At 41.1% G+C, this 72,089-nt stretch overlaps 3 protein-coding genes across 5 annotated transcripts; 1 reads left to right on the top strand and 2 right to left on the bottom strand.

Annotated features, from left to right (window-relative positions):
- Positions 1 to 25,428: 25,428 nt before the first annotated feature.
- LOC134225117 (ferritin light chain-like) lies at positions 25,429 to 26,732 on the bottom strand. Of its 2 annotated transcripts, none has more exons than XM_062704925.1 (4): positions 26,560 to 26,732; positions 26,412 to 26,516; positions 25,983 to 26,252; positions 25,429 to 25,915 (listed from the first exon to the last, which is right to left on the bottom strand). In XM_062704925.1, exons 2-4 carry the CDS (start codon positions 26,479 to 26,481, stop codon positions 25,584 to 25,586), a joined length of 672 nt encoding a protein of 223 aa, XP_062560909.1. In that variant the 5' UTR covers positions 26,482 to 26,516; positions 26,560 to 26,732; the 3' UTR covers positions 25,429 to 25,583. The 2 variants fall into 2 exon arrangements, with proteins under 2 accessions (XP_062560909.1, XP_062560899.1); XM_062704915.1 differs by having other exon boundaries at positions 26,412 to 26,493; positions 26,560 to 26,731.
- A 420-nt stretch (positions 26,733 to 27,152) lies between these two features.
- Positions 27,153 to 37,529, top strand: LOC134225130 (ferritin heavy chain-like). Of its 2 annotated transcripts, none has more exons than XM_062704937.1 (5): positions 27,153 to 27,314; positions 27,391 to 27,510; positions 36,436 to 36,701; positions 36,773 to 36,901; positions 36,967 to 37,529. In XM_062704937.1, the coding sequence occupies exons 2-5, from the start codon at positions 27,420 to 27,422 to the stop codon at positions 37,108 to 37,110; spliced, it is 630 nt and encodes a 209-aa protein (XP_062560921.1). In that variant the 5' UTR covers positions 27,153 to 27,314; positions 27,391 to 27,419; the 3' UTR covers positions 37,111 to 37,529. The 2 variants fall into 2 exon arrangements, with proteins under 2 accessions (XP_062560921.1, XP_062560931.1); XM_062704947.1 differs by having other exon boundaries at positions 27,176 to 27,194.
- A 15,211-nt stretch (positions 37,530 to 52,740) lies between these two features.
- Positions 52,741 to 55,717, bottom strand: LOC134208342 (two pore potassium channel protein sup-9). The gene is made up of 3 exons (XM_062684339.1): positions 55,159 to 55,717; positions 53,362 to 53,980; positions 52,741 to 53,297 (listed from the first exon to the last, which is right to left on the bottom strand). Exons 1-3 carry the CDS (start codon positions 55,283 to 55,285, stop codon positions 53,024 to 53,026), a joined length of 1,020 nt encoding a protein of 339 aa, XP_062540323.1. The 5' UTR covers positions 55,286 to 55,717; the 3' UTR covers positions 52,741 to 53,023.
- Between the last annotated feature and the right edge of the window lie 16,372 nt (positions 55,718 to 72,089).

Below are 72,089 nucleotides of genomic sequence, written 5' to 3'. Positions count from 1 at the left end.
CAGCTCCTATCAAAGCGAGTATTCAGTCAACAGTTTCCTATCTATTCCTTAATTGACCTGCATTCGGACACGGCCGGCGCTGGTATTGCTTATTTTTGGGTCACCAGTTTTTTCACATTGAAGATGATGTTAGTCTTATACTTCACACGCAAATAAAAGCGTTCCCGAATTCGTGAACCAGCAAAAATACACCGTGATTAATTTCATGGATTTGGGAACACCAGTCACGTTTTCCAGAACGTTCCAGAAAACGTGACTGTATTCCCGAATCCGTGGCTGTTGTTCACGAAAAAATACACCGTGAACTTGTTAGTTTACGAATTCATGAACGCTTTTTTTGCGTGCATCTGTTGGTTCTCTGTGTAATTACAGCTGACCTGGCAATAACGAAGCAGCAACCGTTGGCGGTCAATCATGCTCATGCTCATGCTCATTGCTCAGTGTTAATATTTTAATCGAAAACCATTTTCTCTCGATCCTTGAAATGCTGAACATTTCATCGATTCTAAACATTACAAGCTGATGATATTGACGCACATACGACTTTATCCGTGAACATACTTTCGAAAAATTACTAAAAGGAATGCTTTCTGTTTCTCCAGCGTATGGTTTTGCTTCATCATTTTGCGAAGCGTGCTCCTAGTACCACTGCCTTTAAATCTAAACACGGGACGCAACTCGTTTCGGAAACTAGTGCGATCATGATCTACCCTTTGTATATAATACGATAGTAAGCTACAGCCGCGATTTCTTGAGCGCTGACATCTTTGAAGACGTGTACCTCCAGAGGTTTGTAGCTGTTTCTAAAATAACCTGCGAAATAGCAGCATGGAATGCATACGCCATCCATCTTCTGAAGAATCGTAAGCCATTTAACCCAATGCTCCGCAATTTCTTTTCGCATTTTGTCATCCTTATTTATATACTTTCTAAATGAGATTCTTTCCGGAAAATACGAAGGAGGTCATTACAACAAGAAGATCATATACATATGTTGTTCATGATAACCCATAGCATATGTCAATGCGAAGGCATCATCCACCTACTATCACGCCAGCCGTAGCACGTACCTAAACCCCATCCCTAGTAGTTTAATTTTTGATGCATGTTGACTAGGCTTTTCTAGTTCCGAAACACATTTAAGTCACTAGACATCCAATTTCAAATGTGGAATCCTTCTCGCTTATGTACTTAGATTACCTTCTTCGTTACTTCAATCGCTTTTGCCACTGCTCAATACTTTACGATTAGCTACGATCACAGCTATCAAGCTGTGCTTGTAGACACAAATCAGCATCTGCTGAAATATCTTTTCGATTTCTGTAGCTACTGCATCCCCTCATTTCCCGTAGGGAAACATAATGGATAAGAGCGGTGGTAAAACATCCGCATCCTGACTAGATCCATGTACGCATTGGTCGGATTCAGCGTCGGGAGGAGAGACTCGGACGGTGATTCAACACACACCTACTAGAAGATCCAGCTGTGAAAAGATCGTTAGTTGATTAACTTAGAACTTAGACAGCGTAGTAGAGTAGTGAACGGCCACCAAGAATGCCTTTAACCTGGGACGGGACTTGCAAAGAGGAAAAAATGTAACTTCATCTGCAACCAGCAAGCGCTGTCACGAATTGTCAGATGCTGAGACGAGACCTGCAAAGACGGCTTCTTTTTCCTTGTTTTGACACTTGTTCTTCTTTTCATCACAGTTGATCATCGATTCTCAACTGTTTCCTTGAGTGTTTCACCTAAATCCCGGGTAGAATCTTCTGAGCACAATAAAAGTGTTTGTGATTTACGGATTTGCAAACTTATTTTTATAAAGATTTACCAATCGGAAATAAAACACGTATTTATAACAGTTCAATATTAAGCTGTCCGGCTTTTCTAGAATACTTTTCAAAGTGAAAAAGTACTCGTAAAACAAAATCATTCGGAATACTTTTTAAGGGATACCAATACTTTTACACAAAAAGGTGCTGGTTGCATCTGACAATTCGTGACAGCGCTTGCTGGTTGCAGATGAAGTTACATTTTTTCCTCTTTGCGAGTCTCGTCCCAGCCTTTAACTATACAAGCGAGAGCAGCCTGGGTTCAGGAGATCGTAGAAGGCAGCAGCATCGGACGGTTTGGATTTTGCGCTGCGCTGACATTCTAAAAATAATTGAACTGTTACATATTAATTCCATACAAGAAGTGAGGAGCCGTTTGAAAAATATGAGCGAATTTGAAGATCTAAGGATTTTCCCAAACACACTTCGTTGTCGCCCTTCGCATGCAGAATGGCAATAGACGATCAATACTGGATAGCTGGACTAAGAGTCGTGCAAACCAAGTTTTCGGGAGAGAAAGGAGTGTGCACCGGTGCTTCAGTTTATGGTTCCATCAATCAAACATGTATCAATAACGAGCCCGTTGGATGATATAGGCCAAGAGTATATCGCAGAGGACGCGTTCGAGCAATTACGTACGACTTTTAGTTTGTTTCGGCATATCGGTAAGGATACTCTACACGTGTTGGTTAGTAAGTCTACTCCTATTAGGCTTACGGCATATCCAGCAAGGTAGGTGGATTGATTTCATGTAAATCCATGAAATCCCAAACGTAATTGGAGCAGAGTCTCTTAATTCTCGTGTATACATGGATGAGACAGTGTGCCATGAGCTACAAAAGCTCACGTAGCACCGATTCAGTGCGACGAGAGAAGCTAGCGCGCGCATAAAATAACTAAGTGAGCGTGTCTCAATGTACGTCTCATGAGACTCATCTCATGCGCTAGGAATGCATAGCTGGCGTTACTTAGGCGACGATATTATTGAATGAAAATTTCCCGCCCAAGCTGTTTTACGCATCTCCGCTGTTGTTTGCAAAGGTTTGCCATGGCAAACAGCGCATGAGCTGATCGCATTGAGATGTCTCAATGCGACTCACCAATGTTAATGTGAGGTACACAAGCTTCGTGAGACTCGCGCGCGTTAAATTTTTTGTGCGCGTAGCAGTCGTTGCTCAATCTCATCCTTTTCTGTACGCGTGCATGATGTCTGAATTGGAGGACGGATTTACGCAACGCGACACGTAAATCCGTCCACTAATTACTTATGGGATTTCATGGATTTCATTCTCCCCATAGTTAAAATAAAATCTATACAATTCGTTTTTTTTTCTGTTGGTTTGGAGCGCAAAAAAGCCAGACTTCCCTCTATTGCCATATGCCCTATTTTGACAAATATATTTTTAATGCACGCGTTACGTGGTAAAGCAGTATACGAGCAAAATAATGCCTGTTTGATCTTCCGTAATTTTGTAATGAAACCATAAATTCTGTGACAAAAATGTGTGTTAAAAGTAAATTTTGTTACGACGATGATTATCGAGACAATGATTCCAGGCACGAAACATATGTTGTAAGTAAAAGTTTTATATTTTCAACGTCTTAGGGTCTGTTCACAAATTACGTAACGCAAAAATCCGAGTTTTTGACCCCCTCCCTCCCCCTCGTAACAAAAAGTAACATTTTTGGCACCCCCTCCCTCCGCCATGTAACGCGTAACTGTAAAAATGTTGAAGGCTGATTTTTTTTCCTTCTCTGAAGCATTTGGGTTTTGGTATTTTTTGAACACTGTTTAGAATAGGGACGGCACATGATCAAAAATCAAGGATATCAAGAATACAGCTAGTAGAAACGAAAATAGAATTTGCGATCATAACCATTTACATAGTTTTGCGGAACTGTGGTGTCGAGAAATACAACATTCGCTTAGCATTTTTTACGCATATCAGTCCTGCTATGTCAGCATGCTTGATTTCGATAATGACTAATATACGATAACGATAAACAGCAATTACTTCAATCAGTGATTAAAAAAAAGACATTAAAATAAATTTTTATTCGCGTTATGCATAACATTTCGTAGTACCCACCCCCTCCCCCACCTTTTAGTGTAGCAAAGTATAACGCAAGTTGGACCTCCCCCCTCCCCCCAGAAGCGTTACGTAAATTGTGAACAGACCCTTATGGATTTTAGATCGTTTTTATCGCTTTTGTTTCTATTCTTTCTCGTTCCAGATGGCGAGTAATGGCGCTTGAACCTAGGCTGATATGTACACTGATGGACATATAAGCCTTGTCATGTTTTCATAGTAATCTGTATGAATTCATACGAATACTTGTGCCCATCAGTATATAAGCCAGGGCACTAGACTAAAAACTGTGTCCCATCCCAAGACGTCGAGGACCCATGGAGTGTACATTAATCTTCTTAGCAAGTCACTCCCAACGATTCGTCAATCATATTTCCCCCTGAATGTGAAACGGTTGGTACGGCTGTCCCCGTTTCTTCCTTTCGTAGATTCGAAACTCTTCGTTGATCATGTTATTTATTACTAAATAATCTGATTGCCGAGGAGTTATGGATTATCTCCCAAATTCAAGCCTGCACGGTGGGCCTGGCCGTTTTAATACTTGTGTCATATTTATGATATGCTGCAAATATTAATGCAGACAAGAAAATGCTCGGGAATACAACCGACATTTCCAGGATGCTTTTCAATACTGGCTGTGCATGTGCTAAGACAAGACAAGACAAGACAAGCGAGAGCAGCCTGGGTTCACCACGCACTCAGCAGTGTTGCTGGTGGCGTGGACCATTGATCCCAGAGATTGTATTATTGTACAAGGCCTGTTAGACGGGCTCACCAGGTGAGTCCCTGTCCGTCAAATATACTTTCTCTGGAAGGTGCTTCCTTGGTTATTTTTTCACAGCTCTTTGCTAATCTCGTGAATTCCGTTCGGTGCAAGCAAGATGTCGACGTCGAAGAAACTCAAGAGACAGAGACAGCGTTCTCGAGTTCATGGACCGGATTGAACAGTACCTGAAAACCACCAAGCAGTTCGATGAGCAGTCGGTCAACAAACCGTCGTTTGGGTCGTTGGTCGATATTCTCAAAAAACAAACTCGGCTATTAGATGCAGTCTCGGTCGATCAGCGTATGTTTTCAACGGCAACATCCACTAGCGTTAGCAAATTCCGTCCCACGAAAGTTTCAGTCAACTCGGCGACTGAAACGAAGTCACCTAACTGCTTCGCATGTAAAGAAAATCACTAATTTAGGAGGAGAACAAACGGCTGCAGCTCACCAACTCCAAACGGCTCTGCAGTAATTGTCTTGATAGGAATCACTTGGCACGGGACTGTCCATAAAAATATCGTTGCAGAACGTGCTCGAAGAAACATCATACGTTGTTGCAACCTGGATTTCCTGGTTCTGGTTGTATGGTTCTGGCAACGAATGAAAACGGAAATCGTTCTACATCATCATCAAATATCGGTGCTTCGAACTCTGGTGAATCTGTTAGATGGCACTAATTTCATCCAATTCGGCGATAGGGCAGTCAAAATCGCATATATTTTTGCTCACAGTATTGCTAAATGTGAAGGACGTTTGGGGAAGGATACATCAGGCAAGGATAACTGGTATTGGTCGAACACGAAATTGAACGGCTTGTGAAGTCTCCACTACAATTTCTTCTCGGACGGAGAATTTCTCAACTTCAATGGAATTTCTGGTGTTGGAGCAGTTCACTGAAAATTAGCCATCATACTTGATTCCAATGCGAGATTGGCAACCTCCGGCTGATATGGTTTTGGCTGATCCTGGTTTCAACGTTTCTGCTCCGATCGATTTGGTCTTAGGTACCCAGTACTTTTACGAATTTCACATAAGCGATGGTGGCCGGTTGCTAGCTCGTAAATTCGACAATACGCTCCCAGTATTTGTCAATACGGTATTCGGATGGGTAGCAGCTGGCAAGGTTACATGCATGGAAGGGCAGTCGCGGGTTAGTTGCCATATTGCGAGGGTGGAATCTCACACTGCAAGGTATATTGTGATCACACTGCAAGGTATATTGTGCGGTATCCTAAGCACACGAATTTCAACAGTATGATTGGAGAATCGAAACAGATTGCTCTCCGAAGATTTCATCACATTGAAAGGCGATTGAAACTGGACTGTGATCTGCGATCACAGTATAGTGATTTCATGATGGAGTACATTGAGCTGGGTAATATGAAGTACATTGGATTGGCGGATGACTTAAGATTGGAAGAAGGCAAAACTGTGTGCTATCTTCCACACGACGAAGATACGTGTAGTCTTCGATGGAGTAGCGAAATCTTCCACGAACTATTTGCTCAACGAAACTCTACTTACGGGGCCAACTATTCAAGACGAACTACTTGAACTAACGATTCGGTTCCGGAAACATGCCATTGCCCTGGCGGCGGACGTTGCAAAAATGTAGCCTCAAATTCGGATCCATGATGATGATAAACCGCTCCAACAAATTCTTTGGCGACTCGATCCTTTGCAACCAATAGCGGTTTACGAGCTGCAAACTATCACTTACGGTTTTTCCCCGTCGTCGTTTCTCGCTACTCGGGTGCTGAAACAATTGCCGTTGGATTACTAGCATGCTGCCAGCTCCGTGGAAGAAGATTTTTATATGGATGACTTCCTGTCGGGTGCACCCACGGTGGAAAAGGCAATACTACTGCAAAAAGAAGTGCAAGATTTGTTGAAAGAAGGAGGCCTAGAGCTACGGAAATGGTCTTCGAATAATCCGGATGGCTTGAAAAATACAATTTGGAGAAGATCAGAGAATAAAAACGCTTGGTATTGGATGGGAAACAAAACCAGACTACCTGTGCATCGAGGTTCAGCCATCGTCAGAAGAATGTATTTGGACAAAACGCAAGATATTTTTTACGATTGCCAAGCTGTACGATTGGTTTCGCCAGTCATCGCATGGGCAAAAATCCGAAATCCTTCCTGCCAGATTCTATCTCTATACAGTTCCATGTATTCACATCAAATTGGGTACGGGGCCTGCATCTATGCACGCTCCATCGACAAGGCGAATCAAATCAAAATAGAGCTCATAGCAGCCAAATCACGGGTAAAACCACTCAAGTGCGTTAGCCTACCGCGGCTTGAGCTCTGTGCTGCACTCCTGGGAGCAAAGCTGTACGCTAAAGTATCAGCAGCACTCAGGATGGAAGGAATCTCTTGGTGGTTCTGGTCAGATTCGATGGTCACACTTCATTGGATTCAGGCACCACCCAACACTTTCGTCGGGAATCGGGCAGCAGAGATTCAACAATTAACCCACGGGCATAGCTGGAATCACGTGAAAGAAACTGAGAACCCGGCTGACTACATTTCACGTGGAATGCTTCCTCAAGATTTTTCCGTCGCCAATGTGTGGCGCTGCGGTCCGTCATGGCTCTCGAACGAGGAGGAATATTGGCCTAAACACCCAACTAGTACACCACCGGAGGATCTACTGGAGCGTCGAAAAACAGTACTCGTGATTCAACAAACACCAGAGCATAACTTTTTGTTTCACCGCTATTCAACCTTTTGGCGTTAACTTCGGATTACTGCCTTGGTTCTTCGTTTTATGAATCGATGTCGTCGCAAACATAGTTGCCACCCGAACCTATTCGCTTCAGTAGGAGAGCTAGAGCAAGCTAAAGAAACATTATCGAAGTTGGCACAACAGGAAATATTTGCAAATGAACGTAAACAACTGGAAAAAAAAACTCGAACCGTCTCCAAATATCGCCTACAGAAGGTCAAATTCACTCAAATCTAGATCATATATTAAAATGAATTTAATTTATTCTCACAATTTTATTATATTAAAGGTAAACTCGTCTTCAGATTCTCCTTGCTGTCTCAGCAAATTGAGTTACAATCCAGATCAGCACTAATTCGGCTTATAAGCGGATGACAGCATTCCACTGAACAAAATGCTGGAGAATTGAAGATTACTGTATTTGGTCCCTGAAAGTCGATGAATCGCTTGTACCTTCCAAGAATGCTCAGATAGTTTTCGGCTTGTAATTCGAAAGCCTGACCTAGTTGTATCCATCCCATTTGGAGCCGTTTTTTTCTATGGCATATGAAAACACAGACTAAACACATCTTGGGAAGCATTTTGGCTGCCCGGCTTTTTCTGTACGTCTTTGGGAGGGTTTCCAAATCATCTTCCCCTCTGGTAAAGTTATTTACATAAGCACCGCTATGCGACTGAATGTCCAAGCAGAAAAGAATAACAAATTTATATCATGCTGTATTACTGAGTTCAACATTTTTCCTTACATAGGCTGTTATTAACTTGGATCAGGATGTTATTAATATTACTAAATTTTGAGCTTGAGCTTGATTGACCGCCCGTAGTTGCTACTCCGTTATGACCAGATCAACTGTACTTGCACAAATAACCAATAGATGCTTACTTGAAACTAGCAGTCATATTCAATGTACAAGTTCTGGTGATTCTATTATGTTAGATTACACTGGCGCCTGGCGCGTCATAATGCAAATCAACGAAGGGAAGGGGTATCAAATGATAATGCAATCACTGCAACCCGAATATACATCTACACTTGCCACGAGTTCATGTAGAACTTATTGGGTGTTTTTGGTTAGAGGAACGGAGGTTCATCTTGCTTAACAAGTTTGCCAATGTTGTAGGAAACTAAGCGATATATTTTTTTTCTAATTAGGTGTAGAAATAAAGCTTTTTTGTTTACTTCTAATTCCAAAAGTTACTACTACACCCAAAACAATTCCGTGTGACATTCTTTGTATTAAGCATTTTGTATCAAATCTCGCATTCAAGTCGATCAGAGAATGTCATACTTGTTAATACAGCTCATTGCACTAAGTCGGTTTATTTGGTTTCGATCAATACATCCAAACGAATCTCGTTGGCTCCTCCTAGAACAAGTATATGAATCGTGTACAGCAATATGACTTTAACCCACACAGTCTTCCTGATTGCATTCAGCTTGATAACGGAAAAGGACACAAATATGCATGATGCTTATTCCACTCGTATCATTCATTGCTATCCCTGTTACCCTTCCACTTGTCATATCCGCATAGCATGAAACGTGGATTATGATTGCCTTTGGGCACATCGTTCTTCATCTGGTAAATAGTCCAGATGGTTAGCGCGTCAGTCAAGATGTGCTAAGGGTGGAGGGTCCGGGTTCGATTCACGTCTGTGACCGAATTTTTTTGTATGGTTGCTGAGGTTGTCGAAGTATACAGCATTGCACTCCTCGATGGGGGAGTGTAAAATTAGATTCAATGTAGACACTAACACATAACCAGTTCTTATTTTCTCGTGGCCGGAGACCTACACTGAGGAAAATGGACGTATGATTTTCAATCAAACGCCTTATGAAAATTTGCCACAAGGAATCGGTATGAGTGTACACTCAGCGAACTGGACTAGTGAAATTCATAACTGGCGCCTTATGAATCATCGTCTGATTATTCCACCAAGAGTGGTTCTTATACGCAGTAAGCTTCCCGAGTATTCAAGCGTCGATGGGCGTGTGGTCTACCTACCGGCCTCCCGACCCCGACGTCCATGGTTCGAACCCAGTCTGCCGCACTTTACTTTTTTTAAATGAAAATCATCGTTCATAAGGCAATATATTGAAATTCATACCGATTCCTTGTGGCAAATTTTCATAAGGCGTTTGATTGAAAATCATACGTCCATTTTCCTCAGTGTAATGCAAGGGCCTGCCGTTTACTTAATACAATCTGTGCATATGTCGCAAATTATGGCAAACTGTACGCGAAACTAATGCGAGATTGCAATAAAATATTGCAATGTCTGGTTCGGTGTAGAAGTTGAAGTCAAGTTGAAGGGTATAAGTGATAGAAGTGTTAACGGTATGGAAGTCCGTTTCCAGTTCTTGTGATTGCTAGGACATGAGAAATATAGAGAAAGATACAAATTAGAAGATACAAATCATATGACAGTATATACCCTGGATAAGAGCATCGCAAAATATTGAAGCGTTAAGTCTATTCAATAAAAAGATATGGGGTGGCGAAGTGAAAAAAGCTAATGAAAATAAAAAATCATTCCTTTCTTTGATTTGTATGTTATGATGCCATTTTTTTTCCAAATATAAGGTTTTTATTTACCATTTCAAAACTTAACCTCAGCTTTCCGATAGTTTGATTTGTTTTGCACGTGCAGATCAATATCAAGTTGTAGAAGAAAAACTTTCATTATATTATTTCTTCGCTACAAACGGTCCCGCAAACCTAATGTCCCTTTAATGTCCCCTAATCTGTAAATGGAGGAATGAAATATAACCCTAGTATCACCTTATATTGAGTGATTTGCTTGCGCATATTTGCGCTTTTACAAGAACGCTGCAATCAAAGTTTTCTTGAAAATTGTGTTTTTATTTTATGTATCTCGTCATGTTTAGTAAATGAGCATTATTATTACTAGAAATATGTTTTTTTGCTAATTTATGTAAACCGTATTGGAAACAGACAAAAACAATTGTCTTAAAAATTCTTTAAAAATAGATATTTTTCGCGCGTAAATTTTTTTGAAGGTTTAACGATTGTCCTTAAAGGGTTAAAAAAGAGTTCTCGAATATTGCTCCCCATGACATATGTTGCAAAGAAACAATTTTCATTGAATTTTTTTAATCACCCATTTATATGAGAATTCCCCATAGTGGGGTTGCGAATAGTTGAAAACCCAGGAAAGTCATTAACATAACAGATTGTTTTACATATAGACGAATCCAAGTAAAAATAAGAAGAAGACACACGACGGTGTTAACTTTGACAGATCCTACAGCACAGCATAGTAAGATAATTTTAAAATGCTTATAATAAATTCTAGACAAAATGTAATTAAAATCTGATTGATGTATGATACGGAAAAAGTTCCGAACTTTATGATAGATACATTTTTGGAAAATATTTTTAAAAAAATGAGATTAGCTTCCAGATATGCAATTCAGAACTTTTTCCGTATCGTACATCAATCAGATTTTAATTACAATTTGTCTAGAATTTATTATAAGCATTTTAAAATTATCTTCCTATGCTGTGCTGTAGGATCTGTCAAAGTGAACACCGTCGTGTGGCTTCTTCTTATTTTTACTTGGATTCGTCTATAGTAGCGCTACCAAGCGTTTAATTCCTAATCAATTGTTTACTTTGTCTAAACTGTAATGAATATGTTTGAGTTTTATTTTATTTCCCAGTATATGTATAAAGAATCCTAGAGAAAATGTGGCTCCGGTTTTAGAATGAAATTGACTGTGTTAACTTACATTCTGTTCGCTTCAAGCCTCCTGGAGGACCCAGAAAGTGACTAATCGGAGCTAACCAATTTATTATAGTCTATATTTTTTTTTCAAAGACGTCTTGTTGAAATCTTTTTATTTTTAAATCTTCCCAATATAAAGCAATAATTGGATTCTTGTACATTCTATAACACATGAGTTTGCATGGTACCTTAAATTGATGCGATTTCGGGAAAAATAAATGATTAATTTGGATAAACCCTTCTGGCTTTTGAACAAGCATTTCTTCTTAGAAAATGCCATCTCACAATCTTCTTTGTCAGAAAGAATACAAAGGCTACATGTTTGTTTGGAATTCCCATGAAGAAAGCCATTAATTTCATCATCCTTTCAAACCAACCATGAAAATTCGCGAAAGTCATGCGTCCACCCCACGCCAACAGAAATATCTCACACTAAATCAGCGAAGTCATCGTGCTGCAGCAAAAACCAACCACAAACATGGTTTCCCACCCACTCGTGGCTCACAACCATTTTCGCCCTTCCCCATCCAGCAATAAAAAGCAATCGATTGTTCCAGAAAGATGGTTTGTCTGGCAGCCACCAACCACGCTGTGTACTGCGTCATTGGAATAAACCATCCAACCAACCAACCAACCAACCATAGAAACGTGGTTTTGAGTTCCATCCAGTCGAATCGACACGATATGCTCGAGGAACAAAGCAAGCGGGTGCTTACTCATCGCGGACAGCAGGCAGGCAGCGAGTGTTTTCATGGTTGGGTCCGGCTGCAAAACAAACACGACAGCAACAAAAGCCGCGTCGTGCAATGTGGTGATGAGAGTCGCACTGGTGGGCGAGTGGGCAGCGACGTAATACAAGCTGGTTTGGTGATAATAACCACCCGAGAACAGCTGATACAGAAAACAAAGTATGAAGCTGGTTCGTTTGGTGGTGTGGAAATTTGCTTGCAACGTTAATATTGATGTGAGGACTCAGAGAATACAAAGATGGAGAACTCAATTCTCAGTACGAATGGTTGGTTGAACACGTAGTGTTGGTAAAGGAAAGAAAGTCATGGCGTCGAATGGGTGGTGTGCGAGGCCGAGAGATAGGGCAAAGGTACAGGCCATACTTCACAGCATGGTGTAAATGGCAAACATGCGAACCGATTTCTCTGAATCATAATCATCTGTAATTGAAATTATGTGATAACAAATAATTCTACCGCTTGTCCAATTGGCTACTTCAAATTTAAATGCAATATTAGATTAATTTTGTTACCGACAAACTTCGAAGTATCTAAAACTTAAAATTAGAGCAGTTAATGCGCACGTTTTACATAAAGCAGCGGTATAGTAATCATATCGCCGGCGTATTAAAACTGCATAGTATGATCAACAAAACTGTGTATTGCGTCAAGGCTTTTTAAAATATTAAATTTAAATAATGAATATTATTATAAATAATTTTTGAGATTTTTCGGCTATGCAGTCTGGTTTATTAGAATAAATTTTTAAATTTTGTCCAACGTTTCGACATCGGGTTCGATGTCTTCTTCAGGGAGAAAAATTTGATTGCTCTTTGAGTGTGATGGGTGTTCTGTAACGGTCAATTTGATTTTTGGTCGGTATGCATCTTATAGGTTTGATTATTATCACAATAGTTTTGTCACGTATAAAAAACATTAATTATAACTATTACGGTTATGGGCCCTGTAGTTCTTATGAAAGCTTTAATAAACAGTTTATCATAGAGTTTATTAAAACTTTCATAAGAACTACAGTGCCCATAACCGTAATAGTTATAATTCTTACAGTTATAAGAACCGTTATAGTTATAATAATGGTTCTACGCATGAAGAATATGGGAAATTTCCATCAAGTCCGACGTTGTTCACGTGCAACAAATCTCACAATCTCAATATGTAAAAATGAGTTTTCATTTGCTTTGAGGCCGATTTGCACGATTTTATTGCAATCAGAGGCGCATCCACGTTCCGAGTCGTGGGTAGGACAAATAGGAAATGCCAATTTGGGAAACAGTTCTGGAAAAAGAATTCCTCTCAAGCAGCACACATGTCCCTCATTGGTTTCTACAACTGATTTGTGACCAGTTTCAGTCACAATCAAGTTACTGTAACTATTTTTGTCTGACTTGTGCTGCTCGGGCTAGCCTCTTCAGGATAAGCTTCCGAGCCTCTTGAATGGAGGCTTCCGAGCCTCTTTAAGGAAGGATTCCAAGCCTCTTAAAGGGAGGCTTCCAAGCCTGTTAAAGGGAGGCCTCCGAGCCTCTTTGAAGCCGGCTTTCGAGCCCTGAAAAGGGGACTTCAGAGCCTCTTAATAGGAGGCTTCTGATCCTCTTGAAATAAGGCTTCCGAGCCTCTTCAGAGGAGGCTTCAGAGTCTCTTGAAAGCGGATTTCGAGCCTCTTTAAAGGCTTCTAAGTATCTTGAAAGTACGTTTCTAAGCTACTGAACCTCTTGAAAGTAGTCTCCAAGCCTCTTGAAAAAGGCTCACTCTACATCACGATGTTCTATTTCTCGATGTCTCTCCCTATGCCGATGGTTTTATCGGTCCCTTCAATCTACATACATTTGGGCTTTCTACATCTCGCTAACTTCTCTATCTCGATATCTTCTGGTCATATTTTGTTCAGGATTCTCAATTCCTATGTCGATATATTCGAATTTCTAGACTACTAGACCAGTTTTTAACAATAACAAACACAACAAAAATAAGAGATGACATTTGTTTTGGTATCGTTTTTCATTGCAACGAGCTTTTATCGATCATGTACCTCTTTCAATTTTCCTTCCTCTCCTTATATCGATGGTCCCTTCATTATCGAGATATGGAGATGCGACTGTAGAGCCGCCACTACTCATTCTTGTCCAAGGTACCCCCTGGGGCCAGCGAAGGTATCCCCAGGGGTACATGTACCCAGGTTGAGAACCGCTGATATAGATTACCGAGACTTTCAGCCCGAGGCTGGCTCGTCTCAAAGAATCTGTTTTTGGAAGTCAGAACCCTTTAAGAGCGGTCTTCGGTATGTTTCTGGTTCCTCAGATTTTAATAGACCTTTTGAGGTTTGAAGAAGTCTTTTTCCGTGGGCTTTGAATAATCTATTCAATCGTGCTTAATCATAACGTCTAAAATATTTAATTAATCTATGATTATTTTTTGGACTCTGATTAACTTTAAAATCATCTTCTGCTAACACACAAATTCTTGGCATCCAATGACTTCGTATGTTCAATGCTTTGACTGTCCCACCCAGGAAAATTCATGCGTAGGACATGTCCTACCTGTCCCACCCACTCCCGGCGCCACTGATTGCAATATTATTATACAGCTTATTATACAGTTATGCAGAACTGTATTGAAATCTACCATCCGCTGTGAGATATAATTAATTTCGAAGCAGAGCTAAATAAATTACCGTAGATTTCATTCCAAGTGAATATTTTTAGTTTTACTTTCAAAGTTTGTCTGATGTCGAAGTTTGTACAATGTTGGATAATCGGCTTACCGTTTTTCACCTAATATGGTCTTCAACAAGAGCACGTTTGGACAGATATCCCTGTAGTTGTGTTGAATGCGGTACTTGTCTCTGGAAAATTTGATATCTGTAACGACAATGATTATATGTTTTATGTATGGCCTTGATTTGATGTCCAGCAGACCATCCGTATGTCGAGACTGGTACGAGCTGGCAAGTATACTTTGAATCTAGGACCCCTATTCCAACTCTGATTTGAGAGACCGAACCATCGGTATATCTGGATTCGTATCCAACGTAATGAGCACCAAGCATCCCAGATAAAGATTTTCGGAGGAAAAATCCGGAAAGAGAACTCCCGATTAACATTTGGCGGAAGCGACCGACGAGAAAATTCCGCACAAAAGCTAATATATGTACGGTGAAGCCACATTCAACCAGCCAATTCAACTCTGTGGATGTCCATGTGCGGCTGAAAACCTTAGCTATATCTAATAAGACTAGATCTGCATGCTTTTCTTTCTAGAAGGCGTTCTGGAGAGTGGAGGACGTCCCTTCGGCGGATGAAGTGAAAGCTAGCTCCGCAGCCTGGTCGGCAGGCATGTTGTTGATATCCGAATCTTTTTTTTTTTGTGTCTTTATTAAAGAGACTTTCAGCCCAAGGCTGGCTCGTCTCCGATATCCGAATCTCCTGTACTTCTCTAGCTTCTAAGCCATCCACTTCACAACATTGGAGGTACGGAGATCGCTCGGAAACTAGACAGCTCTCGATTGAGGACTTTGCTTATTAAAATCGAAGTAACGTAACTTTTCCACCAAAGCTTTGGAATAGCCTGTCCAAGCATCATGTTCACAATAATTCCAGGAAGGCTTTAGCTAAAAGAGTCAGTTCCTTGATACCGGATGCCAGATGCTTCACAGCGACTCCAACCGAGGGCAAAGAATAACTCTGCCACCAAGACTGGTTGATTGATAATTTTTTTTATGGATCCAGAGGAATCCTGAAATGTTCCAGTATTAGGCCTCAAGTGCTAACGGAGCTCCCGAAGCAAGAAAGATATCTGCGTACTGAAACCAATGGAGTTTATCTTACTCCAAATTTTCGTTACAGATTGGGAAAACGTAATTTAGTCAAGCAGTTCCTTCCATTGTTTCATCTTTTCATCCCGTAGAAGCACGACAGTAGAAATATACCTCTAGAGTACTTACCATGGCCGGGATTCCATTCTATTTATCGAACGAAGGACCTTCCTTCTGGATCTTCCTTCTGGATCTGGCTCCACGCCCAGTCTCTCTGTTGAAATTCGGTTGTCATCCTGCAACTGTAAGCAGGGCCAACTCCCGAGTGAGGGTTGTGATCATTCTCGGAAGGTAGGGAAGAAACTATTGATAGAGAGATCTGATGAGGATCTCGTTTGTGACGAAGGAAAAGGATTTTCTAGTGGGAGGTCACTATTTGGCTGCCGAAAGATACCAGAGAGATGCTGTTACTGCTTGCATCCAATTGTGGGAGGCCAGGAGGATGGACGGATTGGCGAGAGTGGTGGATCTTTCCTTCCGAGTTGGGGTGCCCGTGATGTTCAGGACACAGAAAAGGGTTTGACTTATACCCCAGGTTGGTGTCCCGGGGAAACCAAAAACTGGATGGAAAATCGTTAGTGTTACGCTATAGTTGTGATCGCAGAACGTATCTAATAAATTTAGATTGAATTCTTTCAATCCCGTCAATCCAAACTTAGTAGTAAGGACTCTAAAACACGGGAGCTGTTTTTAAAACTAGACTTACGTAGAAACGAGAACTGCAATGATTTTTGTGTGTCTTTTTTGTCCAGGCAATCAGCCCGAGTGTCAGCTGGATGGATCCGTATCGAAGAATAGATATACATTTTTTTTATTCTTTATTACCGAGACTTTCAGCCCGAGGCTGGCTCGTCTTGAAAAAAATATATTTTTAATTAAGGTACGTATGAATTAATAAGGCACAATTTGTTATTCTAGAATGTTCGCACAAAATTTTGTTGGCTATTCTAATTCTTGTATATTGCTCGTTAAGGCTAGAGTTCCAAAGGAAAGTCTGTTGAAGATAGATTGTTTCTTGCTTTGCTATTTTCGGTTTGTCTGAAGTTGTCTGAGAGAATGGTCCATGTGGACCATCAGGAAATTGATGGTATTCCGCTCACCTACTGGGCGTCATGAACATTAGCAATATTGTTCGTTTCTCGGGCCGCTTGGAAAACTGACCAGGAGCTAAGAATATGCCCAACGGATAGGCTGCAGTTGCATACTTCACAGGAAGTGTGGAAATTGTCGCCTCCCAGCTTATGAGAGACATTTGTGTGTCCTGTTCTTAGCCGGGACAAGATCACCTGCTCTCTGCGGTTATGCTGGTCATCACCGGGGTAGGTTGAATTCTTGATCCAGCGGCAGAAATTGCTCTGCTTGTGTCAGTCTGTGGCACAGGCCGCTGCAGTGACCGTCATGACCCAGTGCTTGGCGATGCTAGCAGGTACTTCGCGGCTGATGTAACCGCTTGATCTTCCCAGTCTGGGAGTCTGTGACTGTGAGCATTATCGATGCCGTCTGCAACGAATCCCACGCCGACCTTGCCTTCGGCTTTGGAGTTATCTGTGACTGTAACCTTTTAACCTTGTAAGACTTTTCAGGTCCACTTTGGGACAGTTTTTGTTCCATCTACGTGCCTCCAGCTGACGGACACCGGCTATTCGCAGGAGCTGTTTTCCGCAGAGTCCGAGAAAGGCTTCGTTTGCATTATCTCTGTTGCCGCTGGACCTCGTCTTCTTCAAATAACTTTCTGCAGAGTGGCGCAGTAGCCTGACGTGGCGGAACGGGAGAACGCCAGGTTCCGCGCAGGTTACGTCTGCGGATCGCCCTATTGTGTGCTGGGCAAAGTGTGGCGATGAGGTCCGGAAGATTTGAAGGTTTGTACAAATTTATTCGAAGCCATACAACAGTCGGCTGTTGATGACGGCGTTGGCGTCTTGAATCCTTGTGAGCCGGTTATTACGGGTTCGCTTCCTAGATATGCTTTTGAGCATGTTAATCCTTGTTATGCAATCGGTGCGTACCAGGTTGCAGTGGTCGCTGAAAGACAAATTCAGGTCGAGAGTGACTCCCAGGCTTCGGATGGTCCTATTTATAGGGATCGGCACGTTGTCTATGGTGATGGGTTGCATAGAGGTCGATGGTTCGAGTCACATATTTGTGTCCTGAAACATTTCCCCGCAGCCATCTTGTAGCCGGCGTATTTTGCCCAGTTCACCACCTTACGTACGGCTGCCTGCATTTTTTTCCACGTCGCTTGAGGTCGCTTACATGTGGTCAGCAGCAGATTTATGTCGTCAGCATATACTAAGATGAAAACGCCTTTGGGCGATTCGTCGAAAGCCTCATCTATTGCGCCTAGGAACAGCGTAACAGTGATAACCGAGTTCTGGGGGACTCCGGTTTCGTCTTTCACCACTTTAGACGTGCGGTTTCCCAACACGACACGGAAGTAATGGTTCATGAGGAAGTTCTTGATAATATTGATCATGTTACTGGAAATCCTCCAGTGCTTGAGCTTCCGCAGGAGCAGGGTTTGAATCCAAAAGAGAATGAACAAGTCTCTTACTTATCATCCCTGTATACATATACGATATGTAGCATACCGCGAGAGACTTTTTTCGCCAGCTGTCATGATAGAGAACTGATTCGGGAGGCTATACCCCATGACAATTTTTTTTTAGAAAGCTCCGAATGCAGGAAGCACTGGCTCTGATGATGCATTTCAACTTGTTCTACACAGCTATGCAGTAACCAACATGAAATGAGCGAAAACAAAGTGAGAATCATCATTTTTCTGTGGGGGCTGCCTATCCGATTCTGTTTTTTCGCACTTGTATACAAGTTTGATAAATTTCTTATCATGGCTTGTTATGATTCGGAACAGTTTTTGTCTCTCTTTTATCGTAGTTCGTTATCTATTGAGAGCGATTTCTGCAAACCCGGCGCAGAAGTTCGGGTGTCCATGTACGACTAAAAGCCTTCGACAAGTCCATGGATGCGAGTTCTATGTTATGGTCTCTCCTACTTGCATCCAGAATTTTCCCAAATGCCGCGAAGTAGGTACTCATGCCGTGTCCCGCTCGAAAGGCGTATTGCCGGTTGTCAAAGTGACCGTTTTTACTTCAGGTAGTTTATGAGTCTTCGTTTCGCCATCCATTCCATCAGGTTATTAACCACGAGGTTTCTAAGCCAAGTTACCATTTCTGCATTCGTATATCATGAGGCTAACACGATGATACTTTTATGCCCAGAAAAGTCGAGACAATTTCCAATCCGAATTGTTTAGACCGGCACCGGGAATCGAACCCAGCCACCCTCAGCATGGTCTTGCTTTGTAGCCGCGCATATTACCACACGGCTAAGGAGGGTCCATTCCGTATCTTTGATTATAATTTTAAAACAATACTACTACACTTTTCTTCCCTAATTGCTTGTCTCCAATATTTCGGGGCCGTACGGTATTCGGTAGCATATTATATGTTGGATAACAATTCTAACCTCAAAATAAATTGAGCGTTCCAAAATCACTTTTTGGTGAAAATCCGAGCAACATATTAGGTTTTGTCCGACATTTGAACGGGGGCCCACCACAGTGCTTCAGTGCAACATTGCCCGATGGTGATAATTGATGATTCGTTGGAAGTTCTCCTAATCTTCCTTGTCGTATATACATCGCGGTCTTTTAGAAATCCCTATCGGTGTACTGCCCAGTGCCACGAAAATCGGTACGTGGTCGCTCCCTCTGGGATCACTATCCGTGGTCCAGAGTACTACTCACGATCGAGTTCGACTCCGCGGACCCTCGGCGGAAGGTCGGAGTGCCATCATTCAATACTGTCAGTTCTGCTTCAGTTGCCGCATTGATAACGGCATTTCCTCGGGCATTCTGTAGTGCGACCGCTATGGCTTCAAGTTGGCAATCAGAAGTTCCAGATTGCAGAGGTTGTTACGGCAGAAGTTAATATTCCATTAGCGCTGCTAATATGGTGCAGCGAGTTGACAGGTGGTTGATGGATACTGAGGGTCCGTGACCCACAGCCGGCGGAGACGGGGGAGGCAACGGAGCAAAAAGGGTTGTAGACGAGTAGTTCGACATGTGTACACGACATGATGTACATACGCCCCTTCACTAATGCTCTACCGGAGGCAAGCCCCTCGCCTCGGTCAGCTGCTGATGCCTTTGGAGGCTTGGCTTGACTGTCCAGGGAGTATGGAGGTGTTGGGGCCTAATCTTTGCTTGTGGAGAATATCGTAGAGTTCTGATGAAGTAGACTCCGGCCTTAATGGTGGAAAGGTATCCTGTGCAGGGATGACGTCCAAGCGTCGGGGGTTGTCCGCCAGTTCCGGATCCATTTTCTACGATCGTTACTGGAATAGGGATGGAAGATGATGGTGGGGAAAGGTCTTATAGGTTTGGCAAGAGAAATCGAAAGGGCAAAACTAGGGTGGTCTAACGCTAACCGGTAGTACCGAAACCGGTAATACAGTAGATACGTAGTAATACGTTCGATAACTGCAAGTCATTAAACTGGAATGCTTTTTAACTGCAATTCGATAGGGGAAATGACGGCTTTGGCAGGTTTTGTTCTATTATTGTCAGGGGGTTTTCTATAACTAATTGTGCTCAAATTTGGCCTATCAAAGGCATATCAAAGAATATTGTGGCCAAATTTCATAAAATTTGATCAACAAAGTTTTGCAGTTATCGGACCGCTGAACTTCAAACTGATGTCAGATTCAATGGCAGCTGCATTGCGCTGCACATTTGGATGCACAGCAACCTTTGCACAAGTAAGCATCATTGAAGACGTTTACGCTACAGCAAAAATCTCTCCTAGGCATCTGTCAACTTGCCAATGACTTTTTTCTTCAACGAACATTGTCTACATTTTGTTCAGAAAATTACTTTGAGCTTTTAAGTGGAATGTCTTCACTTGTGATTGTCTACATGTTCGAGAATCGTCGAAATTGTAAAAAAAAGTAGGTGTTAGGCATATTATCAGTTTAACCTCATAAAGTGTTTATCCGACGGTTCATTTATGTTTTTAATTTTGTGTAACAATTCTGCGTATGTGGTACTTAATCTATCTACATATGTGCGTTTTGTCTGTGTGATCGGTGTTGGTGATATGACACATCTCCAGGAATGGTGGTGTGCATGTGTGGACATAGTATATAAACTAAATTGCAGTACCTCCTGAGGAAGATACAATCCCTGTGTCGAAACGTTGGGCAACGAATAAACTTAACTGGAAATATGTGAACCTTGCTCACAAAACGAGAAGTAAGCAATGTGAAATAGTCGCGGACATTTGTTTTGCTTTTTTCCTGTGTACCTACCTGCTTATTCGCAGAGAAAACAAAAGAAAACGAACCCCGAAAAATTGTTCGTGAAGCGAGTCATTCGCGTTAGTTTGCAAAATGTCATAAAACAACTTCGGAACAACCTTCTAACGGATGTTCGTGAATGGCTTCCTATAGTTAGCATATTTCTTCAAAGAACTGCCTCATTTAAATTTCAGAAATAGGAAACGGTTGTTGCAATGTTGCACCTCGCTGATTCATTATGTGGACTAGATGTACGTTGATTTAGAAAAGTTCCGTAATTACAAAGACTGCTCGTGTTTGATTCCAGCTCCAACGAAACCGTCGGGGAAGAGAAACGTGTCCTGATTACACTGTCTGTAAAACGCTTGTTTCCCTTGTATATGACTATAGTTCTCCGAGCGATTTCGAACGTTGCGATTGACATACAAGTAGAAGTGTGAGCCAGTCAAAAATAATAAGTGGCAGCATTTGTCATAATTTTGGTCGGTGGCGGCGGCGTTCTCGTGAGATTTTTTTGAAAGAACCTTTAGACTTTCACCGGAAAAAAGCTCATGAACTTTCTCTAAAAATTCTTTTAAGTATCCCAAAATATTGACTTGGATTTTTTTTTATGTTCCACGGAAAATTCGTTGGAGTTTGCAAGAGCAGCTCTTTGGAATATACAAAAAAATTGCTGAATTTTCAAAGGGAAATCTCTATATATATATATATATAAAATGAATTTGCATATACTATGGGGCAGCATACATAACTCATTAAAAAAATACGAAATTACACAGAAAACTGATCAAAACATGAATTTCAAAAATTTTGGTTAAATTTTAACGGGAAATCGCTTCCAGGGATTTTTTTTTTAAGTTCCATAGGAATTTATTATGAAGCGAGACGAAGTTAAACAAATTCTCTCGTGTTTGATGAATAAAAAGATTAATTAAAACCTTTATGGTGTAAATTGCGTGCTTATTAAAAGGAATAAAGAGTGTCAAGGAGAAGAATAATAAAAGTCATATGGCCAAAATGTCGTCCTGGCCCTTACTGCCAAAATACCATTTTGGTCAAGTGCCATTTTCAGCCACTGTTTTACCCTTTTATCCCAAGTTTTTTTTCGTGGTCCTGTGTGTGTCTGTGATACCTTGGTGTACTCAAGTTCGATCTTTAGTTCAGAAGCATCGTAGTAAACAACATCCCGCCAGTACACGATGCACTTGGAGCAGTTGGGCACCGGGCGGGGAATGTCTTGAACAACGGTACCGCCAGTAACCTTCTCGATTGGCAGTAGTGGAGTTTATTTCTAACTTTGAGAGCGTAGGATCTTCCTTCCTTCCGCAAAGGTCGAGTCAATTTCATCACCTAGGAAGTTTTCAATCGACTTTTTGATCAACAACAGGGGCTCAATTTCCTTTCGGCTGCTGGAGACGTAACACCATCAGATCTCCGTATTTGTCCCACGGGTCCATGTTCAATAGCATTGTCTGTAATGTGCGGCTCCAACAGATTTGTGCCTTCGAAAGGATGAGCAAGCGTCAGGATTCAAGAGGGGTCTAATTTGCGTGAAGCTTTCGATGGAAGAAATGCCAGGATTTGTATTTTTGAAAATCTCGTCCGACCATAATCTTACAGTAGTTGAATTTATACTGTTTCAGGACTCAAGAAAATCAATGAATAAATTTACCCGTAGGAATAGTTTCTTGATCTAGTAAATATTCGTCAGGTTGCATCGAATTGTTCATACCAACTTGTGTCAACCTGAAATTCGCTACTCAATGAGACTGTTGGATATTCTTCTATACAACTTCGCATGCTTCGACATTGATGGAACTACATTGGATCTGCCGGTTACTTGACTTGGGAACGTTGAGAATGGTAGACAAATGGTAGGGAAAATTGTCATCCGTTCGATCAATGGCAGGCAACACCGACGCGACCGACGGTGATAGTGAAATTGATCAAAGCTGTTATTTTACCTCGCGATAATTATTTTCGTACACCTTAATACACCGATTAATATTTGCCAAAAATATTAATTTTTTCATTACTCGCTTGTTTTGTAGTTTCAAATCAGTGCCGCCGGCACGATGAGCACGAACCGAATTCAAAGAGTCTCGCACAGCAACAAAATAATGTGGGTCCGCTGCGGGAGAAGTTGACTTTTTGAAAAATGAAAACACCACCTTTTTGACGACTTCAGTTAGCCTTGCAAGCATAGGAGTAGAATGACGAGTTCGATTCTCGCTCCGGCGACGGCGGTGTAGGTTTTTTCGGGTGGGAAACATTGCCACACAGAATATGTATAGAGCAAATGAATAAGAAGAAGAAAGTCTGTCAAACTGTTTTACCTCGTTCGGTAGCAGAATAAAATTTAAATTTCATGGAAAAAATGTTGTTTTTTGACACTGCTCTATTGAAAGCTTCGAACAATTCCGCAACAACTGTGGCAATACTGTCATCAATTTACACAAACCGCAAATGGTCCTGTTTAGGGCAACTGAAAATATGTACGGTTTTTAAAGCGCGGTGGCACAGTATGACGGTACGCACGTAGTCTGATTTTTAGTTTTTTTTAACCTGCAACGAAAATTAAAAAAAATTCAAGCTTTTCCGATAAATGCTCGCACAAGATTGGCTAACTATTTCGATTGACGTTTCGTACAGTAATCATCTTCCTAGTTCATAAACCGATCTTCATAAATCGCTTCTGTTAACCTCTTCGATAAGTTCTTTTGAAACGTTTTAAGTCAGATCACACTTCTGCTCACCAGCATTATTAAGATGAGTAATGATGCTAGTCACATCAGCTCACGGACAGATACACGGATGTCTCGTCATTTCTGAAGAGCGAATGAAACTGCGTGAAACAAATAAAAGTGTTTGAAAATAATTTTATTGGTCTAGAATGACGAAGATGTTTCATACCAAACCATACAACAAGAAATCCGGAAAATTACGAACTGTCTAATAAAAGTAGCAAAACTTCTTGGAAATATTGTATTAAGTCACATCAACAATCAACAGAAGATAATCGACGCATTCGAAGACTGCGGCACATCCAAAGACTGCAATGTGTTGCCCAACGGCAATATTGAATTGTCATAATCCCCGAACTGTGGCTAGACGTCACAAAGATGTGGATAAGATTTCCTATTGTTGGCGTAAAACTGTCCGGCGCCATGCTGCCAAAAGCTGACGGATTTTGTAAGTACCTCTGATGAAATCAACATTGGCGACAATTGCAAGCGGACCATGGCGACTTACGGTTTATTTTATCCGTATCAGATCCTTCAGCTGAGGGGACTTCGATTGAGCACCTCGATAGGTTCAACCAATCAAAAGTCCATAAAATATCTTCAAAAGAGAATAGCTTTGCTACAGTAATCTCCAAGCAGTACTTCACAGTGCCAACAAAGACTTGAGGAAACTCGGTGTAATTTTCAATCCACATTGTATAGCTCAAATTCAAAGATTATTAGTTAAACTGTTGCTTCCAATCATGAGAAAGTTTTGTTTGCTGCTTTGTGTTTTTAAACTATTTTTATAAGAAGTATCACCCATATTCTTGTTTACGAGCATTTGATACTTTAGAACGAAAGCAATTCGTTCGAACCGTTTCTTCATTTGATTTTGCTGGCGTAAACAAAAGTGCGCATTAACTTTGGATCGAATGAGCATTCGAACGTAAACAAGAGTATGAATGTATTACAGAAAAAATCAAATCTTATTCCAGTGTTTTTATTATGCAGCAAATTCTCAAAGTCGAGAGAATATTTCTTAGACCGTATACCACAGTTTAAGCAGAGCAACTTTACTATTTTCGCTCTTTGTACTTTCGATTCTCATCGGTCTCTGCTAAATTAAGAACAGATGGAAATTGTTTCCAATCGCAAATTAATTTAAAATTTGATGATAATCATTTCAGGGTTCACAAATACCTACTTGAATTATAGTTTCTTGACTTTTTGAAGCTGTCAACGGATTAATTTCAAATCCAACGAGTATTGTTCATGAAATCTTCTGCAACACTCCAACGTGGTATGCACTTGATACCGTTGTGTCTTCCTGCAGTCAGCCAAACACTCCAGCGGTATTATCTGTCGAACAGATGACGACTCTTATTAACTAGCGATGCACGTACGAGCGATAACATCAGCGTAAAGACAAAAAGATCCAATCGAACGCAGCCAATAAGTACGTACTCTTCTGCCCACTTCAACGCAGATCAGATGCACTGATAAGTTTCAGATTCTCCTGTTGCTACATGTGGTTTTCGGAACCGAAGATTCAGATAAGAACAGTTGTAAACAATATTTGAGGATGCAGGTGAGAGTTTACAAATGGGAAGTGCTATCAATGCTGTTGTCGGAAATTAAAACAATAAACGACCAATCAAAAATACTCTTTTCTGTGTGATTTTTTATTCGCCGAACAATAATTACAGGAAATCTTGTACTACACTAATACAGAATCGTTGACTTGGGAAGGTGGCAAAATAAAATTTTTGATCTTCTTACATTATGCTACGTGTAAGCGCTTCCGATGGCAAGCGCCTTATTCAGCCTTATCCAGGTACTCGTCGAACATGTGGATACCCAATTCCTTGGTGTTGGCCTCCTCGATGATGCTGTGCAGGTTGTGAATGTAGCCGGTCAGCTTGCGAACGGTTCCACTCTGGTACTCGATGACCTCCTCATCCAGGAAGTGCGCCACATCGGGATCGTAGGCCTGTCCCTTGTCGTGTGCGTGGGAAATTTTCTTGTGGATGCGGTGGCTCTCATCGGCCAGGATTTTCTCGTAGCCGAGGGCGACCTTCAGGGAGGACAGCTCGTTGCTGTCGAGGAGCGACGTCTTGCCGCCAACCTTGCCTTCGTTCAGCTGGCTGACTGCGAGGGTGACAGAAGAGGAGATAATTTATGAGTTGCTCGTTAACTTGGCGAATTGTGTACTTACCAACTCCGCTCTGGACACCATCCAGCTGAACAGTGAGACCACGTTTGCTTTGGTACTTGATCAACTTCTCCGTATCCTCCCAGGCTTTGTCGGAGATCTTGCGGTACAGCTTTTCGAACCCTGGGCGATTCAGATCGTATTTGTCGAACGTGAACGACAGGAGAAGAAAATCGAATGACTTATCCAGCTGTTGATTGGTGAACGTTTGCAGGTCATTGAATACATGGTTGACAGAGGAGAATTGGGCCGTGAACTGATTGACGTCGGAAGCTAGAAAAGGGAGTAAACAACTCAACTATCATATCGGCGGTACTTTTACCCTATCTGAGTGACGCAGTACGTATGGTTTCCTGGTCACTCAATCTACAAGGGCAACCACTCTGACGAGATTCTTTTATTTTTTGTGCAACTTCTTTAGAATATACTTACAATTGTAGTCAACAGCATGAACCATGCAGAGTCCGGCTACGAGGGCAGCGGATACCAAAAAAAGCTTCATGATGACTCGTTACTGTAAGATCAGAATCACAAACACTACAGTGATGAACTCCAAATCTCCGTTCGCAACTTCACTTACCCACGATTTTGTGAATCTTCTTAATTCGACAAAATCAGCAGATGAGTGCTGAAAAACAGGTAGATAAATGAGGCAAAGCTACTTTTGAATTAAACTTCTTCAATCCGTTTTCGACGGATGCACTGAAATCTACGTCTCACTTACTCGAATATCTGATCGATTATGAGGGTACTCGTTGCAGGGCAAAGGCTTTTGTGGTGATAAATATACGCCGTTCCCGACACATTGCTGATCCCGCAGGGGTGTGTTGGTGCGGTTGACTCGCCACTCTCCGAATGGTTGTCGATCGCCGATGGTAGCTCAGCAAACAGAACACTACGCAGCGGCAACCATCTGCATCGTCATCGTGGTTGGTCACCACGAAATGGTTGTAGGGTCGTGCGCAAAACCATTTTTCCAGGGCAACCATCAACCATTCGCGTGCCATGACTCTTATCTGTATATCAATATGTAGAGATGTATCACTGCGAGGGTGGTGGTCGCTGGTGTGGGTTATCGCGGCTACGTGATTGCCACCGACACAAGCGCACCGTCACCGCGCGAGAGTTACCCGCTGTCAATATATGATCCGGCCACTGCGGAGAGACCCAATCAGAATAATATCGGACACCGAAAGAGGTGGCAGCAACACGACTGTGAGTTTTACTTCCCTTTTATTCCATCGCAGCCATCAAGTCACCTTCTGTGCCAGTGTGTATAAAGGTTGACAGCGTTTGAAAGCTAGTGAAGCTGTTCGGAAATTCTAGTTCTATTTAGTGAGTTTTTCCTGGACTGGTTTCGAGTGTGAATTTCGTTTCTAAAACTGTGTATCGATTACGTGCTTCGTTGCAGGTATATTGCAAAAGACTGTGTAACGAGAAATGATGAAGTCGATCTTCTTCGGAGTGGTAGCCATCGCCGTAGCCATCCTGTCCTTCAGCCAGGAAACGGCACAAGCCCAGGAACAAGCAGGTAAGCTCAAGAATTTGACATTCAAACCCTAATTGTTTTGAAAAGAGCACCAAATGAATGACGAATCCATAATTACGACGCACAATTCCTCCATTGCATTAGGGGGCTGAGTGAGTTGTTTTCCCAGTCGCCCTTTTGCCTCTCGTTAGCGATCGATTGTCGCCAGTCAAGGGAAAGAGATTTCTTCGTCGTTAGTCACTCACTAATACACCCCCCGTACTGATTCAGTGCTCTTTCCTGTTTACGGACAAAGGTCTCTTTGTCTGTTGTGGCTTTTGCGTAGTGAGTGACCGATTGGGGTGCACTGGACAGTGCGCGCCCTTTGCATCTATTGCCGGCGTATCCAAAGTTCGTTCCAGCCAGGACCAGCAGCAACAGCAGTAGACGCCCCCCGTTGCGATTCTGTAGAAAGCGAAAGCATTCTCTGCGATAAATTGCCTGTCGGTCGGAGCAATTCGACGAACTGTGCGAGATAAATTCTTTGTTGGCCAATTTGGAACGAGGCTCACATGATGTGCGTTGCAGAATGGGTCTTTGATTTATTTCTCACGAGCAAATGAGGATGAACTGCGATGCGGTTGTATGTTTAATCAGCGGTATTTACGGCATGGTGGTGTAGATTCCCACGTAGTTGGTGCGTTAAGTGGGTGTGATAAGGAATAGTTTGTTGAGCTTGGTGATAGCAATACATTTTTATTGTCCAGGCTTCAAAATCTGTTAGCTCTGAAACCTTTATTGTATGCATCTTTGGGTAGGTTGAGTAGCAGGTTTTAAACGTGACTTTCTATCTCGTTTGTTTCATAACATTTTTCGATGTATAAAAAGTTTTGTCATGTTTGAGCACAATAATCTTTAAATATTGTGTTCACCAGAATGTGAGATCCACATTTGAAATAAATATGACCAAAATGTCAAGTATAGAACGGATATCCGTTTACGATCTCTATCAGACTGAAAGCCGATAACTGGCAACATAAACTCAATCACAATCGACCGATGACAAGAAATGCCGAAATTGGAACAATGATGGCTTTTTTTCTTCTAACTTTCGGCATTTTTTTTTCAAGTCGGAAATACTTTGAAGGAATTCGATCGATTTTTGAAACACTTTTGATCGAATTAGGAGGGAATTTAGAATTTAGATCGACTTCTGAGCAAATTCGGATCGAATTCTGAATAATTTTGGATAGAATTCTGCAGGCATTTTGATTGATTTAAAAAGATCGAGCTCTGAAGGAATTTTGATTGAATTATGAAGGAATTCGATTCCTATTTTGAAGAAATTTGGATAAAATTTTTAAGAAATTCAGATAAAATCGTACTCTGAATCAATTTCTGAATTCGGATCTAAATCTGATGAAATTCGGAAAAAAATCTGGAATAATTCGGATCGAATTCTGTAAAATTTGGATTGAATTCCTAAACAATTCGAATCGAATTCTGAAATTCACTTTGGATCCAATTCCGGACGAAATCGAATCAAATTTTCGAAAATTTGGTATCGAATTTTAAAACAATTCAGATCGAATTCCAAAAGAATTTGTATCGTATTCAAAAAAAAAAAATTGGAATGTATCCTCAGAAATCGAATCGGCTTCTGAAGGAATTCGAATCGAATTCTGGCAGTGGCGTTTCCCTAACCTCAATCTACCTGTGCACTGGACTTAAATTTAAAGAATTTTCATGCAAAAAAGTAAAGAATAACTAGTGCACAGGTAAAAAGTGAGGTTACGCGACGCCACTGAATTCTGGGGGATTTCTGAGCTTAATCTAAAGAAATTCGGATCAAATTTTAGATAAATTCGGATCGAAATCTGTACAATTTGAATTGAATTCAGAAAGATTTCGAAACGAACAAGTTTCGGATCGAACTTCGAAACCATTTTGATCCAACTCCAGAAGAATTCCATTTGAATCTCGGAAAAAATCGAATAATATTCAAATTAGAATTAAAAAAAAATCGGGACTGATTTAGCAGGAATGCTGATCGAATTCTTGAGGAAATCTAATCAGATTCTGAAGAATTTCGGATCGAATTTCGATCGTATTCCAACAAAAATCGGAATTCTTGTTGACTTCTGATGAAATTCGAATCGAATTTAGTAAAATTTGGATTGAATTCCGAAACAATTCGGATCGAATTCTGACATAGCTCGAAGTGAATTTCGAAACAATTTGGATCCAATTCCGGAAGAATTCGAATCGAGTACCGGAAAATTTTGAATCAAATTTCAAAAGATTTAGGAACGGATTCGGATTGAATTCTGAATTCAGATCTAAATCTGATGTAATTCGGATAAAATTCTGGAAGAATTCGGATCGTATTCTGTAAAATTTGGATTGAATTCCGGAATAAATAGTTCAGATCGAATTACGAAACACTTTGGATCCAATTCTTGAATCGAATTCTGGAGGAATTCGGATCTTAATCTAAAGGAATTCGGATCAAATTCAGAAGAAATTCGGATCAAATTTTGGAAGAATTCGGATCAAATTCTCAATCAATTCGGATCAAAATCTGTATAATTTGAATCGAATTTAGAGAGAATTCGAAACAGTTCGGATCAAATTCCGAAACAGTTCGGATCGAAGTTTGGAACAATTTTGATCCAACTCTAGAATAATTGGATTCGAATTTCGGAAAAAATTGATCTTACGGAATTCGGATCAAATTCTGGATGAATTCGAATCGAATTCTATTATTTTTTTTATAAAGTTCCGGAAAAAATTGATCAAATTCCGAAACAATTTAGAACATAAATCGGATCGAATTCAGAAGGAGTTCGGATCGAATTCGGAAGGAGTTCTGATCAAATTCTGAAAGAGTTCGGATCGAATTCTGAAGGAGTTCGGATCGAATTTGGATCGAATTCAGAAGGAGTTCGGATCGAATTCGGAAGGAGTTCGGAAGGAGCTCGGATCGAATTCTGAAGGAGTTCGCATCGAATTTTAAAAGAGTTCGGATCGAATTCGGAAGGAGTTCGGATCGAATTCTGAAAAAGTTCGGATCGAATTCTGAAAGAGTTTGGATCGAATTCTGAAGGAGTTCGGATCGAATTCTGAAGGAGTTCGGATCGAATTCAGAAGGAGTTCGGATCGAATTCTGAAAGAGTTCGCATTGAATTCTGAAGGAATTCGGATCGGATTCGGAAGGAGCTCGGATCGAATTCGGAAGGCGATCGGATAGAATTCAGAAAGAGTTCGGATCGAATTCTGAAGAAGTTCGGATACAATTTTGAAAGATTTCGGATCGAATTCGGATGGAGTTCGGATCGAATTCGGAAGGAGTTCGGACAAATTCCGAAAGAGTTCGGATCGAATTCTGAAGGAGTTCGGATTGAATTCTGAAGGAGTTAGGATCGAATGCGGAAGGAGTTCGGATCGAATTCGGAAAGAGTTCGGATCGAATTCGGAAAGAGTTCGGATCGAATTCGGAAAGAGTTCGGATCGAATTCGGAAAGAGTTCGGATCGAATTCGGAAAGAGTTCGGATCGAATTCAGAAGGAGTTCGGATTGAATTCGGAAGGAGTTCGGATCGAGTTCTGAAGGAGTTCGGATCGAATTCGGAAGGAGTTCGGATCGAAATCAGAAAGAGTTCGTATCGAATTCGGAAGGAGTTCTCATCGAATTCTGAAGGAGCTTAGATCGAATTCAGAGGGAATTCGGATCAAATTCTGAAAGAGTTCGCATTGTATTCTGAAGGAGTTCGGATCGAATTCGGAAGGAGTTCGGAAGGAGCTGTGATCGAATTCGGAAGGAGTTCGGAAGGAACTCGGATCGAATTCTGAAGGAGTTCGCATCGAATTTTAAAGGAGTTTGGGTCGAATTCGGAAGGAGTTCGGATCGAATTCGAAAGGAGTTCACATTGAATTCTGAAGGAATTCGGATCGAATTCGGAAGCAGTTCGGATCGAATTCGGAAGGAGATCTGATAGAATCCTGAAATAGTTCGGATCGAATTCTGAAGGAGTTCGGATCGAATTCTGAAGGAGTTCGGATAAAATTTTGAAGGATTTCGGATCGAATTCGGATCGAATTCGGAAGGAGTTCGGATCGAATTCTGAAGGAGTTCGGATCGAATTCTGAAGGAGTTCGGATCGAATTCTGAAGGAGTTCGGTTAAAATTTTGAAGGAGTTCGGATCGAATTCGGAAGGAGTTCAGAAGGAGCTCGGTTCGAATTCTGAAGGAGTTCGCATCGAATTTTAAAGGAGTTTGGATCGAATTCGGAAGGAGTTCTGATCGAATTCGAAAGGAGATCTGATAGAATCCTGAAAGAGTTCGGATCGAATTCTGAAGGAGTTCGGATAAAATTTTGAAAGATTTCGGATCGAATTCGGAAGGAGTTCGGATAGAATTCTGAAGGAATTCGGATCGAATTCTGAAGGAATTCGGATCGAATTCCAAAGGAATTCAGATCGAATTCTGAGAGAATTTGGATTAAATTCTGAGAGAATTCGAATCGAATTCTGAAGGAATTCTGATGAAGGAATTCGGATAGAATTCTGATGAAGGAATTCGGATAGAATTCTGATGAAGAAATTCCGATCGAATTCTGATGAAGGAATTCGGATCGAATTCTGATGAAGGAATTCGGATCGAATTCTGATGAAGGAATTCGGATCGAATTCTGATGAAGGAATTCGGATCGAATTCTGATGAAGGAATTCGGATCGAATTCTGATGAAGGAATTCGGATCGAATTCTGATGAAGGAATTTGGATCGAATTCTGATGAAGGAATTTGGATCGAATTCTGAAGGATTTCGGATCGAATTCTGATGAAGGAATTTGGATCGAATTATGAAGGAATTTGGATCGAATTCTGATGAAGGAATTCGGATCGAATTCTGAAGGATTTCGGATCGAATTCTGATGAAGGAATTTGGATCGAATTATGAAGGAATTTGGATCGAATTCTGAAGGATTTCGGATCGAATTCTGATGAAGGAATTCGGATCGAATTCTGATGAAGGAATTTGGATCGAATTCTGATGAAGGAATTTGGATCGAATTCTGAAGGATTTCGGATCGAATTCTGATGAAGGAATTTGGATCGAATTATGAAGGAATTTGGATCGAATTCTGATGAAGGAATTCGGATCGAATTCTGAAGGATTTCGGATCGATTTCTGATGAAGGAATTTGGATCGAATTATGAAGGAATTTGGATCGAATTCTGAAGGATTTCGGATCTAATTCTGATGAAGGAATTCGGATCGAATTCTGATGAAGGAATTTGGATCGAATTCTGATGAAGGAATTTGGATCGAATTATGAAGGAATTCGGATCGAATTCTGATGAAGGAATTTGGATCGAATTCTGAAGGATTTCGGATAGAATTGTGATGAAGGAATTTGGATAGAATTCTGATGAGAAATTCGGATCGAATTCTAAAGGAATTCGGATAGAATTGTGATGAAGGAATTCGGATAGAATTCTGATGAAGGAATTCGGATAGAATTCTGATGAATAAATTCCGATCGAATTCTGATGAAGGAATTTGGATCGAATTCTGATGAAGGAATTAGGATCGAATTCTGAAGGATTTCGGATCGAATTCTGATGAATGAATTCGGATCGAATTCTGATGAAGGTATTCAGATCGAATTCGGAATAAATTCTGATGAAGAAATTCGGATCGAATTCTGATGAAGGAATTCGGATCGAATTCTGATGAAGAAATACAGATCGAATTCTGATGAAGGAATTCGGATCGAACTCTGATGAAGGAATTCGGATCGAATTCTGATGAAGGAATTCGGATCGAGTTCTGATGAAGGAATTCGGATCGAATTCTGGAGGAATTCGGATCGAATTCTGGAGGAATTTGGATCGAATTCTGGATAAATTCCGATCGAATTCTGATGAAGGAATTTGGATCGAATTCTGATGAAGGAATTAGGATCGAATTCTGAAGGATTTCGGATCGAATTCTGATGAATGAATTCGGATCGAATTCTGATGAAGGTATTCAGATAGAATTCGGAATAAATTCTGATGAAGAAATTCGGATCGAATTCTGATGAAGGAATTCGGATCGAATTCTGATGAAGAAATTCAGATCGAATTCTGATGAAGGAATTCGGATCGAACTCTGATGAAGGAATTCGGATCGAATTCTGATAAAGAAATTCGGATCGAATTCTGATGAAGGAATTCGGATCGAATTCTGGAGGAATTCGGATCGAATTCTGGAGGAATTCGGATCGAATTCTGGAGGAATTCGGATCGAATTCTGATGAAGAAATTCGGATCGAATTCTGATGAAGGAATTCGGATCGAATTCTGATGAAGGAATTCGGATCGAATTCTGATGAAGGAATTCAAATCGAATTCTGATGAAGGAATTCGGATCGGATTCTGAAGGAATCATATTTTGTAAAATTTGGATTGAATTCCGAAAGAATTAGAATTCAATTTCGAAACAATTCGGATCAAATTCTCAAACAGTTCGGTTCGGAACATCTTGGATCTGAAGATTATGAAGGAATTCTCGCTTAACTTTCCAAAAGGACCTTAGTTACATTTTTTTCATGAATTAATTTGAGTACTGCAATCAAAAGCTTTCATGTTGTTTTGTTGATTTCGCTATTAAAATTAATTCTTAAAAAAAATGTTACTTAGGTCCTTTTGAAAAGTTAAGCGAGAATTCTTATCAAATTATTTAAGGAATTTGGATTAAATTCTGATGGAATTCGAAGCAAATTCAGGGGTTCAAATATAATTCTTTAAGGAATTTGGATCGAATTCTAGAACAGTTCAGATCGAATTTCGAAACAATTTGAATCAAATTCCGGAAAAAATCGAATACAAGAAGTATTTTGATTGAACTTCAGAAGAATTCGGAACGGACTCAGTAGGACATGGGTTAAATTTTTAAAGAATTCGAATCGAATTCTGAAGGAATTGGGATCGAGTTCTGAATGAATTCGGATCGAATTATGAAGAAGTTCGGATCAAATTCTCGAAGAATTTGGATCGAATTCCAAAAGAAACTCGTATCCAGTAATTCGGATCGAATTTTGAAAGAATTTGGATCGAACTCTGAAACAGTTCTGATTGAATTTCGTATCAATTTGGTTCCGGAGCTCCTGAACTCGGGAAGAATTGAAATAAAATCAATTCTGGAAATAAATTTTCAAAAAAGTCAAATCGAATACTGAAAGAATTTGAATCGAATTCCAAAAAAAACATTAGAACAGACTTTGAAGGAATTTGGGTCGTATTCCGAAAGAATTCAGATAGAATTTCCAAATAATTTGAAACACATTTCGGAAGAATTCGAAACGCATTCTGAAAGACTTCGGATCTAATTCGAATTGAATTCTGGATGTGGAAATGTGGATCAAAAAATCGAAGCCTGAAGAAAATCGGTTCGGAATTCGAATGATTTCGAATCAAATACCGAAAAAACTTGAAGTTAATTCCAAGAGAATTCGGATTGAATTTCAAATGAAATCGGATCGAAATCCGAGAGAATTGTTAATTGCTCGATCAACCAACAATGATTGTTGTTTGCCGAACAGATCATTTAGTCCAACAAGACAGTGAAAAACTGGAGGTGAGTACTCCAGTCAAAAAATGCGAGGAGAGATTTCTCAAATTTGACTTACCAATTGTCACTTGTTACTTCTCACAATCAGTAATTGGTAAAAAAAAACGTCCTCTCATTTTCACTTCAGACTCTCAAATTTTTATTTCTTATTTCTTACCGTTTTTTTCTCATAGTGAAAAATAAGAATTGACTATTTGTAAAGGTCGAACAACTGTTGCTACTATAGCGATTTTGCTTTCCGAGAGTTTGATCAAAGCAATCGTCACGTGTGGTTGTGTTTCTGACATTGCGCTGCAAACACTTATGAGTTTTGAAGTTGGAAATCCGTACACTTAAGCACTTTAGCATATTTTGTTATTGTCTCTGGAAAACTCGCTTCTATTTTTGAAGTGAATGAGGAACAAAACGGACACCACCTGAATCAAAGTTCGTCCACCATGGACGGAATTTTTATCAAAGGATCAAAATCCGTACAGCTATTTCCTGACTAAATATTCAAACTAAAGCAGACCGATTGACTAAACTATCACTGTAAATAGTTCAATACGCACCTTGAGAAGCGATCCCTTCGATGTATATCCCACTGATCTAATTGTTTTCATTGCAATTTGCATTTAAAAACAGTCACTTTTGGTACGTGTTGACCATAACACGCGAATAAATGGCACCTGAAAGTCCGCGTTTTCAATTTGTTTTTAGTTTTTGTTGTTTTAATTCCAAAGCCTACTTTACATTTCAATGATCAAATATACGGACAGGATGAGATAAAATATTTATGAAATAAAAACCTTAATCCACCTTTTTCCCCCTGATTTTTTTTCCTGATTATAAAAAGTGAAAAGGTCGTTGCTTTTGAGAAATTCTTTTAATATCATAATTGTAAGAAATACGAGCAAAGGATATTCGGTTAGTGTGTTTCCTGCCCATTGCCTTTTCGTTATTTTCAAAAAGGAAGCTTCTTTTAAAGGTTTTTCGATAAAGTCTTCACACGCCGCAGGGTACGTTGGTGCTGCCTATTCTCTAACTCAATACCAAATTTGCAAAACGTCTTATCAACAGGTAGCCGAAGTCTTCACTTATGTATTGATGGTGTTAGTTTGCGAGGGAGTGCTGTCATAATCGACAAATCGCCGTTTGAGTCTTTGTTTGCAAAAGCAGATAAGTAGTTTTGAAAATTTGGTATTCAATTGGCCTGCACTTGAACACTTGGAGTTTTATTTATCGGTAATTATTCTAGTTATTGCTCAAGCAATTTCACCAGGAGTCGCTTCTTCAATTAAAAGAGATTCCTCACTATTTTTTAAATCATTTTGTGCCTTACAAAATTTTTCATTCCTTTTTATCATATTTATCTACTAAATTCTATTCAGGAGCAACCGGCGACTACAAATGGAACGGCATCGATGACCAGTGCCTCACGGCACTGCACCGCCAGATCAACAAGGAGTTCGATGCCTCGATCGTCTACCTGAAGTACGCCGCCTATTTCGCCCAGGAGAAGGTCAACCTGCCCGGTTTCGAGAAGTTCTTCTTCCATGCCGCCGGCGAGGAGCGCGAACACGGCATCAAGCTGATCGAGTACGCCCTGATGCGCGGTCAGGGACCCGTCGACAAGGCCAGCTTCAACTTGGACTACGTAAGGCGACCGTTTTCAAAGTTCAATTTTAGGAAATATTTCAATTTCGAATATGTTCGTTCTCCCCTTAGACCTACCAAGTGCCACCCGGAACCGATGGTGAATCCGCTCTGCGTGCCGCCCTGAAGAAGGAGGAAGAAGTGACCCACAGCATTCGCGGTGTCATCAAGGCCTGCGAAGAAGGCAGCAACGACTTCCACGTAAGTTTCCGATCCACCTCTGTCCAAACGACAAGATTGTCATTAAATGCTTCTTTCCAATATAGTTGGCCGATTACCTGACCGGCGAGTACCTGGACGAGCAGCACAAGGGACAGCGCGAGCTGGCCGAGAAGATTGTCACCCTGAGCAAGATGAAGAAGAGCGCCCCCAAACTGGGCGAGTTCCTGTTCGACAAGAGCCACATGTAAATGCAATGCAAAGCGGCGGAGGAGTTTTTCACGGTGCTTCACTGTGTCATCAATGTAGTTTCTTCAGTAAGATCGTTTTCTAGTTAACTATGTTACATTTAGAGATTTCAAGCAGATGAAGACTTGCGGAAAAATGTTTGAATAATAAAATTTAATTAATACAATAGACACTCCGATGGGATCTCTTTAGTTTTGATTTTTATCCATTTTATGTTGTAAATAAAGTCCTCGTTTTTCATGTGGATTAATAGCAGGATACGACATACGATTCTGCTCGATTGGCGTGATATTGAATTATTATTTATGTTATGTGATCCTAAGCTGTAAATCCGTTAGACTGTAGTTCTGTCAAGTGACACAAAAATTTCCAATAAATCAAAACGATTCTTCAATACATAGAAAAACGATTCTTTCAAAAATATTAATCCCTGAAAATATGGTTCATCTGTCAAGCAAGGTCTTTTTCTCGATAATAACGCCTTTTATATAACATACTTTTTTTTGACTCAGCCGTTTTGCCTTTCTCGTATACTGCCGTTCTACGCATAATTGTCCCATGTACATAGGGAATCCCAGCAAACCTGGGACAAATATGCGTATGACGGCAGTATACTTAGTATAAGTTAAAGCTATATGTTCTCTCCAAAAACAAACTTTTTCATATAAGGCCCGGAGACTCATAGTGTTATATACCGATCGATTCAACTGGACGAATTGAGGTTGTCTGTGTGTGTACCTACCCATAGCCATGATAGTCGTACACTCCAAATGTAATGTCTTGTTCCTGGTCGCTCGTTCTTGGGCCACCAGTCGTCAGTCTCCCTGCACACCTTCTCGCGCGTCTTCTCCGATTGTACACAGCCAGCGAGAGCGCGGTCTAGCCCGGAGCCGACATCCTCTTCCAGGTTCTCTACCAACCATCGCTTTCGCTGGTCTTTCTTCCGGCATACGCACTAACGTCCAGCCCACTGTAATATGGCTTCCATAGTTTACAGTAGCCATCGGTCAAATAAGTACAGAGTGCTGCGCGTCGTTTCGATCGTCCAGAACGCAATCCTCAACAGTTTCGAGAAATAAATCAATTGATACGCGTTTCATCATGTTCGATGTGCAGGAATGTAGTTCTGATTTGTGCGGATGAATCATTGTTAGTTAAAATAATTGTGTAAAAAAATGGCACGGTCTCATCGCTTATCAGAGTGAATCCAGATCCGTTAGATCAGTTAGTCGGTAGGCATCGACCGACTAACTGATAATAATTCCTGGGTTTTCGTGGAGACGCAGAGGTAAACTTCAAATAACAAAAATGATCTACTGATATTCCTTCGCTTTTCCTAACTGACCAAATGACGCCAGCAGAGAAATTCGGAGACGCATAGTGGCTGGAAATCGTACGTACTTTGGACTCCGCAAGACGCTCCGATCGAATAGAGTTCGCCGCCGTACAAAACTGACAATCTACAAAACGCTCATTAGACCGGTAGTCCTCTACGGACACGAGACCTGGACGATGCTCGTGGAGGACCAACGCGCACTTGGAGTTTTCGAAAGGAAAGTGCTGCGTACCATCTATGGTGGGGTGCAGATGGCGGACGGTACGTGGAGGAGGCGAATGAACCACGAATTGCATCAGCTGTTGGGAGAACCATCCATCGTTCACACCGCGAAAATCGGAAGACTGCGGTGGGCCGGGCACGTAGCCAGAATGTCGGACAGTAATCCGGTGAAAATGGTTCTCGACAATGATCCGACGGGAACAATAAGGCGAGGTGCACAGCGGGCAAGGTGGATCGATCAGGTGGAGGACGATTTGCGGACCCTCCGCAGACTGCGTGGTTGGCGAAGTGCAGCCATGGACCGAGCTGAATGGAGAAGACTTTTATGTGCAGCACAGGCCACTCCGGCCTTAGTCTGATAATAAATATAAAAACCTGTTCGGATTTATGCCGATGGTCAAAACGTTACTTTGGAATTGGCAGTAGAAAGGGATGGCAAGATCTTATGCAATCCGCGGAAGCGAGATGTATTTTCACTCAAAAGAACATGATAATCCACTTTATTCAATTTGTTCGGGACTGAAGTTCTTCCGGTTTCGAGGCTTTAAATCTGAGGACCACAGAGTTTCTCGTCTATATGCCTGAAGTCTCGATAAAGTTTCGGAAGTGTGGCTCTGCCAGAATACGCGGTGTCCGCGGTAGTGATAATTGGAGTTTATTTTAAAATCTTTCTAAGTGCTAATTTCCCCGTGTTTCATTATAGTGAACTGATAATCCCACCCAATCAGCTAAGTTCAGAAGTACCTTTGTGCAAGGAAGCTAGTGATCAGAAAGGTAATGCGATTGTGTAAAATCATGTGCGTGCCATGTGCGTTGTCTAAAGTTTCCGTTGTCGTACAGCCGTGCGACGGCTTTCTGTGTCCGATTCAGGAACCACTCGTTCCACCGTGTAGATGTAGATCCTCCGTCGAGCCTCCGTTGATTGCAAATATCCCGGTTTTCCGTCACCAAAAGGCCATCGTGGACGGTATCGTGCCCGAGCGACATTCCGGCGGCAATCATCAAGTGGACATCGATGTAAATGGTGTAAATGGTGGGTAGCCTCCAGTGATGATAAAAGAAAGCTTTTATGGTAAGTTTCAGGACCGTTCATTTAGGGTGATTTGGGGTGCTATGTTCTTTTGAGTGAAATGCAAAAACTGTAAGACTGATGCGGAAAAATTCGGGGACTGCAAGATTGTTTCTCAACCTTTTCCAAGGAACAACTTAGGCCTAAATAGTGATAGGTCTCATGGCGGGCAAATACACAACGATGAATGGTCCTTATTAGAGGTGGCGCTTAAGCCATTCGTTTAAAATTGAGTTCGTAGCGGTAGTCCCTCGTTCAGTTTCATTGAGTCTTTTCGTCATTCAGGGGTAGTTTGCCAGTCGCCAGTCGCCAGTTATCAAACGACTCAATTGCGGGCTATAAGTTTCGAAGTGAGAAGTAGGAAGTGAGTAGTGAGGAAAACAGAAGCAAGAGTTTTTTTCTTCTTTATTAAGGTGTTTTTTTATTGTTAAATTTAATTCAGTTCAACGCCGGAGAAGCAAGAAGTGAGAAGTGATGAATGATAATTGGAGTGTGAGAAGCGAGATGCTGAAAAGTGAGATGTGGGTGGTGAGATATAAGACAAAAAGAAGAAAGGAGGAGAAATAAGGAAAAAGACGAAGAAATAAGGAAGAAAGGAGGAGGAAGAAGGAAAAGGGACGAAAGGATAATGACGTAGGACAAAGAAAAACGAAACAAGGAAGATAGGACAAGAAAAAAAGAATGAAAACGAAAATAAATAGAAGGCAAAGTAACGAAAAGATCAAAGTGAAAGGGTAAAGGAAAAGGAAGAAAAAATAAAGAAGGAATAGAGACGAGGAAAGAAGAAAGAAAGAAATAGATGAAGGAAGAAAAAAGAAGATGGATCAAGGGAGCAAAAAGAGGAATGAAGTAAATTGGAAAAAATATGCGTTAATTTCACAATTTTCAATACTTACACCCCACTTCTAACCAGTCACATCCCATTTCTCACTTCTCACTCCTCGGTCCTCAGTTCTCACTGCTCACTTTTTATTTCTCACTTCTTACTTCTCACCTCACACACCTCACTCCTTAATTTTCAACTCTCATTTCTTACAACTCACTAATCACTTAGCACTTCTCACTTCTTTTTTCTCAATCTTCACTTCTCAGTTCTTACTTTTTATATCTTACTTCTCACTTTCTTTTTCTGATTTTTCACTACTCATTTTTACTTTTCATTTTATTTCTCAATTCCCACTTCTCACTTTCTATTTTTCATATCTCACTTCTTTCTAACGATTAAAGCTGGTAGAAAGCGAAAGTAAGTAGAAGGAAGAGGGGGAGAAAGAAGAAAAAATAAGGGAGAAGGTAGAGGAATTGGAAAAAGCAAGAAAGTAGAAGAAAGGGGGAATAAGGAAGAAAAGCTCATTTAGCACTTCACACTTCTCACTTTTATATTCTAACTTCACACTTTTTACTTTTCACGTTTTACTTCTCAATTTTTTACTTTCTTCAAATTTCTCATTTCACACTTTTCACTTTTCACTTCCTACATTTCACTTCTCACCTTTTACTTCATACTACTCACTTTCCACTTCTAATATTCCTCTTCTCACTTTGCACTACTCACTTTCCACTTCTTACTTGGCACTTTTCACTTTTCATTGCATACTTTTCACTACTCATAATCATAATACACCCGATTCTTTTTTTACAAGGATTATTTTCACACGGATTTTTTTTACACGGCTTTTTTTACACGGATTCACGAAATAACACGGATTTTTTTACACGGTTTCTCGAAATAACACGGATTATTTTTACACGGATTTATTTTTACACGGAACGCATCCCCCATATTAACAAAGAGCCAGTGACTTTTTTTACACGGATATTTTTTACACGGCTTTTTTTACATGGATTCTCGAAATAACACGGATTTTTTTTGCACGGATTCTCGAAATAACACGGATTATTTTTACACAGTTTCTCGAAATAACACGGTTTATTTTTACACGGATTTTTTTCACACGGCACGCATCCCCCGTGTAAAAAAAGAATCGGGTGTATAATATTTTAAACTATTCGGCAAAACGGCATTCGGCCAAACAGAATTCGGTCAAATTGCCCGTGTATATCGTGCAATGTGAACCGTTTCTGATAACATAGAGTTAGCGAGGTGAAAATGCATTAGAAAATTACTTAGACTACCCCGGGGATACCTTCACCGGGCTCAGGGGGTACCTCGGACAAGAATGCGTAATGACGGATGAATTTCAATTTTATTTATTCAATCGACTTTGACCTTGTCGCACATATTGCTTTCTTAATAGCTAAATTATTCTAATTCTCTAGCACATAACACATTTTTAGAAAGAATGGAATTGAACTTGTGACAAACATCGTTAAAAGAACGCAAACGCAAATCAAAACAATTGTTGTAGCTAAAGTTTGTTCTGTGAAAAGGAATCACAAATAAAGGCGAATTTCCTAATCTGCGTGAGGGAACATTCCATCGTACGAGCTCCAATAGTTCGGGACAATACAGATTCCCTGTTAGGAGGTCGAATGTAAACAATTTCTGCATTTTTATGCGCCTGGCGGAAAGAGTTTTCAAGTCGATCAGTTTGCAACGACTATAGTCGTTGCTATAGCAACTAGCAACTAGCTCGGAAAGTTAAATTGGTCGTTCCAAGGCAGCTGAACCTAATGAAAATTTTCTGAATTCTTTCGAGTGCCAGCGTACGGACCAGGTAACATGGAGACCAAACTGATGAAGCTAAAATACTCCTGATACATGAGTAAAATAGTGTTTTTATACAATAAACATCGCTGAAGCCGGCAGCATAACGACGAATTAAACCCAGTACAGTGTATACAGGGGCCCCACACACGCTCCGACATGTTGTACAACTTTGACTCCGCCCCCAAGTTTGTGCGACCAATTCAGTTTATACAACCGTCTGACGAACAGTTGGTACAACCAGAACTTCAACAAACATAATATTTAGTCATTTTCTTTCTGTATATGTTGAAGTGTTTGGTGCTTTTTCACGAATACTGAATTGGATGAATTGAATTGGAATGGAATTGGATTGGAGTGCAATTAGATTGGATTTGAATTGGAATGGTATTAGAATTAGATTGGTTGTGGATTGAATTGAATTTTATTGGAACGTGAATGGCATGTTATTGGAATTTTAGTGATGATGGATTGGAATGCGACTGAAATTTGTATAGAGTTGGAATTGTATTTGATTGTGCGATTGGATAGGAAGTGGATTTGAATTGCATTGGAATCGGATTTTCACAGTCCATACAGGAATTCCTCCGTATGCTCCTCCCGGAATTTCTCCGGAAGTTCCTCCTGGAATTCCTCCGGAAATTCTTCCAAAAGTTTATCCCAGAGTTCCTCCGGAAGTTTATTCTGGAATTCCTCCAGAATTCGTCCGAAAGTTCCGTCAGGAAGCTCCTTACGGAATTCGTCCGGAAGTTTCCGAAAATTATTCCCGGAATTCCTCCGGAAGCTTTCTCTGAATTCCAATCCAGGATATTCTCAGAAGGTTCCTCCCGGAATTCCTCAGGAAGCTTCTCCAGGAATTTCTCCGGAAGTTCAACCCGGAATTCAATCGGAAGTTCCTCCGGATGTTCCTCCCGGAATTCCTCCGGATGTTCCTACCGAAATTCCTTCGGATGTTCCTCCCAGAGCTCCTCCAGAAATTCCTCCCGGAATTACTCCAGAAGTTCCTCCGGAAATTCCTTCAGGAAATCCTCCGGAAGTTTCTCCAGGATTTCCTCCAGAAATTCCCTTACGGGTTTCTTCGGACGTTCCTCCCGGAATTCGGATTTTTTCCAAAAATTCCCCCCAGAATTTCTCAAAAAAATCTTCCAGGAATTCCTCATGAGGTTCCTCCTAGATATCCTCAGGAAGTTCCTCCAGGAATTCCTCCGCAAGCTTCTCCAGCAATTCCTCCGGAAGTTCCTCAAGGGATTCCTCCGGAAATTCCTCTTGTAGTTCCTCCGGAAATTCCTTCCAAGAAATCCTCCGGAAGTTCCTCCAGGAATTCTTCCGCAAGTTCTTCCAGGAATTCCTGAAAGAATTACTACGGATGTTCCTACAGGAATTCCTCCTGAAGTTTCTCCAGGAATTTCTCCGGAAGTTCCTCCATGAATTCCTCAAAAAGCGCTTCCTGGAATTCCTCTGAATATTCCTTCAGGTTCATTTCATTTATTTAGTTAACATCTAAACAGATAACACTGAATCAACAATTTGACGCCACAATGCACGGTTCGAGGCCGCATCTCTCCATCCTCGGATACGCCCCACGCTCGCCAAGTCGTTCTGCACCTGGTCTGCCCATCTCGCTCGCTGCGCTCCACGCCGTCTCGTACCTGCCGGATCGGAAGCAAACACCATCTTTGCAGGGTTGCTGTCCGGCATTCTTACAACATGTCCTGCCCATCGTACCCTTCCGGCTTTAGCTACCTTCTGGATACTGGGTTCGCCGTAGAGTTGGGCGAGCTCATGGTTCATTCTTCGCCGCCACACACCGTCTTCTTGCACACCGCCAAAGATGGTCCTAAGCACCCGTCTCTCGAATACTCCGAGTGCTTGCAAGTCCTCCTCGAGCATTGTCCATGTTTCATGTCCGTAGAGGACAACCGGTCTTATTAACGTCTTGTACATGACACATTTGGTGCGGTGGCGAATCTTTTTTGACCGCAGTTTTTTCTGGAGCCCGTAGTAGGCCTGACAACCACAGATGATGCGCCTTCGTATTTCACAACTAACATTGTTATCAGCCGTTAGCAAGGATCCAATGTAGACGAATTCGTCGACCACCTCGAAGGTATCCCCGTCTATCGTAACACTGCTTCCCAGGCGGGCCCTGTCGCGCTCGGTTCCGCCCACAAGCATGTACTTTGTCTTTGACGCATTCACCACCAGTCCAACTTTTGTTGCTTCACGTTTCATGCGGGTGTACAGTTCTGCCACCTTTGCAAATGTTCGGCCGACAATGTCCATGTCATCCGCGAAACAAATAAATTGACTGGATCTGTTGAAAATCGTACCGGGGTGTTACACCTGACTCTACGTATGACACCTTCTAGCGCAATGTTGAACAACAGACACGAAAGTCCATCACCTTGTCTTAGTCCTCGGCGCGTTTCGAATGAACTAGAGTGTTCGCCCGAAATCTTCACACAAATTGCACACCATCCACCGTTACTTTGATCAGTCTGGTAAGCTTCCCAGGAAAGCCGTTCTCGTTCATAATTTTCCATAGCTCTACGCGGTCTATACTGTCGTATGCCGCCTTGAAATCAATGAACAGATGGTGCGTTGGGACCTGGTATTCACGGCATTTTGAAGGATTTGCCGTACAGTAAAGATCTGGTCTGTTGTCGAGCGGCCATCAACGAAGCCGGCTTGATAACTTCCCACGAACTCGTTCACTAATGGTGACAGACGACGGAAGATGATCTGGGATATCACTTTGTAGGCGGCATTAAGGATGGTGATCGCTCGAAAGTTCTCACACTCCAGTTTGTCGCCTTTCTTGTAGATGGGGCATATAACCCCTTCCTTCCACTCCTCCGGTAGCTGTTCGGTTTCCCAGATTCTGACTATCAGTTTGTGCAGGCAAGTGGCCAGCTTTTCCGGGCCCATCTTGATGAGCTCAGCTCCGATACCATCCTTACCAGCTGCTTTATTGGTCTTTAGCTGTTGAATGGCATCCTTAACTTCCCTCAAGGTGGGGGCTGGTTGGCTTCCATTCCAACTGACGTAGTCATCTCCTCCGCTGCCTTGACTTTCACTGCCTGTACTCTCAGCGCCATTCAGATGTTCCTCGTAGTGCTGCTTCCACCTTTCGATCACCACACGTTCGTCCGTCAAGATGCTCCCATCCTTATCCCGGCACATTTCGGCTCGCGGCACGAAGCCTTTGCGGGATGCGTTGAGCTTCTGATAGAACTTGCGTGTATCTTGAGAACGGCACAGCTGTTCCATCTCCTCGCACTCCGCTTCTTCCAGGCGGCGTTTCTTCTCCTGAAAAAGGCGGGTCTGCTGTCTCCGCTTCCGTCTATAACGTTCCACGTTCTGCCGGGTACCTTGCTGCAGCGCGACCGCCCGCGCTGCGTCCTTCTCCTCCAGAATCTGTCTGCACTCTTCGTCGAACCAATCGTTCCGTCGACTTCGACCCATATACCCGACGATGTTCTCCGCTGCGTCGTTAATGGCTGCTTTAACTGTACTCCAGCAGTCCTCAAGAGGGGCCCCATCGAGCTCACCCTCTTCCGGCAACGCTGCCTCGCTGCTGCCTGCCAACGCTGCTGCCTCCTGAAGGAATTCCTTCAGGTATTCCTCCGAAATTTCCTCAGAGAATTGCTTCGGAAGTTCCCCAAAAGATTGCTCCGGAAGTTCCTCTAGGAGTTCCTCCATGTATTCCTCTTTGAAATCTTCCAGAAGGTCCTCCTTGAGTTCCTTTTGAAAGTCCTCAATGTATTCCTCCTGAATTTTTTTTCGAAAGTTTTTTCATTTTCAATCTGTGTATTTTTCATAGGAAATCCTTCAAAATTTCTTTAGATTTTTTTCTGAGAATCTGTCAATGAATTCAAGAATTCACGCTTCCGAAAACTTCCCCAGATTTTTTAAGATGTGCTCCCTTGGAAATTATATCAGTAATTCCGCATACAATGCCTCTGAGAAGTTCTATAAAAGTTCTCACTGGAGTTTCTCCAGAAAATCCCCTAAAACTCTTTTTAAATTACTTCTCCAACTCAACCAAATTTCCCGCCGAATATCCCAAAAAATCTCCAGATAGTTCCAGATAGTGAAGGTATTGTCAAATGAAGTTCATATGGAATTTTTCATAAAATTTCTGACTCTGTAATTCTTAAAGGAATATCTACTGGCGTTATTGGAGCATTTCCATAAATTCCGACGAAAAATGTGGGACATTTTTGAATAATTAAATTGTCAGTCGGTTTTAGAACAAAATATGTTTGACCGAACATACGCTATATAACAAGGGGCCTAGTGGCCAAGCGGCGGGGTCAATTTTCATACGGCGGCGGCGCAAAAAAATTACCGGTTGCGGCGGCGCATAGGTCTGATATTATCTTATTGTTATCCTATTATTATTATGTTTTTTAGTATTATTATTATTAGCGCATATTATCTTATTTGCTTTGGGGCCCTCCTTAGCCGTGTGGTAAGACGCGCGACTACAAAGCAAGACCATGCTGAGGGTGGCTGGGTTCGATTCCCGGTGCCAGTCTAGGCAATTTTCGGATTGGAAATCGTCTCGACTTCCCTGGGCATAAAAGTATCATCGTGTTAGCCTCATGATAGGGTAAGGGAGGTATTTTGGACCACTTTAGGAGATGGTCGTTCAATTTTTCGAATGAAAGTTAAATTTTGTAATAGTGCTTGATCAATTCCCTATACAACTAAAAAGTGGTGAATGCTAGATAGGATTTGTAGGTAAAAATGTTGTAAATCCCACCGAAAGAACCAAACTATCATAAATTCTGAAAATTTGTAAGATTTAATTTTGGACCATCTGTTTTTATTTTGGACCACCTATTGAACATATTTTGGACTACTCGAATAGTTTTGTATTGCTTGCAAAGTTATGTTACTATTAGATTAGTGGTCTCCAGCATTTTCGACGTTTTTATCCTTTAAGTCCTTGTAAAGCCATACATTTTTATAAGCACTCAAAAGCTAAGAACAATATCTACTAGCTAAGGGTATTGAAACTAATATCAATTTCAGTACCACTCGTACTCGTACAGCATCATCAAAGCAAAACAAACGTGCGGCCCATGACCGTGATATTTGCACCTGGTCATGTAGTTTGCCAGATCTGTTTCATTTGCGTTATTGATAGTAGTGGGGTGCCCGGTTTTTCCTTGCTTCTTGTACATTCGTTTTCCAAACAAAACATAATCGTAGAACGCGGAACTCCGTTGCATTGGCAAGCAGCACGGACGGAGAGCTCTTGCAAAGATTGGTTCTTGTCATGGAGCTTCCTTAACTATTTTCGTATGGTAATAATAAAAACAGTTACATGTTGGTTTAATAGATATTTTTCTAGGGCTTACATCAATGGACGGTATTTTTTAAAATAAATGCGGCATGAACAATAATTGATGAATAGTTTGATACCAGAGAAACAAATGGTTGGTAAAAACAAAAAAATATTATTATTATTATTGTCTTTCAGCCCTTGGCTGGCTCACCTCTGGTAGCAAAAAGGCAAAAGTTTAAGAGATCTAGAACTTAAAAAGAAGATATGTCGAAAATATGTTCGGTTCAATGAAAAATTAACCTATTTTGGACATGCCTCAGAATACTGTTTTTAAACTTCCAATATTTTGCCCGAAATATGAAACTGCTTCAATTAGGTTTTAATAAGTCAACAACATCATTCACATGTTTTGAATATATGTACAAATAAGCCTATTTTGGTCTAATCCAGCCGGGATGGGTAAATGCGTGAAAATATTTTTAATAATTGTTATATTTTATAAGAAACAAATGTAGGAGATACCTCATGGATAGTTTCTTTTTGCAATAAAATTTAAATGTTTCATGTTTTATTTAGTTTTGTGTGATATAAATGCAAAATTCAGCTAGGTGGTCCCAAAAATATGAGCCCGGTCCAAAATACAGCCGTTACCCTATACGAATGCAGAAATGGTAACTTGGCTTAGAAACCTCGCAGTTAATAACTGTGGAAGTGCTTAATGAACACTAAGCTGCGAGGCGGCTCTGTCCCAGTGTGGGGATGTAATGTCAATAAGAAGAAGAAGAAGATCTTATCAACAACGCCACACACAATGCAACTTAGTTGTACAACATTTGACTCCACCCACCACAAGTCGGAGCAAAATCAAACTGTTTTGATTTCATCCGACCAACTTTGCAACTTTGAAACCGTCCGTCCGACAGTCGTACAACTTGCCCACAGACGGTCCGACTTGGCTCCGACCGAACCAAATCTCCTGGGGCGGAGTCAAAGTTGTACAACACGTCGGAGCGTGTGTGGGGCCCCTTAGACATTATGATGCTGATGTGTTCGTTAAATCTCAACTTCGCATCGATGGTAATTTCTAGGTCGCAAATAGAGCTGACACGTTCCAAGCCGTCCGGTTCAATGGAATAATACTGCAGGATAGCGTTAGCGGAAGCTGTGAAAGTCATGCATTTTTTACTTTTTTCGCGCATGCCGTTGTCGCCACACCAAACAGGCAAACGAATAATATCGTCCTGACTAACAGCACAATCAGCACAAGATGCAATTACGCGGAAAAATTTCAGGTCGTCAGCATATGAAATCTTGCTTGATGAAATCACTAAACCGGGGTAGTTAACGTAGACAGCAAATATTAGAGGACCGATTATCTGCTATGAAGCATACATGAAGAAATTTCAATACTTTTGATATCTGCTCGTAGCAACGTTTCCGTGAAAACGAGCACGTCATAGTCACAGCTGGATAATGCCAAATGAAGCTGACTAATTTTTGTGCGCAACCCTCTCACATTCTGTTTGTAAACAGATATCATGTGGTTTGAGGAATACCGTGCGGTGGTAGGCGTAACTGGCAGAGGCAGTGAATCGTAGTTTGGTGGCTTGCTGGCTGAGACGATATCCAGTTTTCCGCAAGCGGTAATGGCCGCCAGTTTGCCTGCGGGTTAGTCTCTGATTTGACGTTCGTGCCATGTTATATGCCACATTGGTCAGAATGCTCGGAACGATGGGTGCAGTTGACCTCCACGAACGTCAAATCAGAGACTAGCCCGCAGGCAAGCTGGCGGCTATTACCACTCGCGGAAACCTGGATACGGAGCGGCCTGAAGTTCTCCTATCACACTGTCGCTAGAATCACGTGAGATGTCAGGCAGTGACCCGATCCTACTAAGAGTGTACTTGGCTGAAGATGGTTGCCGGAAGACCCTCTCTCCTGATTCATACACAGGACCAGGACGACTGTTGAAGGTGGACTGGAATGACTCGACTGTGATGAACGGATAAGGGTCTTCCTCACGGCCAGCGGAAAGTGTGCATCCCGGTGTCTGCTTGCGGGTTCTAACGGCTTGAGATTCTGCATTCACTCTGCCGCTGGAATCAGGGGAGGCATCAGGAAGTGATCTGTTTGAGCTGAACAAGTACTTCCCTGAAGATGGTTGCCGGAAGACCCTCTCTCCTGAGTCCTGATTCATACACAGAACCGTCCCGACTGTTGAAGGTAGACTGGAATGGCTCGACTGTGATGAACGGATAAGGGTCTTCCTCACGGATCAAAACTTATTGGCAGAGTTTTGATATTTGTGTAATTTCTTCGTTTCAAAATTTTGTCTAGTTGAATCCTGCCCTCCCTAACGAGCACAGTGGTTGAAGAGCTATGGTACAAAAGAACTAAACGTCGAATGAACAAATATAAAAATTCTTCTATGCAACAAAATTTTGAATATGCTTTTGCACTTAAATCTTGAATCTACAGGTTCGAAAGCCTCCATTTGAGAGACATGAGCTCATTTTTTCCGAAAAACTCAGTCATCAGTGGAAAACTCTTTTTAAGAGGCTTGGAGGACTCTTTTCAGGAGGTTCGAAAGTCTCCTTCCAAGAGGTTCGGAAACTTTCTTTCAAGTGACCCTCAAGACTTCTTTTAAGCTTTTTTCTTTGAACTTTCTTGCTTTTTTCTTCTCTCCTTATTTCAAAAGCCTCTAGTATTCTCTTTTGAAGAGGTACGAAAGCCTCCTTCCAAGAGGCTTTTCTTTTCTCCTTCTTGTAAAAAGCTGGGAAGCCTCTTTTCAGGTGGTTCGGAAGCCTTCTTCCAAGAGGCTTGAAAGCCTCCCTTCAAAACCTCATTTTAATAGGGTCGGAATTCTTCTTTCAAGAGGCTTGGAAACATACTTTCAAGAAGCCTCAGAAGCCAAGAGAAGCTTTCGGAAGCTTTCTTTCAAGAGGCTTGGAAGCCTCCTTTCAAGGGACTCGGAAACCTCTCTTCAAGAGGCTGGGAACTCTTCTTTCAAGAGAATCAAAAGCGTCCTTCCAAGATACTCAGAAATAAGTAGCTCAGAAACCTCCTTTTAAAAAGGCTCCGGAGTCCTCTTTCAAGAGGCTCGAAATCATAGTTTCAAGGGGCTCGAAAGCCTTCTTTCAAGAGGTTCGGAAAACTCCTTTCGAGAAGCTAGAAAGCCTTCATTCAAGAGGCTAGGGAGCCCCTCTTCAAGGGGCTCAGAATTCTTTATGCAAGAAGATTAGAAGCCTACTTTCAAGATGCGTAGAGGCGTCCTTTCAAGATGCCCGGAAGCCTCCTTTTAAGCAGCTCGAAAACCACATTTCAAGAGGCTCGGGAGGTTCATTTCAAGAGACGCGGAATCCTATTTTCAAGAGTTTTGGAAGCCATCAATAGTCATAGAAATCCTGTAGGAAGCACGGATTTATGAAAATTTTGGAAAACTTCATGGAAAGCCATACGTCTGGTCCATTTTTCATATATCTTTCGAGTTATGTTTATTTTCATTTACAGCAAAAAAAAAAACATGGCAGCACACGTATTCTATAACGATTACTACAACTCATATGTGACCGGATTCAGTCACAATCGAGTTGCTGCAACACTTGACTAGACTTGTGCTGCTCGGGAGGGGGTACCGCGATTGATGCAAAAGTTCAAAGGGGTGCCTCTCAAGAAAAATGTTGAGAACCGCTGGAGTGAGGAATGTCTCGACTTACGGAGGGAACACAGTATGCCCGGTTAAAGGGACTAAAAGACTCGTTCTATTGCTTAATTGTGAAATCATGTTAGGAATTTATTTATTTTCACAGATAATTTCACCTTTCCGTCCCTGACGTCTGTTTTTAAGGGCTTTCAAAAATCAAAACTACTGTAAAAACCACATTTCGTGGCCGATTCCATCGCAACAAGTTGCATTCCATCCGGATGGATTCCGGAGAACTCATGGGGTGACCATTTCCTAAATTGAGTCAAAACAAATCGTGTAATACCTCAATCATCATGATTTTACAAAACGGAATAATATTCAAAGGGTTCATGGGCCACTTGGGTTCAATTCGGTCACATCGGCCACAATCCGAAGACCTACGAAATGGACATTTTCTAAACTCTAAATAGGACGTGGAGGTGAAATCATAATAAATGATTTCACGAAACAATGAAATAAATTTTGTTTTTGTGGCTTTTAAGTCATTTGGTCTTATAAGCTGCGATCCGTGCAACTTAATAAAGGTAGTCCAATTGGATTATTTTTTTTAAATAAATATTTAAAAAACTATTTTGACTCAATTTAGGAAATGACCATTCTGGAAGTCCTCCGGATTCTGGCCAGATTGAACTCGAGTGGCATTGGAACGCTAAAAATGACATTCCCATCATTGTTTTGTGTAATCATGAAGTTTGAGGCGTCACACGACCTGTTTTGACTTGAATTGTATTTGTAATTTGTTCACTTTTTCCGGGGACACGGACAACTGACCCCAACGGATTCTGAAATAATTCTGGAATCGTACTGAGGATTGACCTAAATCTAGTATGAATCAAAAATTTGGATTCTTTCGGATGGGATGCAACTTATTGCTAAGGAATCGCTCATGAAATGTGTTTTTTCAAGTTTTTACCGTAGTTTTAATTTTTGAAAGCCTTCAAAAAATTTAGAGGTTAGCCAGCCAAGGACTGAAAGCTTCTTAAGGACACTCCTCACGGAATCCAAGTTTCAAAGTGCTCGCGTTTTCGGGGGCACACCACTCGATACGGAGGCGGCGCGCAACTGTCATTTTTGTTGATTTAGCTTTGCTGCGTCGCAGCATGCGTGAAATAATAAAATGGTTAAAAACAGACGTTAGGGATGGAAAGGTTAATAACGCTGCACAGTAGGCCTGGCCGCTTTTGTGTTTGAACTACATAAACCTCTTCTAGCGCAGCAATTGACCAAAATTCCCACTTAAGTTGGTTACTCTGGTCGAAGACGGTCTTCCTGTTTTCTTTCTATCTTTATATAACACTCTCTGATTCAAAGCAGAAAAAAGGATTAAGATCTGCACCACTTTCGTTACTAAGATTTATTTGCATTTAAAAACATTAGTCCAAGATGTACAGAAATTTAGAATTTTGCTTAACCTATATCTATAAGAAATACCTACTATGGCATCTAACTTTACACTAGATTCAATTGAATGTTATTGGTTCTTGAATCACCTTCCTTCGCCATTTAATTTGAGAATCTTTTGTTTTGCCAAGAAATAACTTTCGATCTACCTAATACAATTCAATATTTGGCAACTTGTTCGTAAAGTTTGGATTGACAATTCTTCCTTCTCCTCCTCCTTCTATATCGACATTCGCTTGAGGCTTATGGTGCTGGTAATAATATCCGCCGGATGGTAGCCCTGATCCAGCAGAAACTCATTTTCGTGGGCTGTAAAACTGTTTCCACCGAGGCATGTGCACGAACAAACGGACGTGTCCTCCTCTTCCACTTCCGAACAGTAGTTGTTCAGCTGACCACAGGATAGCAGTTTTCCGGTGGACTCGGACTCGTAGTTCAAACCATCCACCGACGATTGCATTTCGGCCTCGTCCCGTCGAATGTCCTCGGCATTCCTGAAATATCAATTCAGTTCGATTATACTCTTCTTACACTGTTTAACTAAATCGATCATATTACATGGTCATGAATCTCAGCACGAGCAGATTGATACTAGCAGCTACGACTGCCAGTCCGAACAGAATAAACACCAAACTCAAGGCAACGTAGCCCGGCTTGTTGATCAACGCTTGATCGTTTTGCAGGGCCACGTAGTCTCCGAATCCAATTGTCGTTAATGTAACGAAACAGTAATAGAAACTGTCGAAATATGACCAGCCCTCATACTTGGAAAACACAGCTGCGCCGGTCGTGATGATAACCGACGAAAGCAATCCCGTGGCCAACATTAGATTCATCTCGGTGGCTTCCGTTTGCTGGCAGCGAAGATACTTTTTCGCGCGCCGTATCACCACGGAAGCAAACTTGTTCAGACGCTCACCGATGCTCTGGAACATGACCAGCCCCAGCGGGATGCCAACCATGGCGTATGCCATGCAGAACGCCTTTCCTCCGATGGTGACGGGTGTGGAGTGCCCATAGCCGATCATGGCGAGTACCACCGTGGCGAAGTAGAACGCACCGGCGAACTTCCACTGGGGTCCAGCCTTGTGAGGTTTGTTCTCGGTGATGACAATTTCGATCATGTGGTAGTCCTCCGGCGTGATGTTGTACTTGGCTACGAATGTAGCTTTGACGTCTGAAATTGGATAAACGGAAAGGATAAGCAATCGGGTCTCTGTATTGATGGAAACTTTCAGGTTTGACTTTTTTTTCATTGTGTACATTGTAAAAAAAAAAAAAAAAAAAAAAACAGAATAGCTAAATAAGATCAGAAACAGTGATAAAATTCTGTGAGAACCAATTCTCCGAACCATGGCTTCGAGCGACTGAATGCAGACGCAATGTATAGATAAACAGCTAGTAAAATGCAAGTAAAATGGGAAACGACGCGGATGGAATAAGAAACTTTTCTGTAGAAAAAGTTTATTGGTTCGATGTTTGCAACAAAAAGGATATCGTAGGATATGTGTTAGAGATGATACGTGGATGCAAACCCTCAAAACAGGCTTCAGTTACATGGTGGTTTTGTCAAGTCGAGGATATATTATATTCAAAAATTTCGGAGACCAGACCGTATTTCATCCCCAGCCACCTTTAGCATAATTTGCTTCAGTTGTGAATGAAAACAGTTCTATTGACTCTGCAAAACTACGTGGCTTGTGTTCCAGTAAAGTTAATCTCGTAGGTATAACAATATATTTGAAAATAAATTTCGAAAAACGCTCAAAAAACGCATTAACCTCCAAAAAAGCGCGGTAGAAAGTTGCGTGAAAAGCTACCCCAGTGTACAAAAATAACTTGCTTTTTTTGGAAATGGTTTTGAAATTGAAGCAAACAGCTAAAATGCTGAAGATCAGTTTCAATTAGAGTGGTTCATGAAGTTGTTCACTGTTCAAAGTTGCGTAATAGTTGGGCTCAACGTACGGCTATAAAATAATACTTTTGCCATATAAGATATCTTATAATTTGGATCAGAATCATTAATGCAAGATGACGCGATTGAGCCGCAATGACATTCGGAAGCCAAACTCCCACACATTCAATCCTAATCAATTACTCGTAATCGTCAAATCCACTAGGCATTATCCACATAAAATATAAACTTCTTCACATCTCACCGCGAGCCACCATCGCATTATTCGACGATGATAACCAACTTTGTGTGGCGTGACCATCTCCTGCAATTGAACTCGTTTATGGCGACCAGTAGCTAATTGCTGTCTCCTGTGTTATCTTCCAGTGCACTACCTTTTTTTGTCACACTCCCAATAATGGTCTACAGTAGTGGGAGGTTGTGTGGGTCGAGATACTCACTCTTCAAAAATTCCCACCGGCGGGCTTCTGTTTCCGACTCGAGCGCATCGAACACGGCCGCCCCTATCAGGAGGTAGGTGAACGTGCAAACCACCAGCGAGAGCGTTCGAATATTTTGGCGTTTCATGGTGATGGTGATGCTGATGCTACTGTTGTTGCTGGGCCGCTTCCCTTCGTTCTTTGTCCTAATGTAGGACCAGTAGGGAATGTGGGCAATCGATGATGGAAGAACAGTTTAGGAAGGAATTGCGATTTTAGGATGCAAGTGATCAAATCTCTTCCATTTTTGGTTGATTTTGGTCCCAGGTCAATCAATTTGTTGAATCCGGAGACTATTTTGCCCGATCAGGTATCGCTTAGATATTGCTGTTCGATTTCCAGAACTGAAGGCGTCGATGTAGTATTTGCTATTTGAGTTCACTTCTTCCGCTGCATTTACCGTCAATGCAATAATTTGGCACTTTTCTAACGATTATTACAGTTTAAGTTTCCGTTTGATATTCTGGAAAAGTTTGGAGGATTATTTTGGCTAGTGAAATTTTCTTCTTCAATTGATTGACTTCTATTCACAACAGGATAATTTTGACAGCGAAGGATTTTGCACACTGTTGCGTGATAAGGATTGAGAGAATATCCGGTGATAAAGTCCGGGAGAGAAAATAGATCGCTCAGGATGAAATTGTGCTCTGTTTTGTATCCTGCAAGCTGTAAATAGAAAGTTTGCATGCTCAGATGCACGTGCGTTTCACAGGAAATGAAGCACATAGCATTGTTGCCGGGGCCCTCCTAAGCCTTGCGGTAAAATGTGCGGGTACAAAGCTAAATTCGATTCCCGGTACCGGTCTAGGAAAATTTTCGGTTTGGAAATTGTCTCGACTTCCCTGGGTATAAAAGTATCATCGTGTTAGTCTCACGGTATCCGAATGCAGAAATGGTAACTTGTGTTAGAAACCTCGCAGTTAATAGCTGTGGAAGTGCTTAATGGTGAACACTAAGCTGCGAGGCGGTAATGTCCCAGTGAAGAAGAAGAAGATGTTGCCGTTTCATCAGCTCAGGAATACTTGAGTGAAACAAAATGAAATAAATATTGTTCACAAATATTAGAGCTTTTATGGAAATGTTTATATCCAGGTAGTTAAATAAATGTTTTGGTGCAAAATGACAAAAATTGGAGGTAGTAGGGGAACTGTTCCATTTTCCATCTCACTGAACATATATTCATCTCATCGTAAAACAAATAAAAACAGCACCACAAATAAATACGCTACTTTTTGCTGACACGCGTGCTCACCGCTGAAAAAAAAAATCACAAAAATAAGAAACAAACCAAATTCCTTCCAATTGCTTTGTTTTTAATGGGATAAAAATAGGAGCTATGGGATGAAGTGCCGAACCGTTCCCCTAATTATGATTCCTTTCTTACATTACTGGATAAAAAATAAATGAAATGTTTGTCCAGGCTTTGTTAGATGAATTGCTACTGCTCCAACTCCAACTTATAGCACCTATGTTCATACCACCAAGAACAAAGCAATGAATAGCAATTCAATTTGATTTTCATTATTGTATTTTTCAGCAGTAAAAACGCAATGTTGGTAAAAAGGAGCGACACGATGGTGCTGTATTTCATTCTACACGATGAGATGAAAATATGTTCAGCTAGATGGAAATGCTAACAGTTTCCATAATTGTTATTCATTTTCGATGCTTAACACCCTTCCTTATTATAACATATTTTTAAATTAACAAGCATTGGTTAATGTTTGGTCATAATACAGTGAGTGATGCTGTTAAGAGCAGGCTGAGGGACACTCATGCAAGTTACATGAACTATGATGTCAAAAATATAACATAAATTGTACGCAATAAAAGTATATATAAAACTGTAGATGGTGCTGTTTTCGTACAAGTTCTTTTTTGTCGAGAGCTTGTGTGCAAGTTGGAGAAATGCACTCTACAAAATTATCAGTCACAAATAGTATGGCTGAAATTCTGTACTAATTTTTGCATGGCGTGCGTGATTGGATAAGTGCAATCTTTTACTTTTCGTAAATTTGGAAGGATCTACTCAATAAATATGCAGCATATGATTTTGACATAGGGTGTATTTGATAATTTGATTTGTTATCGGAATTCGTAAAAAAAATGTGTTGAATAATTCTAGGAGTTAAATCTAAACCATCGCAAGTTACATGCTACGTACAGATTCTGGTAAAGAAGGACGCAGGACGAAGCGCGGACGGTTGCGCTAATTCAAAGTTTAGTTGTCGTAATTTCTTTCAAATATACATAATTTACACTGCTCAACGTAGACTAACTTTATTTCTACCTTCAATATTTATTCACACCTCACTTATTCACTAACTGTCTACTCAGCGCCTGACTTCATGCGTCCGGATCTCAGTCGATTGCCATCGATGCCGATCGGTAGAACTGCTGATGATGCTCGATGATTCTGTTGCCATGTGTCGAGATGTGCAGGGATATGGATGGGAGCATCTCGTGGGAAGTTATCGAGCCGGCTTCGTTCACAGCCGCTTGACGACGGACACGAATTCTTCAAAAGTGGCGTAAATACAAGGTCCCAACGCACCACCTGTTCATCGTTTTCAAGGCGCCATACTACAGTAGAGACCGTGTAGAGCTATGGAAAATTATGGACAAGAACAGTTTTCCCGGGAAGCTTACTGATCAAAGCAACGATGAAGACTGTGTGAAGATTTCGGGCGAACACTCCAGTTCGTTCGAATCGCGCCGGGGACTAAGATCAAGCAGTTTGACCAACAATGACTACACCTCTCGTTTATTGAAACATCCATCAAGTTTTACCAACAGCGCAACGATTTATTTAATTTATTACCAGACTAATGCCGGAGTGGCCTGTGCAATGCATTCTCCATTCAGCTCGGTCCATGGCTGCACGTCGCCAACCACGTAGTCTACGGATGTTCCGCAAATCGTCCTCCACCTGATCGATCCACCTTGCCCGCTGTGCACCTCGCCTTCTTGTTCCCGTCGGATCGTTGTCGGGAACCATTTTCACCGGATTACTGTTCGACATTCTGGCTACGTGCCCGGCCCACCGCAGTCTTCCAATTTTCGCGGTGTGAACGATTGATGGTTCTCCCAACAGCTGATGCAATTCGTGGTTCATTCGCCTCCTCCACGTACCGTCCGCCATCTGCACCCCACCGTAGATGGTACGCAACACTTTCTTTTCAAAAACTCTCAGTGCGCGTTGGTCCTCCACGAGCATCGTCCAGGTCTCGTGTCCGTAGAGAACTACCGGTCTAATAAGTGTTTTGTAGATAGCCAGTTTGGTACGGCGGCGAACTCTAATTGATCGGAGCGTTTTGCGGAGTCCAAACTACGTACGATTTCCTGCCATGATGCGTCTCCGAATTTCTCTACTGATATCGTTATCGGCGGTCACCAGTGAGTCTAAGTATAAGAATTCTTCAACCACCTAGATTGTGTCACCACCAGTACAAAATGGTGGTGGGTGGCTTACATTGTCCTCTCTTGTTGTCTTCGACGTGTTGATGACTAGTCCAATCCGTTTAGCTTCGCTTTTCAGCCTGATGTAGGCTTCTTCCATCCTCTCAAAGTTACGTTCCATAATATCTATGTCGTTGGCGATACCAAATAACTGGACGGACTTTGTGAAAATCGTGCCACTCGTGTCGATCCCTGCCCTTCGTATTACCCCTTTCAAAGCCATGTTGAATAGCAGACACGAAAGACCATCACCTTGCCGTATCTCTTTTGCAATTGAGAAATTCTCTGTGAGATCATGATTTTTTTTTCGAAATTTCCATTTTGCATATACATTATTTGTGATCAGAAAACATAGTTTTCATCATTTAGAGGGCAGCAGGGACTATGTCCAAGGGCTTGACGATCCCTTCCCTGGTCATCTGCGAGTTGTGGTGCCTGTCTAGGATGGGGGTGTTTACAGTGGGCTCTGTTACTTCTATAAAAAGCTGCATGTATCCGCAAGTAGGCTCCTCCAAAGCGACTGTGTGCCGCTCAAAACGCAAAAGCCCAAGTCCTGGTGTTAGGTGGAACGCTAAACAGCCCTGACACGATGGCCCTCCGACGAGACAGGAGGTTTGCGCAGGCTCAATAAGCCGCCTTTTAAAACAACCATTACGAACGACATAGAAGATAATACGACTCGATTTTTTTTTTTGTTCGGGATGAACCACTGCGTCCATTTCATTGAACTTTTGTAGTATACCCGTGTCATTTGTTTAGTGCATGTCTTTCTGCTCCATTTCTATTGAGAAGAAATGAAGTAGTCGTTTTTTATTCAGATATTTTCTCAAGCTTAATGTAAGGCCTCTTTAGATTAAGGTACCGCTATTTATACCCTTCCAGAAACGGCTTATACCAACTCTCAAAGGCGCGCCCCTCAATCAGTTTCGGCTCAACAATAAGTGGGATAATACTGATTTTGACCATGCTTCGGTACTGCAGTTCAAACATATTTTTGCATCTTCTTATGAGTTCCGGATTCGTTTTTGTACAGAGATCTGATTTCATTGCGTTTGGCATTTCTGAATCACACCTTCACACAGAGCTCTAATCAGTCAGAGGGTTCAGCAGATCCACCAATTTCGTATCCGCTTCTTTCCTAATTAATCAGCGCTCTGGAGCTTTGAGATTCATGTCATCGGATTTAAAACCAGCCTAAGATTGAGTTACGTTTTTATAATTAACTCCATTGACTCCATCCAAAAGTGGCAAAAGGTGGGTCATCTAAAAGCAGATTATAGTCGTTCCATACTCTTCCGACCATCACTCATAAGTATTAACAAGAATAGTAAGAACTAGAGCACAGTGTGGTAGATCTTTCTCCGTAATGCACCACGAAAAGGTGTCTACCCAGCATTACAGGCTCCGTTAACTGCCTGGGTAATTGTTTCACCCCCAGGCCATTCATCCCCTTTGCACGGGTCGCCTGACACCTTGGGATTCGGGGTTAGGGACGTCATATGGTCAGTTTCAGTGTTTAACCGAGCCTGGCGATATGACCGGATTTACACCGTTACGCACTACTTCAGAGTATCCATATCCCAGCATAACGACTCGATATAAAACTTCCTCCTCCCAAATCTTGGTAATGACCCAGTGCAGCGCTCGTTCGTAAGAAAATTCCCATTTATGTCCTTACACATATCAGGCTGTGGCACGTGGCCCTTACGTGAACGGTTCAACTTCTCATAGAACTTTCGTGTGTTATTAGCACGGTACAGTTGCTCCGTCTCTTCACGGTCTCAATCTTCCTGCTGGCGCTTTTTCCTCCGGAAAATCAAGTTTTGTCTGTTCCGCGCCCGTTTATATCGTGCCTCGTTCGCCTTGTGCGTGTTGCAGCAATCTCGCCCAAACTGCATTCCCCTCTTCCACTAACTGCTCACATTCGCCGTCATACCAGTTGTTTCTCTGATCCGGGGGCACCGTGCCAAGTGCAGCGGTTGCGGTGCTACCAAGTGCCACTTCCAGCTGCTGCGCGTATCCTTGGGCTAGTCTACCATCTTGTAACCGCCCAATGTTAAGCCGCGGCGTCCGACTTCGACGCGTGTTGTACACCGTCGAGAGTTTTGAGCAGGCTTGTAAATAAGCATATGCGGTATTTCGAAAAATTTCGTTTCAGGTGGTTCGAAACGAAATTCCGCGGAATTTCGCGGAATTTGAGCATGGCGAAATCTGATTTCTTGATTTCGTTTCGTTTCGTAAAATTACAAAAATTCCGCTAGAAATAACTAGCTTCAAACGAAATTTAACGGAATTCCGCGGAATTTCGAAACAAATTTAAATTTAAGCCATACTTTATAATTATCAAAAATTTTGGCTGCGCCGCTAAACTATATCGTAAAGTTGTTTTGAAAACTTTAGGTTATACATTTTTTTTCTATTAACGCTTACTACATAACACCAACCTTAGAAGACAAATACGTATGTAGTTTTCTTCTATGAAACGTCTTCAGTGTTTCCAAGATTCAAATTCAAATTATGTGATATTTTTTTTACATTTGCACAATATGAATGCGGAATCGATCGTGGGAGTGAGAGGAAAAAATCTACCTCGCGTAGCAGAAATTTGTTTAACCAGTGTGCATTCTATCGTGTTGATGCTGATCACGCCAGATAGTGTGGGAGAACGCGAAGTGATCAAACTAATGTCTGCACCGAAGAGCACAACATTATTTAGTGCGGAATCGATCGTGTTGTAGAAGCTTATTAAACGAAGTTCATTGAGCTTGCGTTAGATATGGGTCTGTGAAATTCATTCTGAAATACATAACTTTATGCATTTTAGAAAGGTGCATAGGATTCTTCTAGTGAGCAAATGTATGCTATATGGAAATAAAAGGTATTCTTCCAGGATTCATACAGATACATGATCTTCATACAGATCGGATCTGGTTCGTGAAGAAAGGAATCATGGGCTACACGGGCTCCTACAGAAAAATGAGAGAGGAAGACGATAAGAAGCAACTAGCGCAGTCTACGAGTCAGCGACGGGATCGTTTGGTTACTGAAGGACCAATGGATCGATCCCCACAAAAGAAACCCTCACGCAGAAATGTTTCTGAAACTTTTTCGTGATAATTAGTTCTATAATTTCTTATGTTTTCGGCTCCGTAGAGTTTATTATTGAACATCCGAGCCTCATAAATAAACTGATTGGTAAAAATGTGTGCTATACAGTGGCGTTCAGAAAGCCTCCCCCCCCCAGACCAATTTTATGGCTACGCCACTGGTGCTATATATATGTAGACGAAGAATAAGAAGGAATAAGTTTTGGCTGTTACGCTCTTTTCAAATGTTGATATTCCTAATTCTCTATCTGCGTATACGCTTCGCAATTTCCGAGGTGAATGTTATGTAATCTAAACCAAAATTGTTCAGAGCTCCTACGTGATTTTTTAAATTTTTTAACGGGAAACCGTTTGGTATTTCAACGAAAAAAATCGGATTTTTGAAAGAATTTCTTTGGATTTCTACAGGAAATTTATTGTATTGTACCTAAGAAATTCGTCGGAAAAATACAAAACAAAATTATTAAAAAGAAGAAGGGTTGTCGAAAATCATTTGGCGAAAGCCATTAAGCCGAATAATACGTTAAGTCAAAAATCATCCAGCAGAATTGTATTTGATCGAAATGAACATTTGGGCAAAACGGTTATACAACGAAAACCAGTTTGACCAAAAATTTCATTTGGTCAAAGCACTCTTCCCCAATACGTCATTTGGCTGATATGGTCGTTTGGCTGAATAGGTTATAAGACCGAAAATGTCGTTATGCCGAAATGGATGTTTGACATAAAAGGTCATTTGGTCAAAAATGTTGCTTACTGTACGGTGATATGCTCAAAAATATCCAACAGTTTTTTTTAGCTGAAAATGTCATTTTGCCGAAATGGTAGTTTGTCCGAAAAAGACATTTGATCGACTAGATCATTTGGCCGAAAACGTCATTTGGTGGAAATGGTCGTTTGGCAGAAAAAATCCTTTGGCCCGAAAATGTCCTTTCTGCGAAAAAAACATTTCAGCCAAACAGCATTATCTACCAAATGACCAATTCAGTCGAGCGACACTTTCAGTCGAATGCTTATTTCGGCCAAATGACCCTTTCGGCTAATTGAGCTATTTTTTGCCTTTCTCGTATACTAAGTATACGGTAAAGGCTATATGATCGCTCCAAAAACAAACTTTTTATAGAAGGCCCGGAGACCCATAGTGTTAAATACCAATCGACTCAGTTCGACGAATCGAGGTGATGTCTGTGTGTGTGTGTGTGTGTGTGTGTGTGTGTGTGTGTGTGTGTGTGTGTGTGTGTGTGTGTGTGTGTGTGTGTGTGTGTGTGTGTGTGTGTGTGTGTGTGTGTGTGTGCAAAACTACTCAAAAAATGTCACTCATTTTTCGGGTTTTTATCCTTAACCGATTTGCTCGCAACAAGTTGCATTCGACGCAGAATCCTGTCCCATTGTTTCCTATTTCAAATTGGCCAGATCGAACTATGGGATCGAAAGTTATGGCCAAAATACAAATTCATACGAAAAAAACCACGTGAGAAATGTCACTCATTTTTCGGGCACTTATCCTTAACCGATTTGCTTGCAACAAGTTGCATTCGACGCAGAATCCTGTCCCATTGTTTCCTATTTCAAATTGGCCAGATCGAACTATGGGATCGAAAGTTATGGTCAAAATACAAATTCATACGAAAAAATCGCGTAAGAAATGTCACTCATTTTTCGGGCACTTATCCTCAACCGATTTGTTTGCAACAAGTTGTATTCGACGCAAAATCCTGTCCCATTGTTTCCTATTTGAAATTGGTAAGATCGGACTATGGGATCAGAAGTTATGGCCAAAATACAAATTCATACGAAAAAATGGCGTAAAAAATGTCACTCATTTTTCGGGAACTTTTTCTCAACCGATTTGCTCGCAACAAGTTGCATTCGACGCAGAATCCTGTCCCATTGTTTCCCATTGAAAATTGGCCATATCGGACTATGGGATCGAAAATTATACCATTTTTGCCTTTCTCGTATACAAAGTATACGTAAAGGCTATATGTTCGCTCCAAAAACGAACTTTTTATAGGAGGCCCGGAGACCCATAGTGTTATATACCGATCGACCCAGCTCGACGAATTGGAGTGATGTCTGTGTGTGTGTATGTGTGTGTGTGCGCAAAAAGTCTAGCTCACTTTTTGGGCACTCATCCTCAACCGATTTGCTCGCAATAAATTGCATTCGACGCAGAATCCTGTCCCATTGTTTCCTATTTAAACTGACCCGATCGGACTATGGGCTTAGAAGTTATGGCCAAAATACTTTTTTTCATAAAAAAGCACATTAAAAAGTCTAGCTCACTTTTGGGGAACTTATTCTCAACCGATTTGCTCGCAACAAGTTGCATTCGATGCAGAATCCTGTCCCATTGTTTCCTATTGAAAACTGACCCGATCGGACTATGGGCTTAGAAGTTATGGCCAAAAGATTTTTTTTTCATAAAAAAGCACAATTAAAAGGCTAGCTCACTTTTTGGGTACTCATTCTTAACCGATTTGCTCGCAACAAGTTGCATTCGACGCAAAATCCTGTCCCTCACAGTTTACAACTGAAAATCCAACGGATGTGAAATGTAAAGAAATATTTTATCACCTCATTTTATACATTGCTTGTATATGATATGTTTCTTATTGAAAACTGACCCAATCGGACTATGGGCTTATAAGTTATGGCCAAAATACTTTTTTTCATATAAAAGCACATTAAAAAGTCTAGCTCACTTTTTGGGCACTTATCCTCAACCGATTTGCTCGGTTGCATTCGATGCAGAATCATGTCCCATTGTTTCTTATTGAAAATTGGCCAGATCGGACTATGGGCTCAGAAGCTTTGGCCAAAATACTTTTTTCTATACCAAAAGTGTGTAGAAATTACTCACTCAAAAGAAACGAGAAAGGCACTATCACCGCTAGGTGGATTAATCTGGGTTTTTTTTTTCATTATCAATTTGTAGCAAAATTTCCAAGCAAAATTTTTCAGAGAGAATTGTTCAAAAAAATCTGAATGCCAGCAATTTATGGATTGTATGAAGTAAGGTCAAAATTTTTACAGGAAATTTCTTTACTTGATTTTTCCTGAATATCCACAAGAAATTCTTTTGAATTTTTCTTCTTAAGATTTTTTCTTGGATTATTGTAAAAACATGAACATTCTTCAAAATTGTAGCTGCAGTCCGCTGATGCAAAAGTGTCGGCGGCGTGATTCCACAAACCATCTGCGGCGGTTTTTTTAATATTTTTCCATTTTTCCTTTCCAATTTTTTTTGTGGAAATTGAGACTGAATCGCAACCTGTTTTTTCGTTTATTTTTGTACGGATATAGGATCTTAGGCTAAGATGGTCAAATAATGCAGATATGCATCGGCGTTGCGACCGACGCTGCGTTATCGATTTTTCTCGATGCACACCTACGTCTTTTTAACGCTGAGTTGAAAAGACGCTACGTAGGCATCGGCCCTTAGATGCGCTTTGCGTTTAATGAATAAATCATTAAATTTCAATGATTTGTATTTTTTACACTGTTATTGTTATTCACCAAAAGTTTTCCGTGTAAAACAAACCACGTGGTTCGAGAGCACCACCCCCCACCCCCCATGTGGCTTATCGTGGTCATTTTCCAAACCCCCCCTCCCCCCATATATGACCACGTGGTTTCTGGACGGCCCCTTGTTAAATGCGAGGTTTCTAAGCCAAGGTACCATTTTTGCATTTGAATATCATTAGGCTAACACGATGATACTTTTATGCCCAGGAAAATCAAGACAATTTCCACCGAGAATCGAACCCAGCCACCATCAGCATGGTCTTACTTTGTAGCCACGCGTTTTACCGCTAGGCTAAGGAGCGCCCCCTATCGCGATGTGTTCTGGTCATTTTTTGTTTAAGTTTCTCTGTCTCTATGTCGAATTTCTCGTGCGAATTTCTAGGCTACTAGACCATCTTTGAACAATAACAGTCACATAAGCGCTTTGAGGTTCCCCCAAACACACGCGACGCGACAGTCGTGACGCGATTCTATCGCTTGGCGACAGCGATTCTGTCGCCATTGGTATGGGAGCGTAAACAGAATATTGGCTGCAGCAACCCAACGATAGAATGTACATAACCTTAAGTGAACTAATAAAACCTTAGTTCGAAATTTGAATCCGTATATGACTCCCACAATTTCTATATTTTTATGTACTTGCTGATATTAAATTGATCAGATTCAGGAGCACACGCTCCACGATGAATTCATTTGAAAGCGGCACAAATGCTGGGGTATTGCCTTATCGCCAATGTTATATGAGGTGATTTATCACAGACTACCTCTTCTGTTATTATAACTCTAAAAATAGTTATTTGACTTTGAAAAAGTGAAACCAGAATTGCGTAAAACCATTTTAATAAAAATTCCGCGGAAAAAAAAATTAAAATTTCGTTTCGTTTCGAAAAATTTCGAAATAAATGAAGCTTGATTTCGTATCGTTTCGAAGTCTCGAAAGTAAATCTATATTTCGTTTCGTTTCGATCCGAATCAACATAGACATTTTGAATTTCGTTTCGTTTCGTTTCGTTAGGAAAAAGTGTGTTATCGCATACCCTTATGTAAAATGTCATCTGCATGTCATTTGACTAATTTATTCATAACTTTCTTTAGATGCCAAATTTATTTCATAATTTTAGATGTACTCATAACGCTTGAGTAGGGCTATATTTTTGTCCAAGGGTACATTGCTCTAAATATAACATCTGAGGCTGGAGAGTGAAAACTCTCCAAAATGTCACGTGTCATTTGAATGACATTTTGCCTCCCACGCCCCAGATTACATATTTACAGCAATGTCTTGTTAGACAAGGTTGTAGGCACATTTAAGTGCTATAAGTTCGTCATACATCATGAATTGCTAGCTACCTTCTGGAAAATGTTCTGGGAAAATTATACAAACGAATGCAAATGACATTTTACAACACTGGTTTTGAGCGCAGGCATACTGCAACGAGGTAGTGGTCGGATTCAATATTCGCACTGCGGTAAGTGCGGACGTTCGTGATGTGGGAGAAGAATTTACCGTCGATTAGAACGTGGTCGGTTTGGTTTTCCGTTTCTTGGTTAGTTGATCTCCATGTGGCCTTGTGGATATTTTAGCGGGGAAAGAAGGTGCTTCGGACTACCGTTCCGCTGGAGGCTGCGAAGTTTATGCATCGTTGGCCGTTGTCATTCGGTACGGTGTGCAGACTTTCCGGTCTGATGACCGTGCTGTACATTTCCTCCCTTCCTACCTGTGCGGTTATGTCGCCAATGAGGATGTTGACGTCCCGCAGTGGGCATCCATCGTATGTCTGCTCCAGCTGTGCGTAGAACGCTTCTTTCTCGTGTAGGTAGTGCACGTTGATTATGCTATAGTTGAAGAAACGACCTTTTATCATCAGCTTGCACATCCCCAGTAACATTTTGGTTTTATGCGGGTTTTATAAAAGTCATGAAGAGCAAATAATGGTTATCATGGCCGGTATAAAACTTAAAATGTTACTAGGGATCCTTGCGTTGATTGGCTGCCACCCAATCACGCGTTGGCGCATCTTACCCAGCACTATGAAGCCGGTTCTTAGCTTGTTGGGGGTGCCACAGCTTTGGTAGAAGGTAGCCGCTCGATGCCCGCTTTTCCACGATTTCCTGTCCAGCAAATCTCCTGCAGCGCCACGACGTCGAAGTTGCGGGGATGTAATTCACCGTAGATCATCCTGTCGCAACCTGCGAAACCTAGCGACTTGCAGTTCCATGTTCCAAGCTTCCAATCGTGATCCTTTATTCGTCGCCTAGGTTCTTTGCCGATTATATCGAGTCGTATTATCTCTTAGATTGTTCGTAATTATTGGTTTTCCAGGGGGTTTTCCGGTTTTCCGGACAACACGGAGTGTACGATTAGATGAGACTTGGCCGAAAATATATTTATATTTCAGACTGGAGCTTGATAGAACTTAGCTTAACGGTAAAAATGCATTTCTAAATAAAGTATGGAACCATAGTCCCAAACCGTTAATGAATAAAGCTTCCTGTAAATGATTAAATTTGCTATGATTAAATAATCCAATTCAATGATTAAAGTTTATGATTAATGATTAATTCATTTTTAACAATGATTAATGATTATCAATAACGATTAAATAACTTTCTGGCAATGAATATCCGGCCGATACAATGAATAACCGATACAAATATTAAATTTATTCTATGTCCGACAGCTTTTGGAAGGCACGAAAGGGGGGGGGGGATAAAAAATAACAAGGAAACGAAAAAAAGCCAATATACAATTATTCCATGGAAAATTTTAATGGAAAATGATAGCAAAGAATGTTTAGAGGAAGCAAAGAATATAAATATTTGTTACATATTTATCCAGTAAATTTAGCTTTAATAGTTAACTTTATATATATAGTTAACAAAATACTGCAACTAATTTTTGAAGAAATTGTTGTTTTTCTTTTGAAAAGTGATGATTTTGCTGAAGACATCGGTTGATGAATACTTGCAAATCTACATGATCTCTGCTAATACGTAACAAGTCTCACTGGCGTAGAACATCACTGATTTCACGTTAGAGTTGAGTATTATGAGGTTTGGTGCATTGCCTGTTTCGATTATTACAGGTATGTAATATAACATCCATGTTCTATGTTGATCTTGGTCCGTAGCCCTGGGTTGGCTGGCTTTGGTTTCTGATCTTCTAAACTGTTTGCCCGGATTCCATGGAGCTGAAGTTGTTCACATCCACCGATTTGGTCTTGTAGACGTTGATGAGTGGAGTCTTCGACCAGGTCGTTCCGTTTACTCTTCATGGTAGTCCGGAGGTACACGGATCAGTATTATCATATGGGTCGAGGTCGTTCGATAGCTCTATGGTGTTGGGCTACTAGAGCGGCCCATACTATCGTCGATTACGATGGGCAACAGTAACAGATATATAATACATCCATCTTGCCTTACTCTAGCGATTTCATTGTGCAGGACTCTGGATTTTGTCTAGACGTTCCTTGCTTCTAGGGACCCCCACAGTTTTTCGTGATTCAGACGATTGAAGATCTTTCCGTGGTCAATCAGTCACAAATGGAGGGACTCTTGAAGTTCATGGATCTGCTCCAAGCTGATGCAAAGCGTAACAGTATGGTTCTTACATCATCGTCCAGGGCGGAATCCTGCCGGCTGCCGTCAGAGAGTTGTCAACCTTTCCCTATATCAGAATTGAAATAGGTCGTCAAAACTTGAAAAAGTTGTTCTAAGTGTTCGAGCTAACGTTTCAGCTGATCAGTTCGATCAGTAAGTGACTGACATTCAATGACTACCGAAGGGATTTCTGTTGTGGTGTGAACCACGAAAATCTGTTTGGCGCCCTGGGATGCAAGGAATGTTTAGATAAGGTCGAAGCTTTGTTTGACCCCATTCGAATAGTCGCTTATGTGAGGCCTGGATACATTTCATCTCCACTGTTATTTCTCAGCGTAACCGATAAGATCATGGTGGAGGCGATTGACCGCGTACCATGCCTTGAGCTGCTTTGGCAGTTTTTTGTTGCGGAACATCTAGACGACTCTGACAAATGATGACGAAACGGTATATTAGTACTGCGACGCTCTTTTATGGGGAGTGGTCTCAACGAGCTGACCGTGTGCTTCTTTGCTCCGAATCAACGTCAGCAGGACCAGCTGGTTGAGTCTCAACGGGAACAGCTCCTCAAACTTTGCAGGAGCCTGAAGATTGGAGGATTCCAATATCTTGACAGTCTGATATCATCAGATGGCAAAATTAGTATTGACATGAAGCACGAGTCAAAAAGGTTGGGGCTACCTTCGCGAGTTTTCGACATATTTGGAGACACAATCAGGTTGTTCCACACACCAAAGATTGGATGTACTACTCTATCGTGAAATGTTTTGTGTATTGGCAAAGATAACGCAGATGATTTCTAAAATTTATAATTCGGACGGCCTTACAGCTGGATATCGTGTGCCGAGCAACATAAAAGCCATCAAATGCCACATATTGCAAGGATGCTTAGTCAGATTCTGTAAGCAAGAGAGTCCCCTCAATATTCGTGACCTGATAGGATATAAAATATTTGTGCTGATAGAGATATATGCTCGTGTTTTCATTTAAAAAACTCTTGGTGAAAAATGTGTGGTCTATAGATAATGTATTTCGAACCAAGATAAAAACGTACAATGGGTAATGTTTTCAACATAACCGCGAGTAGACGTAGGACTTGTATAAACGAAACGTATTTACATTTAACTTCTAGCTTTTGGATGTATGGAGTTTGATCATAGTATTGATATTGGAAACGACAACTTCCATGCTGTGTGGAATTATTGGCAATTTGTTTATTCAAAACCTTTGGAAATAAAACTAATAATTAAATACATAATTAGAATTGCTTTGTTTCTAACTATTAAGCTCTTATTTACTCAAGCAAATGTAGGGCATTGATATATATTTTTTATTAATGATAGTATTTGAAGTTAAAAAATTCTATTTATTGGGGCAAAATGTTCTATTTTAGGGGAACTGTCCCGTTTTCCAAACAATGAAATACAGCACCAATTTCATTGCTTCTTTTTGCTAACATGCGTGCTTACTGCTGAAAAAAATTCACAACAATAAGAAACAAGTCAAGGAGCAGTAACCCTAGTAAAATATAGGAGGTACTGCTAATACTTCAACGAAAAATTATTCAATGTTTTGATTCCAAACTCCGAGTCTACGACAAGTTTAATAATACAATGTCTCAGAAAATGCAAAACAAAGAATAAGATAAAGCTTATTTGAATATTCTTTTGAAAATTATTTTTTGCGAACTTTTTCAAAACATTTACAAGTAATATAGCGAAATTTTCTAATCTAAAATGGATATTAACACTATTGCTGATTGTGCATCTTTAATCGCTAATGCTTTCTGCAAGCAAATGAAAGTAATTATTTTAATCAAATTTTTATTTTTAGCAGTGTAGTTGATTTTGTTTGCTGGGGAATCAGAACTGTTATAGTACAACCATGTTTTAATGTACGTGTCGTTTAGTACCAAGCACAACTTAACATATGGTCAGACATATGACATGACTCGTACCCCTACCGGGATCATGTGGATTATGAAACCAATCACCTGGATGAGCAGACCAAATCTATCTAGTTTTATTCTTCTTCATCCACCACCGCTGCCACCCTCGCTGCCTCAGCCATCATCGGCCTCTAGCCGTGAACTCCGAGCGATACGATCGGCGATTACATCCATCGCAACCGACACCACTGTATCCGACCATCATCAACACGCTAAAAATGAACTACTCAAAATTGAGTCGAATCCGACTCATTTTCATTAAAAACGGGACAACTCAAAATTTGAGTAAAAGATACTACTTCAATAAAATGAAGATTGCACTTAAACTAGGAGTCTGTTTGTCGTAAAATGCACTTAGATAGATAGATAAACTTGATTCGCATCTGTCGTATTAAAAATTGATGGAAGGCCAAGCTTAACTTTCGCGAAATCATCATTTTATTGAAGTAGTATCTTTTACTCAAATTTTGAGTTGTCCCGTTTTTAATGAAAATGAGTCGGATTCGACTCAATTTTGAGTAGTTCATTTTTAGCGTGAAGCACAGAATGACAAGAAAATGCGCCCACTTCTTTCATGCATATTCGCAGACCCACCGGCAGTTCTACCGCTGGTGACTGCATGCTGTCGCTGTGTAGGTAAACACAGCGAACGAACGAACGAACGAAACGAAAAATGCGTGAGCAAAAAGCACGTCAGTACGCGCTGCAGTCACAAATTGTAATGATTCGCACACGGCAGACATTGCTTCTTTTAAACACAAAGAAAATCTTCCGATAGACCCGAAGGCCCGTAACATACCGCATTCTGATGTCCGTGTTAGGAATGCACGGGATTGGTTACATATGAAATTTTTACTGGCTTTGACAAGAATTAAAATTTCCAATAGTTCATCGTTAATAATCTTAAGTTTCAATGAAATAGGCAAAATGGTGGAGAGTGTCTGAGTCGATTGATATCTTCTTCTTCTTCTTATTGGCATTACATCCCCACACTGGGACAGAGCCGCCTCGCAGCTTAGTGTTCATTAAGCACTTCCACAGTTATTAACTGCGAGGTTTCTAAGCCAAGTTACCATTTTTGCATTCGTATATCATGAGGCCAACACGATGATACTTTTATACCCAGGGAAGTCGAGACAATTTCCAATCTGAAAATTGCCTAGACCGGCACCGGGAATCGAACCCAGCCACCCTCAGCATGGTCTTGCTTTGTAGCCGCGCGTCTTACCACACGGCTAAGGAGGTGTCGA

The sequence above is a fragment of the Armigeres subalbatus genome, chromosome 1 (assembly GCF_024139115.2).
Source record: "Armigeres subalbatus isolate Guangzhou_Male chromosome 1, GZ_Asu_2, whole genome shotgun sequence".
NCBI lineage: Eukaryota > Metazoa > Arthropoda > Insecta > Diptera > Culicidae > Armigeres > Armigeres subalbatus.
Note: the sequence above shows the minus strand (reverse complement) of the source record. Positions and strands in the feature narration are given on the sequence as shown.

Coding starts and splice junctions, on each gene's coding strand:
- LOC134225117 (XM_062704925.1), bottom strand. CDS start 26,481: ATGAAGCTTTTTTTGGTATCCGCTGCCCTCGTAGCCGGACTCTGCATG. Junction 26,253..26,411: donor TCATGCTGTTGACTACAATT/GTAAGTATATTC, acceptor TCCCTTTTCTAG/CTTCCGACGTCAATCAGTTC. Junction 25,916..25,982: donor TGGTGTCCAGAGCGGAGTTG/GTAAGTACACAA, acceptor TCACCCTCGCAG/TCAGCCAGCTGAACGAAGGC.
- LOC134225130 (XM_062704937.1), top strand. CDS start 27,420: ATGATGAAGTCGATCTTCTTCGGAGTGGTAGCCATCGCCGTAGCCATC. Junction 36,702..36,772: donor CCAGCTTCAACTTGGACTAC/GTAAGGCGACCG, acceptor TTCTCCCCTTAG/ACCTACCAAGTGCCACCCGG. Junction 36,902..36,966: donor AAGGCAGCAACGACTTCCAC/GTAAGTTTCCGA, acceptor TTTCCAATATAG/TTGGCCGATTACCTGACCGG.
- LOC134208342 (XM_062684339.1), bottom strand. CDS start 55,285: ATGAAACGCCAAAATATTCGAACGCTCTCGCTGGTGGTTTGCACGTTC. Junction 53,981..55,158: donor CCGGTGGGAATTTTTGAAGA/GTGAGTATCTCG, acceptor ATCCAATTTCAG/ACGTCAAAGCTACATTCGTA. Junction 53,298..53,361: donor GTGCTGAGATTCATGACCAT/GTAATATGATCG, acceptor TTGATATTTCAG/GAATGCCGAGGACATTCGAC.